Source organism: Castor canadensis, chromosome 12 (assembly GCF_047511655.1).
Source record: "Castor canadensis chromosome 12, mCasCan1.hap1v2, whole genome shotgun sequence".
In the NCBI taxonomy this organism is placed as follows: domain Eukaryota; kingdom Metazoa; phylum Chordata; class Mammalia; order Rodentia; family Castoridae; genus Castor; species Castor canadensis.
This window is the reverse complement of record NC_133397.1, coordinates 88,813,297-88,866,283: the sequence shown is the minus strand read 5'-3', so window position 1 is coordinate 88,866,283 and position 52,987 is coordinate 88,813,297. Positions and strand designations below refer to the sequence as shown.

General features: G+C 42.1%; 1 protein-coding gene and 1 pseudogene across 1 annotated transcript; one reads left to right on the top strand and one right to left on the bottom strand.

The window, feature by feature from the left end:
- The first annotated feature begins 6,083 nt into the window (after positions 1 to 6,083).
- On the top strand, positions 6,084 to 8,192 carry LOC109682264 (translin-associated protein X pseudogene; annotated as a pseudogene).
- Positions 8,193 to 11,730: 3,538 nt separating this feature from the next.
- Il1r2 (interleukin 1 receptor type 2) lies at positions 11,731 to 51,758 on the bottom strand. Its single transcript, XM_020157400.2, has 10 exons — positions 51,533 to 51,758; positions 33,213 to 33,476; positions 28,365 to 28,492; positions 27,485 to 27,746; positions 22,696 to 22,864; positions 19,588 to 19,762; positions 17,169 to 17,231; positions 15,829 to 15,964; positions 14,069 to 14,211; positions 11,731 to 11,925 (listed from the first exon to the last, which is right to left on the bottom strand). Exons 2-10 carry the CDS (start codon positions 33,410 to 33,412, stop codon positions 11,807 to 11,809), a joined length of 1,395 nt encoding a protein of 464 aa, XP_020012989.1. The 5' UTR covers positions 33,413 to 33,476; positions 51,533 to 51,758; the 3' UTR covers positions 11,731 to 11,806.
- Positions 51,759 to 52,987: the final 1,229 nt, after the last annotated feature.

Here is a 52,987-nt window from a genome sequence, read left to right as displayed (position 1 = left end):
GGGAAAAATAGGATTTAAAGAGAAGAAAAAAGTATAACCAAAGCCAGTTTCAGGAAAGCCAACAGTCAGTGCCAAGCTCTTCCTCTCGACCCTTCCTTTAAGTGACTAAGTCATTCATTCATCACTCATGCATGCGTGTATGCAATGAGCATTAGTTGGTTATCTACTGTGTAGCAGGCTATTAGGACCTCCTTTTTTTCTGAATATATTTTGAACAACAGCTGGACTATTGTGTTCTAGAACAAATGTCTTGTGTCACCTATAAGATGCACCTATATCACACCAGAAATGAGTCTGGACAGCAGCCTTCTATAGACTCTGCTGCTACTTCCTGAATCTTGGCCTCCAAGGAGAGCCCAGTGGTATTCAAACTTTTTGACCACAGATCAACTACCCTCTCTGTTCAAACTTTCCAGGGAAGAGATTCTGAAATAATGAAGAATTGGATAGGAAGAGCAACAATGAAAGTTGTAGTGCACTTGATAGAAATAACTAAGAAATGTTCATATTTTTTTGAGGCAGTCAGACTTGGTCTCTACTCCTGATGTTTCCTTCCACTTAAACACTCCTAGACCCTCACACCTAAGAGAGGAAGTATGCAGGACCTTATTGTGAGTTTCCAAAAGGAGCTGAGTGTGCATGGCTCAGTCTCCTGCTTGTGTCTGTTTCTTAGGGAACAAATCATGGTTAGGAAGCAAGCTGCTGCTGGGATACTCTGTGCCCTAGATTCTCCAGAGACTCCTGTAGGCCTGATCTTACTGGTTTTATAGTGGCCACATGGAAAACCCATGTGAGACAAAAATCTAGAGGAGTATGCTAGGACACATGAATGAATGGATGGATGGGTTTCTGGTACAGAAAGCAAAGGACAGAGAGAACCCACAAGCCCTAAGGCATGAAAGGGGATAATCAGGGGTTCCGTTCCATGATGATCATTAGAGTCACCTGCAGAACTTTGCCAACTCCCAAAGCCAGATCAGAGCATCCAGATATCTTCTGGATTGTCTTGTTTCCATCTTCATAGGGGATTCTGGTCTGCAGCAGGACTAGGAACCTCCCTCCACTGCAGAAAAAATACCTCTGTGGGGGAACCACTGCACGCATCTTGATCATTCAAATGCTGAAGGAAAATCTCAGGCTGAGGCGCACATAGAGCCATTCTTACCGGGACCCAGGGGCACAGGTGTGTGGGTGATCTGCTGAGGGTGACTATGCAGCTGGAGGGCAACTGAGAAAGGTGCAGAGGTCTAGGAAGTACAGGCGGTCATGGTCACTGCCTGCCTACTGACAACAAAGTGGGGAAACTCTGTCACCAGACAGGGGCTAGAAAGTTGGCATAATGAAAAGTTACAAGTATGCTGGATGAGAAGAAAGTCACCCCAAAAGGTCAGAGCCTGGAGACATGGGTCTATCCCCAATGATGTGTCATTCAAAGCATAGGGTCCCTGGAGCTAGGATTAGATGCATGGCTGTGATTTCTCCCAGATGGGACTAACCCTATTGGAGAAATTGGCTGAAGAGAGCTTACATTCCAGTTCACGATTCCAGTCTTCTGGGGAGACTTGTTGGATGACAGGTAATGAGTCACCTTGAGTCTTTCATCAGCAGGTGTGTCATTTCCAATTAGTGCCCAGGGGTGCTAATGCTGGTCTGGGGTCTACATGCAGAAATCCAGCATCCAGGCTGGCATCCACTTTCCCTTCTTCCCTCAGATCTCCCCTAAAGCTCTGCTGTAGTCACTCAGCATCAGTACAGGGTCCTGAGGACAGCATTTGCCTGGAGAATCAGCTCCAGGGTCAGGGAATGGCTTGTTTTAGAATTTAGTATGGGTGGGGTCACGGCTCTGAGATAATCTCATGTTAACCTAAGGACTCTTTCAAAGAGGACATGGAAGAAGTCAACTCAGGGTCCCAGGCCCTGCCAAATATGACCGCCCAGACTGCCCTTGCCTCTTAATGGGACTGAGCAAGACAAATTGTCAGGGCAAGACTCAGGCTTCAACTTCAAAAGTTTTGAGCTTGGCTTGACATCGGCTTTGGATATGGCCAAGGCTCCAAGTAAAAGGCTGTATTTCTATACACTAACTTCCGCTGCTCATGCTCACAAGGTCTTAAGGCAGCTGCTTACCTGTGCTTAGTAAAGGACACTGACATTGCGAACATACTTTACTTTTGGCCATTTAATTTCCTTGCATAACTTCTGATGCACCAGCAGCCAATAGTTGTATTAACTGTTTTATTGATGACTGGACACCCACAACCTTGCTGGGGGATCTGACCCCTGAGGGTCTGCCCCTCCCAGGTTCAACAGATTCCTACAGATAGTGAACAGCCTATCCAGAAAATGGGCTTTTCAAATACAAACCAACCAATCAGAGGCCCACATTCCAACCACCCACACTGTGGTTCACTACTATTTGCCAGACTAGGGACAGCCCCTACACTCCCACTGAAGTTATTGGAACCAGCCAATCCTAAACTTGCCTCCCACAGAAACCATTACAAGGACTCTCCTCTATATCTTTGACTGGCTGCCTCTGCCTCCTGACCAAACCTGGTGCTTCCCCATGCCCCTCCCACACCATGCCTGCCTACCCAATCCCCACTTGAAATCCATGAGTATAATGGATTCAATGTCTCCTGACAGTGGCTTTACCATACCAGAATAATAATGAAATTAACATCTTAAACCAGCCATGTGGGGTAGAAAGTACGAGTTGAATTGTCAGTCTCAGGAATAACATGGTTTTGAATTTAATTTAATTCACATACTGTTCTTAACCATTTCTGAGCTGTCTGAGGGTTAAATCCGTATTGCTCCCCAGAAGGCTCACATAGATCCAGGAACACACTCTTGTATTTATTTCCCTGGCTTCAAAGGGTCAAGGTCAAGCAGGACTGTTTTGATGGACAGCTCAGTTCCATGCATGCAGTATACAGAAACCCCAATAAAACAAAAAACTGAGAAATACTGTACGAGAGAGGGACACTAGTTTTCCATTTCTGATGCTTCCTTTCCTCGGAGGGATTTGTTCGAGTCACTCTGGTCCCCTGCCAGAGTCCAGAGGTGCCTCATGGTGTCTTTGGAGGAGGAACTGGATATATGCAGCTCATCATTTCATCTTCTTGGTAGCCAGGCTGCCCCCAGGAAAGCAAATATTTGCTTTGCTTCTTCCTTCTGTAACCTTGACAAGGACCAGACCCCCACCTCATCCCTGATCAGCTGTTCTCCAGCTGCTTCAAATTATGGGATTTGGTATTAGGAAACACATTGTTCCTGCACCTCTAAGCCACTGTCTCTGTGATGTAATACTTCAACTAAATGAGCCTCAATTTCTCTGTGTCTACAATGTGGATAACAATACTTGCCTGGTACATTTTTTGAGGATGAAATTGAGAAAAAGAACATGTAAAATCTTGTACATGGTAGGCACATGTTGTTTTCCCTTTCTTCATTATTGCTTTTTTCCCCCTCCCTTTTTGTCTGAAGCTTTCTCCCTTAGAGGCTGGTAACTGTAGACCGGTCAGTTTCTAAAAAATCAATGGGCAGTAGACGCTAAGCATTTCTTTACAGAAGGTTTTGTCGTGCAGGAAGACACATGAGGAAGTGGGTTTTGCAGGCATGTCAGAGACAAGGTGGGTGTGCTGATGGCTGAGCCTTGTGGTGGACGGTGAGAGCCCCCACTCCTACTTTGGAGCTTAGACGACCACATGAGCCATGGAGGGGCACTGGTCCTGAGTGCACAGAGGGCTACAGACACCACAGCTGGCAGAGGCTCTAGTCCACGATGCAACTGAACAGCTTGCCCCTAGACACCCTGAGGCCATGTCCTCTTGGGGTAACAGTGATTTCTTGGAGCCCAGTAGCAGTTATAAGTAGCATTGAAGATCACATAAGGCAGCAGATGCCAATGAGTGGGGATCACAAGTATGGGAAAACAACCCTAGAAACACAAGGAGCATTTGTGTGTCCTAGTGAGCCATGGCAAGGGGTGGGTCATGGCAAAAACCAGTGAGTAGGAGCAGAAGCATGGAAACTCAGCTGAGTGCCACAGGTTGGGGCCCATTTGTTCCCACAGGCTGGGAAAAACCCAAGTGGCATACCATTTATCCACACAGCAGACACTTCTCAGTTACTTCATGGGGAGGTGACATATATAGGCAAGGCACAGAAGTTTGAGGTTTCCAAACATTATCTACTTCTCCCTTTCCCCATCTTTTGTAGAGGCGCTATGAAAAAAGCCACCTTTGGAAAGATAAAACAACTGAACAGCTGAGATCATCCACATTAAAGAAAGAAACAAGACTTACCACAGCGCCCCTTTTGGGGTGATGACTGGGGAACTCTCTAAGCCACTTATACCCAAGTGGCAATTGAGCACAGGCTGACACCAATATCTAGGGCTCTGTTAGAGTGTCTAGACTCCAACCATGAAGAAGCCCACCAGTTTTTCTTAATATCTTTTCCTTCTTCTCTCTCTCTCTTATGCTCTATTCAGGTCAGGACTCAGACTTTGGACCCCACTGGAGTTTGGGGCACAGGACTTTGGTCCCTGTTCAAGTCAGGGTATCAAATACCCTGTGGAGTGGGTCTCCATAGGTGCATCCTTTACAAAGTGAGGGCACAAGACGAAAACTCAGGACTGGCCACTCTGGGGTAAAAAAAAAAAAATCACTTGAAAAAACATGATTAATGTGTCACATGAAAGGTTTCAAGCCCCTTGCCACATGAAAAGGGTTTTTTTAGTCCTTTAGCTGATCGTGAGGTGGTTTATTTTTCCTTATTTTCCTGTCTCCTTCCTCTTTTTTTATTTCCACAGTGGCTCATATCTTCTTCACAGCCCTTTTTGACAAACCTAACTACTTTCATATCCTCTGTCCTTCTCTTTGAGAAGAAGACTTCCTTAATCTCTTGCTTTAATAATCTGCCCAAGTTCTTTCAGAAGGAGGTCGTTCTTCTTGTAGATGGAATTTTCCACCTGTACTATGTAGAACATGGCCCAAGTCACACCTCTCCACCTACCATTTTTTCCTTCTTTCTTCTGAAACACCTCATTTGCTATTCTAACCTTGTAGGTAACTTGGTTGTGACTTGAGTCTTGATTGACCACTAGCATAAAAATTATTACCTGTGAGATGTCTTTCAAACTAGAAAACCTGAGAGGCCAACCAAAGCTGGAACCAACTACTGGAGTTTTCCCATGAGCAGAGACTCCAAGTCAAGCTGATGTTAACTCATGGTTTTTGACCGATCTCAGGTGGAGAACATATACCCTCACCTTGTCCCCATGACATGAAGTGTCCAGGGATTTCTATTCCTCTAATAAGTGTGGCCAATGGTCCCAAACCAGCTCTGAAGCAGTTCTAGAAGTTGGACCTCTGCCCTTTAGTATCCCCTTAATGTTAAGGAGGAAGTCATCCTTGAGGGAGGAATGAATAGAGACTATTATGGGGACAAGAGATATAGGTTCCATGCCTTTAATCCATAAAACATTCTATCCACCAAGTTTCTCTCCTCCCTTGTCAAGAGCATATGCCTGTCCCTTATTCCAGGATTACAAGAGGAAAGAAACTCACCAGGTACAGCATAATGTGAGAAGAACGTCTCCAAAGACTTTCCAGTCTTCGATTTCTCTCTTACTTGGGAAAATCCCCTTAATTCAGCAAAAAGCAATTTTTCAAAAGTCATGACTATAAACCCCAAACCACCCCAAAAGTCCCATAAAATGCCTGTACTTTTCTCAGCCTGAATCTTCCATTATCAGTGCTACCTCCTTTGCTTTGTCTTTTTTCCTTCCTATTAAAATTTTTGCCTAAAAGGGAAAAGGAAAAGAAAGAGTAGAAGAAAAAGAAAAGAAGAGAAAAGAAAAACCAACTTGTTTGTCTAATTTGGATTCCAATGCATAGAATTAGGTTAGTAACAATCCTTCATTCATGACACACATTCTTCATTGGCCCCTGAATGCCCTGCGTGCGACAGGTCTCGCCTGGCAGGCTTGTCCGCGCTCGGTGGGCCGTGGGGGGCCGGGCCCTGCGTTCGTAACCCCGCTTGCTCCGTGGCTTACAGACTCCGCGCCACTGCGCGAAGGCCCCGCCGACATGAGCAGCAAAGAAGGATCGGGAGGGTTCAGGAAGAGGAACCCTCATAGCCAACTTCCACATAGCCACAGAAGAGAGGAGAAGGATGTGAATTCGTCTTCACCTGTGATGGTGGCCTTCAAATCATTTCAGCTGGAACTGGATGCTCGGCGCGACAAGTACGAGAGGCTGCCGAAACTGAGTCGGGATCTAACTTGGAGAGTAAGAGGACAATCTTTCTGCTCCATAGGATTACGAGTACTCCTGATATGGAAGAAATACTGACAGAATCAGAAATTAAGTTGGATGGTGTCAGACAGAAGATATTACAGGTAGCCCAGGAGCTAGCAGGAGAAGACATGCATCAGTTCCATCGAGCCATTACTACCGGACTACAGGAATATGTGGAGGCGGTCTCCTTTCAACACTTCATCAAAACACGTTCATTAATCAGTAAGGAAGAAATTAATAAACAGTTGATATTTACAACAGAAGACAGTGGGAAAGAAAACAAGACTCCCTCCTCTGATGCCCAGGAGAAGCAGCTTGTCACGTGGAGGCTGAAAGTCAGGCCCGTGGATTACCTGCTGGGAGTGGCAGATTTAACAGGAGAATTGATGTGTACATGTATTAACAGTGTGGGGAACAGGACATCGACACCCCCTTTGAAGTGAGCCGGTTTTTACGCCAGGTGTATGATGGGTTCTTTTTCATTGGCAACACGGGGCCTAATGAGATTTCCAAGAAGCTGTACACGTTGAAAGAGAGTCTGGCCAAAGTAGAGCATGCTTGTTCTGCCCTCAAAGTCCGGGGCTCAGAGATTCCAAAACATATGCTGGCAGATGTGTTTTCAGTTAAAACAGAAATGATCCATCAGGAAGAGGGCGTCTCTTAGAGCCACGCCAGGCAGCTGCTCTGCTAAGAACTCAGACCCGCTCCTGAGACTGTTACTTAGTGCTTCATTGGACTTCATGGTGGCTTTTGCATAGACGTGTTTTTAGTTGTACTGTTTTATACTGTACACAGCTGTATATAAAATTACCCGGACGAGTCACTCTCACTGTTCCGAAAGCGTGCACACGAGTGCTGGCAGTGTATGCACAGTTGAACTTTTTGCTGACTGACCTTTGTTGCTTATGTGTTACATGAATATATTTCACACTTTCTGTCATACTTGTTTTAATTTACTGTATGTGAATTCTGGAGTGATAATTTTTTAGTGGACGCCTTTTAAGTTGGGGATTTCTTTATAGAGAGAGAAAAGATTTCTTAGTTAAACTTATAGACTTGGAGCTTCCTGTTTAAATTTCTTGGTCATATTGCGCCAAGCCTCCAAAATAGTATTATTCCATGGAACAAAAATTAAAAATTAGTAAGCTACCAGTATTTAAATATAAGTTTTAAAGTATTTCAGTGAAAATTCCTATTAAGTTTTGGCCACCTTTAGGCCATTTTGAATTTATATGAAAAAGCCTTTCAGAAAAGTTGGCAGGTACCCAGATGTTGTTTTTTGTCCTTTATCACAGAAGATATGGTGGAGAATTGGATCTAACTTTGTAATGTTTTCAGTGGTGAATTTGAGTTGAATTATGAACTTGTGTATAAAACTGAAAAGCTTTTTGTAGTGACTATTTAGCAGGATTTTGTGGGGTTTTTGGGGGGCATTAGGCATGTTTTGGGAGGCTTTCTTATTCTAGCATCTTAGAAATTACATTCAAATAATTATAATGATAATTTAAGTACTGAGTTAACCCAAACCTTTATAGCTGTCCTGAGGTGTTAAATTGATAAAGTTGCCAAAGAAAGCATGTATACTTTAGCAATAAGACAGTTGTCAGCCCAGCCGAGAGCAGCACCTGTTGTCTGTAGTGCTCTGTAGGGCTTGGATTTGCTGCTGAAATTAGCTGTAGCTGACTGTGTGTGACGTGAAACTTGCTTGAGCATGACACACCTGGCCGACCATCAGACATTTCAATCTGCCTGTGTAAGTTTTAGGAGTCTAGATACTGGATTTTATTTTTGGAAAGATTATCTGTTTGTAAGGGCTGATTCTTTGAAAATGTAATTTTCCAAAAAACATTACCTAAAAGAAAATAAATCAGACATGCCTGATGAAAAAAAAAAGTGTTCATTTTATAAGTTAAACAATGATAATCCACTACCAAACATGAGATCTAGAAGTTAATGAAACTTACATCTTCCTAACCCACACCAACCCTTGTCCGTCATGTGTTTCCTGACATAAACACTATCCATACACACACACACACACACACACACACACACACACACATTTATATTTAAGGCATGTACATGACATTGGGGGTATGTCTCAAGCAGAAGAGCACCTGCCTGGCAAGCATGAGGCCCTGAGTTCAGACCCCATTACCACCAAAAAAAAGGGAGCATATACATTTTAATTATAGATATATGCGTACGTGTGTGTGTGTGTGTGTGTGTGTGTGTGTGTGAAAGAGAGAGGGAGAGGGAGAAAGTTTAGTGTTAGTTGTTTTTCACTACAAAAGTGCATCTTGGGCACCATGGTATGATTTCTGGGGATTATTTACTCAAGGATATGTTTCCATATTGTTGCATGTAGTTTACTTATTGTAATAATTTATTTATTCTACCACTGGACAAAGCCACTGTGCTATTTTACCACCATTTATGCACCCATTCTCTTGCCTGCTGGGTATTTGGGCTGTCCCTACCTTGCATTTCCGCTTATTATGGACATTTTCAGATATATATACAGAAGTCCAAAGAATGGTATAATAAAATGCAGTGTAGACATCATCAGTGTCAAAAATCATCAACATGTGGCCAATCTCATTTCCTTATTTCATCTATTCTCCCACCCAGCACTGGATAATTTTGAAGCAAACTTAACATACCATCCCATAAATAATTCAGTATGTCTCTTAGGAAGATAACAACTCTTTTTTTTTTTTTGATGTAGCTATCCCCACATTATGGTGATTCCTTCATATGAGCACAAATTCAGTGTTCAAGCTTCTCCTGCCATCTTATGCTCTTTCTAACTCCATGGGCCCACACCTTACAGACTATGCTGGGAAAGAGTTGTTGGCGGTTCCTTCTGGCTGCAGTCAGCTTCTTTTCTGGGTCATTGCTGACACTGCCAGAATCTGCTGGTGGGGAACTCAAAGAGCCCTAGAGAAGTCCCAGGAAGGAAGAAGATATCACATGGCATCCAAGCCACAGGTGCAGAGGGGAGAAGTACCCACATCTGTGATGTCCTTGCCAAGTCCTTCCATCTCAAACTTGCTTTCCCTCTTGTCGTGACATCACTGAACAGTCAGAGCTGGGAAGAGATATACAAACTCTTGACTCTTGTTAGTAGGTGCAAGTTGGCCCCAGGACCCCACTGGCTTGCTGTGTATTTGCTACTCAGGGTCAAAATGTCAGTGGAATAATTAGGGTGTGAGAGTGATTATTTCCTAGCAACCTTGACCTCACTCTTTAACACTTGATAAAGTGCTAGTGCACTGGTATCTCAAAGTTCTTTTATTTTACAACTCTGATTTCCCTTTCCATGGGTTCCCACATATATTCTTACACATATTAGAGAGTTGATGCTATTAGACAATTTGTGTTTTTGTAAAACTCATAAGCTGAAACTCCAACCCCCAATGGGATGGGATTGGTAGGTGAGGGGCATTGAGAGGTAACTGGGTCATGAGGATAGCTGTCTGTGAGCCAGGAAGCAGCCCTAACCAGACACTAAAGCTGCTAGTGGCTTGACTTCTCAGCCTCCAAAACTGTAAGAAATGAATTTCTGTTCTTTATAAGCTGCCCAGTTTGTGGTATTTTGTTATAATAGTCCAAATAGACTGAGATGCATACCTTTCTAAAAACTTTAGGTAATTCTATATGCTTGAGTTATTAATTCTATTATGTTAGGCACAATTTCCTTCAAATTATATTTTTATCACTTTATTATACAGAAATTATAGCATAATTAAGTAAATAGTCTCTACTTTTTTTTTTACTTATATCTTTTTTTTTGTTTATTCATATGTGCATACAATGTTTGGGTCATTTCTCCCCCTACCCCCACCCCTCCCCCTCTCCCCCCATCCTTTCGCTTCCAGGCAGAAACTGTTCTGTCCTTATCTCTAATTTTGTTGAAGAGAGAGTATAAACAATAGTAAGAAGGACAAAGCATTTTTGCTAGTTGAGATAAGGATAGCTATACAGGGAGAGTCCTCGAATTGCTTCCATATACAAATGTGTTACATTCTAAGTTGATTCTTCTCAAACTGACCTTTTCTCTAGTTCCTGATCCCCTTCTACTCTTGCAATTCTGTTGTTGGTAGTGAACAAGAAAGAGCTCATTCTGTTTTCATCTAGTCTGCAAATATTTATTAAATTCCTGCTTCTAAGTATTGGGAGGACAATTGTGATCAAAGTGGTACCTCTGCCCTCATGGATCTTCCACTCAGGTGGGGAACACAGAAAACAAACAAATGTAATGGAAGGTCTGTGATGATAAAACCTGCCATGGCACCAAGCAGACTGAGGGGACAGAAAGGTGTGGAAAGACCTCTGAGAAGAGCACATTTGATCAGGTGCCTAAATAAGTAGATGGGGGACTGATCTAATTTTCCTGCCAGTTGATTTTGTTGTACTTAAACCCATTTATCCATCTGGATGTGTTTATGTATGTGATATAAAAGAGGCTCTGATTATACTTTTCCAATTCATTTACAATTGTGTCAGTGTCCTTACCTTCTCTTCATATTTACAGTGCTGTTAGGAAGTTGATCTACTTTTCCATTGACTAATAGATTCCTATGTGCCTATTTTTCTGATGGTCCTAACTCTATCTTAATTGCTATTTTTGGCTCACCCTTCCCAACGAATTCACCAATTTTTTTTCTGACTGGGGTTTGAACTCAGGGCTTACAACTTGAGCCACTCTGCCAGCCCTTTTTGTGAAGGGTTTTTTCAAGATAGGGTCTCATGAACTATTTGCCCAGGCTGGCTTTGAACCATGATCCTCCTGATCGCTGCCTCCTGAGTAGCTGGGACTATAGGCGTGAGCCACCGACACCAGGCACAGAATTCACCAATTTTTGCTGATTCTTTTGTATTGGAATTTCTAAATCATCCTTTCCAGAATTCAGATGAAATTTACCCTTCTTGAAAGGCAAACTATGACTTAATGATCTTTGTATCTCCAAAACCTTCCTTAGAGTTCAGCCAACAAACTTCTAACACAGTTTTGTTAAATGATGGATGAACTTCAAGTCATTTAGAAGCTTTCTCTCTTATTGAGGCCTAAAGATACCTTATTTTTTTGTTTTTGTTGGATTTTTGTTTGTTTGTTTGTTTGTTGGTACTGGGGATGGAACCCAGGAACTCACACATGCTAGACAGCCACTCTACCACTGAGTCACACCCCTATCCCAGGCCAACCTCATTCTTTTGAATAAGTCACAAGTGACAAAGAGCTACTTATATACACTTGTGTGTACATTTGCTCCCATCAATTGGTTTTCAGGAAAAAAATGCAATATAAGATTTCATTCCTTCGCTACAAACAGAGGGACTTTGTTAAAAAAAAAAAAAAAACTAAGAAAAAAAGAGCCCCTCCGAATAGCACAGCAACTTCCATAAGAATAGACACCAATTAAGCTTGCATTGCTCCATTTCCTTTATTGTATTTGGGTAGGGTAGAAGGTCTTGGTGGCCAGTCCTTAGGGTGGTCACACCATATGCTTTTCAGCTCTGTGTTTATACCACTTGTATATCCATATTCCCCCCAAAACCAAGATGACCAGAGGCAGAGGGGCCAGTGCAATTTGCCAGGAGAATGTAGAGGAGGCTGTGGGGAGAAAAAGAGGCGTGTCAGGATGTCACAGTCTCTCAATGCAAAATAGGGCAGCATAGGTTTATAAAGAAGAGACAAACTGAAATTTGTTTTTCCTGATGAATGTGCATTGTTGTCCAGAAATGCTCCTTACACCAAAATCAGGGATATCTGAGAATGATGTCTGTGACATAAGAGAAACAAGTAAGGCAGGACAAAATCTGTTAGCAGGAACATCACAAAGCAGGGGGCAGGTGATGAGGGACTAACTGTTCCAACTGTGCATAGTATGCATTTAAAATACTGTCTGTTTTCATCTGTGACTTAGCCAGGGAACATTCTGCCCTCTTCCAATGAGCAAGGACATCACGAGAATTAAATAAAGAAACAAAAGGAAAGAACAAACTTTGACTTGGGATGCCAAGATTACTGCTTAGACCTAGCTATTGTGTATTCTATTCCTAGGTATCTCTGTATTATGGAAATGGGTGAAGAGATTGTGAATAAAAAAAGTTAAAAGAAAATGTGAGATTCAAGCATTATTTGACATATTGTTGATCAAGCCAGAATTTTTTCTTCTTCTTTTTGTTTTTGGAGACAGGATCTCTATGTAACCCAGGCTGGCCTCGAGTCCTCCAGCCTCAGCCTCAGAGTGCTGGAATGACAAGTGTGTGGAATTTCACATTTTTAAGTTACTATTTGACATAGTCAGTATAGGCATCCAGGAATCACCACAATTTCAGCTCGATTTTCCAGAGGATTCTTATGCCTCATAAATCCACACAGATTATGAATACACAGACTGTAATTTCCTGAGCAGCTAGTTGAATGTGTCTGTCCATCCCAGTGAAGGGCTCAGCTTGTGCGCTCGTGGATCGGTCATGCCCAGCCCAAGAAGGGACATGTCAACAGGGCTCCATTGACAGAAAATTTCAAAAGTTTCCAGTGCCAGAATCAGACAAGGCATGGGTTCTTTTGGCTCACTAATCTGATCCCCCAAATGTGGAAACTGCTTTTTTTAGCACCTGAATTTCCAAATCTGTACAGCCCCCACCTCACTGTCTCTCCCCTAGCCTGCAGGTCATGGAAGGAGTCTGCAACACCACCCTTTGCACACAGGCCCCAGTTCTCAATTTTAGTGTGGCAGGAGCTGGGAAGGTGAAGTCTTCAGCTGCCCCTTAGGAGGGTTTGTCTGGAGGTGTTGAGGGTAAGTCTCAGGATCTGCATTTTCAACTAGTGGCTCAGGTTTGTGATGTTGCTGGCATAGGAGCCCAGTTGAAGAAAAGCTGTTCTGCGTGTCAATCGCTGTCCTAAGGCCTGGCCAGATCATCAGCTTTCTAATTTAAAGTATGTCTACAGTCGCTTCTCTCGCAAATTGTGCAGATGTGGAGCCAGTAGTGTTTAGCTGATTCTTGCAAGCCTGCTTGGAAACATTGCTGGGATTCCTGGTGAGAATCACCTTGGCTTGTGGGCTGTTGGGATTGTCAGCAGAGACTACATCAGCTCCACCTCCCTTTCCTGCTCAACATTTAAACAGAGAGCCAAAATCAACTCCATCCAAAAGTTGTGTTTTTCTTTTTGAAATGTCATTAAGTGGACATTGGGTGCTACAGACTTGCACTTACTTCCTGTTGTTTAGTGGCTTTGACATTAAAGCTGCCCTGAACCTTGGTATCTTCCAGTCCCCAGCTCTTGCAGGATGGAGTTTTTCAATTTTAAGATAGAAAACCTCTTCCAGAGGTCATGTGAGTACAGCAGACCTTGGTGATCCAAGGCAGGACAACGCGAGGACTCAGGCTATTTAAAAGTTCATCACAGAGCCATTTTCTGTTGTCTAAAACTCAGCTTACAATTTAATTTTTTTATGTGAGGATAATTTCCCAATGTCCAGCCTACAACCTACCAAAAACAACCTTTAAAACCTGGCAGATTTGGTTTCAGTGCTCCAGAAAAAAAATCATCTATAGAACACATAGCTTTGTCTCACATCCATAGAACTCTCAACAAGTTGTTTTTCCTTTCAAAAGACAGTATTTTTTGGTTCGAGTATTTAAGTGCTGGGGAGCAAACCTAGGGCTTTAGGCAAGCTAGGCGAGTGCTCTATCACTGAGCTACATTCCTAGCCCGTTTTCCCTTTTAGCATCTACAAAATACATACCTTCTTTGAGTGTGGCATATTGTGTCTGAGAAGTCCGTTGATTAAAGACAATGCATTTAAAATCTGTATTCAAATCCTCCTTTGTGACTGGATCAAAAATCAATGGTGCTTCAATGTAGTTCTCATTATTTTCTGAATATTCCCTGAGTGAGAAAACATTCACTTAAGTGTGATGGATCCAATGTAAGCTTATCTTTCACAATGTAGGCAGTCAAACATTCTCAAACTAGAATGATTTGTTGTGTTTCATCTGATTTCTAGTTTCATGAAGTTAGAACTTCCCATTATATTTGCTATTCATTTGGGAGAATTTCTAAGCCTGAAGGAAAGCCAAGTGTCAATGAAAGTGGTGCTCATTGTAACAGGAATCTGTTACAAAAAGAACTTGCACTCTCACTTTCATTTGGATGGAAATTTTCGTATTTTAAAGGCTGTTAATGAACAAAGATCCTGTAGCAGAAACAGAAAAATCAAGTTTGGGGAAATTTGACCCTCTCACCAACAATTTCTTTATACATTGAAGAGTAAGGAGTTTCCGGGAGTTCTGCCCTCCCTGGTGCTTTCCTCTCATTTCTACAGCTATTTCTCACTCTAGAAGCTCAAGTCCAAGTCAAAGAGCTGCAGACCAAGGGAAGGGATCTTATCAGGGAAGCCTCCGTTTGAAATGTGAGCAGAAGGTGAACACCTTTCACTACTATCCATTTGTATGAATAAAAACATCCTGGAGTAGATCCACTAATACTATTTTTATTTATTAACATATATAAATACGTCCCTTTAACTAAATGATAGTATGAGTAAGCTGACTGATGTGACTAAGTCCTCTGCAGCAAAGACTTGCAATGAAATAATTATGCTAACCACACTATTTTTATTCATTAACTTGCAACTAGAAAGAACTTGTTTGTTGTTTTTTGTTTGTTTGCTTGTTTTGCAGTACTGAGAATTGAACTTAGAACCTCATGGTTGCAAATGCTCTACCACTTGAGCTATACCCTTGGGGTTTTTTTTGCTTTTTTCAGTATGTTTTTCAGATAGAGTCTTTGCCAGACTGGCCCCAGAAAGAACTTTTTTGATAAGTCTTTCAAAGAAGACAAAGACTAAGGAGCAAGAGTTCAGGATGACTCAAAGTATCAAAATTGTAATTTAAAAATCACTTTATAAGTTGAAATGTTGAGTGGTCTTCCTCATATACAAATGGCTTCCATTTACAAGATCTGATCTAGTTTCACAGTAATAAAATATTGTCAAGAGACAGATGTTTACAAGACCTGAACTCTTGCTTATTATCAATCTTTTTTAGAAAACGTTACAACCCACAAGTCCCTAACAAACGGAAGAGGCACTAGTACAGACACTGTGACTAGGTCTCAGAGTCTTTGTGAGGATTTATGAAAATGTTTGAGAGTGAGGTGGCAGAGTAGGGAATGGAGATGTGTGAACTCCAAAGTATTTTTAACCTACAAAAATCAAGAAATAAATGACTGAACATCCATAAAGTGCAGCATCTGATGAGTCAACTACAACTCAACTCATATAGATCTAGAGAAAGATCTATATGAATCTATCTTGATTCTCTAGATAGTTGTTTAGCAAAATTCAATATTTAAAATTCTAAAAATCCAACAGCATGCAATTTTAAAATGGTTACTTTTACTATGGTGTGTATGATTATCTTGATAAGTTGAATGTGACTTTGTCTCCAAAAGGAAGAATAAAGCATACAGAGGTCTCATAATAGAAGCCCCTCACCCACTTACCAGTTCATCCCCTGAGTCAAACGGCCTCCTGGGTAGGTAAATGGTACCAGAGTATTGTTAGCCATCCAGCACACAAAGATGGTGGGGTCTGTGTTTGCTCCCAGAAATACTTTACATGGAACTGTCAGCCTTGACCCTGTGTACAGTAAGACATAACACATCAACTGTCAGAAACCAGCATGGAAAAAGTCACTCCTGCTCCTCACATCCCTCAGCAAGCCTGAGCCAGGGGTCCCTCCTCCTCATTGGCCAGTCCTTTTGTTACAAGGAAATTTAGTTTCCTCAGATAACTCTGTTCACATAGAACTTTAATATTTGCTAAATGCCTCCAATACCTTCAACTAGTCTTCACAGAGGTGACAACCCAGAAGCACATGAATCTGAATGGCTTCACCAAGGTCACACAGTTCCTACAGGGCATTCTCCCCCCACCACTTCCACCCCCTTCTGGGGTGTTCTGAACTCAAGGGTTGCCTTTTTCCACAATTGATTCTAGTTACTTCAAAAAATCCAGGTCAGTGTGTGATTTTTTTTTTCTCTTTGCCCATTACTAGTCTCAGCTCTAACATTTCCCCAGGGAACTCTCCATTCCAAGACGGCTCTCATTAAAATTACCCCTTTAAAAACCAACTTCATTTTCTAAGGATCGCGCCCTCTACAGTTGGCAGTGTGATAATACCAGACCCCCTGGCCTCAATCACAATCATTATTAGTATCCCATTAGACATAGTAAATGCTTAGTACACAGCAGTTCCTTTCCTACCATGAGCATCAGAAGGCCATTAGTATAGTCCACTCATGTGCGCTTACTAACCACTACTGTGGACTGTTCAAAATGGGGTGAAAAGTAGGAAACTCGGCTGGTTACTTTCATCATACCATTCAGGCAACTGACCAGCTATTTTGGTAACTAGAAACTGTCTCTGGCCATTTAATACTTTTTCAAATGGAGTCGCAAAGAGATGTTAAACATTAGCCAAGTTTTGGTAACATTGATTATTTTAAATCTACTGAAGGCGGTGACTATGTAAGGGATTCATGTTATTGATGGTTTATTGTGGTTAAGAACTGCTACTCAAATATTCACCTTGTTGTATTTAGATTTTTATAGATAGAGCTTTAATGAAGCAAAGTATCCTTGCTTTCTAATAATGCTATTCCTAACAATATTTGGGAAGGAAAAATGTTTCCTTGTATTTGTCCTCTCAACCCCACCCACTGGGGTTATATGGTTTCCACCCAAAGGAGCAAGTGTGGTGAGGTCACAGGGCTCCAAGCCCTTGACACTGGGATTTCAGGCATGGCCGCAGGCATGCAAGTACAATCCTTGCAGGTCTTACCAAGAGATGCTGGTATGGTCTCAAGGGGAGAAATAATCACAGGAATGGTTTCCTCTTTTCTTTCTGAGAAAGTTGTAAGGAAAAGAGATTCCATTAGGGAAGCCTTCATTTCAAGCTGAGATTCAGGTTCCATTGTTTGGTTAATTAAGTTATCCTTCACGGTGTGGCCAGTCATTGTGAGAATCAGCCTTTGTCTGGCAAAGGAAACAGAATTGAGCTCGCCACAAAATTGAGCATCTTTGGCCAGTGCTTTTCCCAGCAGAGACATTACTGGAAGAGGCCACAGTCACACATTCCTCTGACAGATGGTCTTTGTTCTTTACTCTGTGATAAACAATTAGCCCTTCCCCTCTCAGGCTTCCGGAATGCACATTAATGTTATCCACAGGCTAGATTTTGCCCAAAGATCTCTCCCACACCTCCAAAATTCCTACCACTGAGTTCACTTCTTTAAGAACAGGCACAGGGGCTGGAGAGTCACCTGTTTGTAAGGCTAATCTCTTACTGGGTAATAAATACCCATCCTTGGCCACTAATGCTAACTAAGGAGATAAACTCCTTGGGGAGGCAGAGATAGACAGCCAAAGAATTAGAACTAGCTTGAACAAACTGGGCATTTGAAGTGGGGCAAAAAGGGCACCTGGAGGGTGAGTGAAGGGTTGGACACTGTCCCTCATCTGGCCTCATCAGCCCCATTTCCTCTACTAAGGAGCATTTTGAAATCCTCATGAGTTAGCACTAGGCAACATGACAGTATAGCCTGGGGAGCAGCTGGCACCTCCACTGTGGACCCCTCAAAGTCACACTGCTACTGGACAGTGACTGGGGCAAGAAAGGAAGAGAGACAAGCATCCAGGATTCTGTCAGTGGTTCTCAAACTTGAGGGTGACCAACATCACTTGGGCTGGGCTGTGAAACAAGATTGAATCCCCTCAATGCCCGGGTTTGAGAGTTTGCACATGTATGCATGTGTACACAGTTTTGGCAGTTTCTGTTGTGTGAGGACCAGGCTTTGAGAACCACTGAGCTGCTGTATAATATGTAGGTTGGCTGCCCCCTACTGTTCCTATGTAGTATCACACAAATAAGATGGGGCCTTGCTGAAAGGCACATGAAGTCTGTCACCATCCTGTAAGAAAACAAGTTGTTAATATGATGTCACTTATAATAAAAGTGAACCTCTGAATTCTCTGTAAGAAAAGTCTTTTCCTTCATAGACCAATTATTTAAACTTACTACTTTTTTCCAAAACTCTCTAAAGTCTCCTTGAAAGACTCCAAATGTGTTAGCTATAAATGTAAGAAATATGGCGTAGTTTCCAGGAAAGAGCCCAGGACTTCCACACTTTCATGCCCCCTGCCCCTACTTCCTTATCCAGCACATAGGAGGGATGGAATAAATGTTGAAAAAATGTTAAATACTAGCCAACCCTGTTCACGACAGAATTTTCAAGTATAATTGATCTCGGTACAGTTTTAGCATCCCTACTCTGAAAATTCAAAATCTGAAGTACTCTAATATCTCAAATTTTTTGAGCACCAATCTGATGCCACAAGTGGAAAATTCCACACCATGAAACTTTGTTTAATACATCGAATTATTTAAAATATGACATGACTGGGCATGGTGACACATATTTGTAATTCTAGCACTCAGGAGGCTGAGGCTGAAGAATCACAAGTTAGAAACCAGCCTGAGGTACATAACAAGAATCTGTTTCAAAAAATAAAATGAAATAAAAGTATAAAATATTGCATAAATTACCTTCAGCTTATGTGTATAAAATATATCTGAAAAATTAATTTCATATTTAGACTTGGATCTCATCCTCAGGATATCTCATTATGTATATGGAAATTATCCAAAAGTTGGAAAAAATACCAAATCTTAAAAGACTTCTAGTCTCAAGTATATCAGATAAATGGTAGCAAGACCAACAAGACACACCTTAAGGAAGACAAAAAAAAAAAAAAAACACAGGGTAATTACCACTGAACGTACCAATGCATAGCCTTCTGGTTAAAAAATCCAATAAAATCCTACCATTCTAGAATTATCCATAAAGTTATGGCCACCATGTTCTGATCACCAGCCCTCTAGGTGGTAACCCTTCATAGGTATAGACTTTCCAAAGGGGCCTTCCAAGTAAACCATTGTTTTGTCCCCTGTAGTGGTAAGTTTTAGCTTCTGTTTTAGATCCTTAACTGCCCAGGTGTTTATTCACCTTTCCTCATAAAGACACTGTGATTTATACCTTTCAGTGTGTCACCCACATGGCATAGTAGCCTTCAGAACAGTTGATGTATCCATTTTCCTTTGCCCTTCAAACCATCCAGGGGCTTCAATGTGACACTAAATTTGTTCTTATCACACTTACTATTGAACCAGAAAGGATAAGTACCTCTTGGTAAATACTTACTTTTGATCAGGAGCTCAATATTCCTAGTGACGTTGTATTCCCTGCCCCTGTGGGCAAATGTCATAGTACATTTGTAGTAGCCTGCATCCTCCATGGAAGCATCTGTTAGGAGTAAGTGCGTGGTGCCACCCACACTTTGAAATTTCTCATTATCTTGAGCCAAAGGGACAGAATCCTTAAGGAAAAATGTTTTTTAAAATTATATTATAGACCAATATATATCTCAATAGCTAGCAATTGCGTCATCATTATCAACCACTATTGAATTTGCAATCCAAGAATTGCTCTGATATTTACTTTGCCTATTTTGTGTTTATGGCATACTTTAAACAGTATTTTCAGGAAAAGGAATTTTATTTAAAAACAGCATCTCTCTATGTAGCTCAGGCAGTACTTGGGCCTGAACTCAGGGCTTTGTGATTGCTAGGCAGAAGCTCTACCACTCCAAACAGTCTACCAGCCCTTTCTGCACTGGTTATTTTTGAAATAGGTTCTTATTTTATATGCCTGGGGTAACCTGGACCAAGATTTGTGCTTCCCTGCATAGCCGGGATGACAGGTGCACAGCAGCATGCCCCACTATTGGTTGAGATGAGGTTTCACAAACTTTTTGCCAACTGAGTAGCTAGGATTGCAGGCTTGAGCTACTGTGCCCACCCCTGTCCTCAAACTCTTGATCTTTTTGCGTCAGCCTCCCAAATACTGGGTTTACAGACATGCACCATCAATCCAGCTTAGGAAAAAGAATTTGTTAACGTATAAACAAATTACTGGCTGGACATTATGAGCCACAAGACTTAAAGCATATTTGCTTAACTTTAACCACACTTAAGAAAAGGGATTGACACATCTTTGAAGAAACAGCCTTAAAATATTTATGGACTAACTGCTTTCCTACTGGCATTGGTAAATATCCACGAAGTTCACTGTTAATAGTCATAATGATTTGGACAGTATATTCAGAAGAGATGGTGTTGCAGTAATTTCCTGAAAATCATTCAATTTTAGGAGTTATTACAATAAAGAAAATTTTGTAAGATAAAAATTAAATAGTAGAAATTAGTCCACACTTCTCACAGGACACAAAGTTCTACAGACTAGAACCCTCAAGTACAAAGCCTCCAATAAGATAGAAGAACTGAAACAGGATTTAAGAAACGACCCTAATGAGCACACCTCAAAAACATCTCTTTCAAAACCATAGTGAAGCTGGGTGTGGCAGCACACACCTGTAATCCCAGCTACTCAGGATGTCTGAAACAGAGGTATGGAGAGTTCCAGACCAGCCTGAGCTACATAATGAGATCCTGTCTCAAGCAAACAAACAAAAAATAACCATGATGATCAAAAGTTTGCAATAGCCAAATGCAACCTTGAATCATTTCATAATCTTACTCTGGATGTAAACACAAACAAAACTGAAATTGTTAGCCAAATCCTTCACCAAGTATTGCTTTGCAATATGTTTAATGAAAAGGAGAGATGTCATTGTTTCTAGCACAAGAGTTAAATATGGAAACAGGGCCCAGCACCACAGTTATTCCAGTGGTGTGAGGCACGGGTTAGGGTTTTGGCTTCCTCAGCTACCAGCTGTGTGAGTTTGGGTAGATGCCTATGTTTCCTGTCATCTCTAAAGGGAAGACGGTCACAGTCCCTGGTTTGTTTGAATGCTTGTCAGGGAGGTTAGAGCAGGCATGGCCCAGCATGTGCTCAGTAATGCTTCACATGATTACAGAGGGACAAATATCGTGAAGTACTGTCACAGTACTTCACATTCAGTAAGCACCATTTGCACGTCAAGCACACTGCTGGGTGCATCACTCACTCTGTTTAATCTTCAAAACAAACCCAGGCAGTGGGAATTAACTAATTGCCTTTTTATAGCAGAAACATGTTCAAGAGGGGAAGTAACTCGCCCAAGGTTGAAAGATGGAACAGGTTTCCTAGTTCCTTCCTTTGCAGGTAAAACCTTTTGCTTGTCTTCTGCATGATCTTTTGGTTTGTTTCAGGGATGGGACCTAGGGCCTTGTGGCATGCTAGGCAAGTGCTCTACCACTGGGTTATATCCCAGCCCTGCATGTTTTCTAAACCGAAAGAGAAGGCCATCCACAGCTGCCTGGCTTACTCATAGGAGCTGACTATAGAGAAAATCATCTCAAAGTTTCCAATATTATGTAATAGTCTAATATAATTACATACAAATATCTTATAGGTACAATACCAGTAACCAGCTTAGCTATCATGGATTAAAGGGTTAATTCTTATCCTTGACTAAATAAATAACTCTACATCTCAGCATCAGTCTACAGTCTATATCAGAGACTGGAAAACTCTTTCAAGGAAAGGTCCAGATGGGAAATATTCTCAGAACCTCCCAATCTGTAGGTCACAACCATGCAGTGTGAAAGCAGACACAGACCATCCCTAAGCAAATGAGTGTGGCTGTGTTCCAGTAAAACTTTATTTATGGACACTGAAATTTGAACTTTAGGTAATGGTCATGTGTTACGAAATATTCTTCTTTTAGTATTTACTTCAAACATTTTAAAAAAGTGAAAACTATCCTTAGCTAATGAGTTATTCAAAGGCAGGTAGCAGCCCAACTTGGTTCCAGGCTATAATCTGTCAGCCCATGGTCCCATAGCGATGTCTGATGATCTCACTCTATATTTATTAAGATAGTCAATATTTATTCAACCAGACAAGGGGAAATTTGTGTTCATGTTTGCTCCTTCAGCCCAAAGCTTGCCACGTGCTTTAGAAAAAAATCTTCTTTAATATGTATATAAAGTTGTTATAAAAACAGTTTTTCTAAATTTTCATAGACAAATTACAGAGTAAAAGCTATTTTCCTCAACAGTCATTTCCTCTGGATTAAGTTTATATTCTGTCTTCACAATGCACTGTTTGGAAAAACCATACCCAACCCACATAAGAACTAATAGAATATTGCAGCCATTCACAGCCACTTTTAATTGCTCAATATATTTTTAAAATATAAGTACATATGTCAATAAAAATGGATGTTTTATCCTCAAGATGGGTATTATGTGTCTTTTCTGTGGCTGGTAAAACATGTTTTAATGACATGGTGTTGTAAAGATGTACCTTGTACCACTGAATCTTTGCATCAGTTTTGTGGGAGAGGAAGTCCTTCAGGTCTGGGCACACTAGCACTCCGGAGGTTGACTGGGTTATGAACTGCAGGTATGAGATGAGCGGCAGAGATGCTTCTGTATTCTCAAAAATCTTGAGTTCTTCACAGTGAGAGGCATTTCTGGTTTAAAAGCGGGGGTGAAAGGATAATAAATGGTAAGGCAAAATAAAATGAATTGAAACTGAGAATAATTTCCCTAATCCCATTAAATTTTCTTGGTTAGTATTGTGTTCCTTTTAAAGCCCTGGAGGTTTTGCAAAAAACATCACATCACAATTGTACAGAAGCAGCGATGTGTCCTGTGCTTTTCACAAAGGACCTTTCACAAGCCCATTTCCAATGCCGTCAAGGGCCACGAAGAAATCCCAAGTCCTCTTCAAAAGATCTTGAAACGTCCAGGTTCCCAAGCTCCTTGAATCCAGTTCCCACATGCTCTAACTTCTTGGTCCAAGGAACCAAATCTAAATAGAGACTTCCCCAGAGCCACTGTTTCCATACAAGGAAAATTTCCTCCTACATCTCCCAGGAGCCATTTACCAGCTGAAGTCCAGCTTTAGAAAATTGCTGGGAACTTTCTGTAAGAACTATAAAAGATTTTTGCAATACTGGATGGAAGGAATTAACTTGCTGAGTTTGTTTTCTATAAATTTTTGCTGATGGCCTACCCATAATCTCAATGCAATAATTCTAGCAACACCCTAAAACTGGGAAACAAGCAGAGGCAAAACCTTGCTGGAAGCATAGGGGAATGGATGGATGACAGTCATTAAAACTAATTTTTAAAGTAGAAAAACAAGGGATTGCAGGGAGAGCTCAGAGGGAGAACATGCATGAAGGCCTGGGTTCAATCCCTAGCACCCCAAAAATAAAATAAAATAGAAAAACATATAGAAAAAAATAACTATCTTAGCTAAGTTTTTAGCTACCTAAGATACAGCACACCAATTAGGACAATGAGGATGAGTTTTAAAGATGGGGTAAAAATTACTCAAACAGCAAAATGTATAACAACATACATCCAAAGAAGCAATAAAATATGAAAAAGATATGTGAAAGACATGTGGGAAATGCTTGCTATCTTAAGGTAAAAAGAATTAATTCAAATATCTAACACCAATATCTGTATCATATTTCATATCTGATTTCAAAAAAGGTAAACAGATTAAAAAAACAATTTATGCACAAAGCAGCACAAAATGTTAACTGTCACCTTAAAAATGCACAATCTCACTGCAAGTTGAAGAACTGCAAATGAGAACAGGACTAAAGGACAGTGCCCATATGGAAAATAGTCATCCCAGTAGCTAATCATAGCAAGTTGGTGTTTGCCAGACCCCAAGTGGAGTGCTTTGCATATATTATTCCATTTATTCTCCCACCCTAGGAGGTAGGAATTATTGTTATAACATTTTCATGAGGAAATTTAGGTACAAAACTTAACTAATTTCTTAAGGCTGTAAGGCCACTAAGAGATCACATCAAGGTTGGAAGCCCAACAGGGTCCTTGGAAAACCCACAAATTAGGGCCATACCTCTGGAAACCAAGCCTACTAGACATATCGAATCACAAAACTGTTCACATGTTGATCTGGTAATTAATTTCCTTTGGTCCAGACACTGAGATTTGGGGAACTTTTGTGCCAGCAGCATCACTTTGACTGCTCTGAGTGACAGAAAGACCATGCAGGCTCTAGATAGCACAATTACACAAATTCCAGGGCAGAGCAGCCTTGCATCCTATGACTGCAAATGCCAGAGTGTCATGGCAACTGCTGGCTGAAACAGCCTCAGAGCTCAGCCAGTAAACCTTCCCACAGGCAAAGAAATGTGTGTCAGCATGATGGGATTTTTTGCTGCCCCTCAACCTCAGAACTCTCAGCTCTTAGGACTCTTTTATACTACAAAAATAAAATAGGGTGTTAGCTATACTTTTCTAATGCAATGTAAAAACTATCTGTAAAACAAACATGACTGCTTACCTTTCCCTGATGTTTACACCACATCATGTCAGTAGTTATATGGACTGCTTTCGAAAGGAGAGAGCATTTCCACGCATACATTCATCATCTACCATGGCTCTCCCTACACCAGGTCCTTCACAGCTGTGATCTCACATAACCCTCCAACAAACCTCTCTACTGGGAAGAAAGCTGAGACCCATACAAGTCAAGTCATAAGCCCCAAGTACCACCAGAGAGAAGGCGAAACGCTAGGATTTCCATCTATGTCTTTTTTTTATTCCAAATTCCATTTTTCCTACTACACTATTACAATTTCCTAGTAGTTCTCTTTAGAGAAAATTAGAATGTTTTACCTTGAATGAGAAAGATGACAGAAGGAAAGCAGCATTTGTAGCTATTACAAAATCACATATCCAGGTTTCCTTGATATGGAAATAGGAGATTGCTTACCTGCTGCCTAGGCAAAGTTCATTGACAAATTCCTTCTGGCGGGGGCTAGGCATATAGCTCATAATGCCAAGCTAGGTTGGATTTGAAAAGATTTTCAACATCACAAACACACATACAATACATTACCACCACCTTATTTCCCCCTCCTCTCTCTCTCTCTCTCTCTCTCTCTCTCTCATGCACACACCACCTAGAACAGGGGCTGATATCTGAAACAGAAACTCTTATCATAACCAGTAATTCCCTTGTGCTAAAAATGTCACTTTCTCTGGTTCTCACTTCATAAATGTAAATATTCCTGGGTACAGTGTCTCTTTAAATGAGTTTATAAATCTTGACACATTCTAAAGCCAGTTGGTGGATGGAGCAAGCAGAGCCTTGGGGAAGAAAAGATGGGACAACTGAAGAAATAAGGTTATTTCCCAATCAGGCCAAGGATCTGCATTAACCCTTTCAGAAGAGCTGAACCCAGAAACTTAAGAACACCAGCACAAGGCTCACCACTTTATCTTTAAGAAGTAAGACCAAGATCATTCAATGGCAAAAGGACAGTCTTTTCAACAAAAGATGCTGGGGAAACTAGATAGCACATGCAAACATGAAACTAAGTCCTTACTTCACACCATATTCAAAAATTAACTCAAAACATATCAAAGGCCCAAATACAAGGACTAAAACTATAAATTCCTAAGACAAAAACATAGGGTAAAAGCTTCATGATGTTAGATTGGGCAGTTATTTCTTGAAACCAAAAGCACAGACAATAAAAGAAAATATAGGTAAATTAGAATTAATCAAAATTGAGACCTTTTGTATACCAAAAGACACCATAAACAGAGAGAATAACAAACACACAGTATGGGAGAAAATATTTGCAAGTCATACATCTGATAAGGGATTGTCAGAAATCCTATAACTCATCAAAAATAAAAACCCAAACAATACAATTTTTAAATTGGGCAAAGGACTTGGTAAACATTTCTTCAAAGATGACACACTAATGGCAGGCAGTACATCAAAAGATGCTCAATGTCAATACTCACTAGAGAAATACAACTCAAAACCACAATGCAAAGCCATTTCACACCATTAGAATGGCTATTACAAAAATAAGGACATAAAATTAAAAACAATGGCAAGGATGTAGAGAAATAAAACACTGTGGGAATGTAAAATGGTTATAGCCACTGTGGAAGACAGTATGGAAGTTCCTCAAAAATGTAAACATAGTATTGTCATATGATCCAGTAGTTTATCTTTGGGGAATATACCCAAAAAAAATGGATAGAGGGACTTGAATAGATACTCGCACAGCTATGTTCATATTTGACCTTATTCACAATAGCTAAGAGACAGAAGTAACGCAGCATCCGTGGATGAATGAGGAGAACGTGTTGTATATGTACCATGGACTAATGATACTGAGCCTTGAGAAAGAAGGAAATTCTCACGCATGCCTACTATGGATAAACTTTGACAAAATTATGCTACAAATAAATCAGTCACAGAAAGACAAATACAATGATACTTACATGAGATACCCAGAGTAGTCAAATGCATAGAAACAGCAAGTAGAATGGTGTTTGCCAAGAGATGGGGTTAGGAAGGGAATGGGAACTCTTGTTTAATGGGAACAGAATTTCAGTTTGGGATGATGGAAAGTTCTGGAGATGGATGGTGGTGATAGTTGCCCAACAATGTGAATGTACTTAATGATCCTGAGTTATACACTTAAAATGGCTAAGATGGTAAATTTTATGTTATATATATTTTACAAAAGGTAGGGAAAACTAGTCAAGAATTATGGCTTCCAGTGTCAGCTCCACCACCTACCCCCAGGGGAACTTTCTAAGCAAGTTTGCTTCCCTCATCCATATAATAGCAGTTGGATAAATTTACTCCTAAGACCCCATACAACTCTTAAAATTCCACTCAGCATTCTATATCCAGTTCTTGTTTTCCTACAATGTGAGAAAACAGATCAAGTCCCTGGCCTGCTCTACATACTGATGGGGTAGACAAATGTTAAATACATACACACAAAGGGATGCATCAGATGAGTCAAAGGTTATCAAGAAAAATAACAGCAGGGTAAGTAGTGCAGTGTCAGCTAACATGGCTAAGGAAGACCTCCCCAAAGAGGTGATGTTTGAGCAAAGACCAAATAAATGAAAGGAGAGAGGGAGCCTTGAAACATCCAGTGAAGCAAGAACATAAGGTAGATTCTCAACTGGGCATTGGAGTTTGAAATCCAGCTGTTAGTGGAAAAACCATACACCAGCCCCTTCTGCCAGGAGCTGGACTACCCCAGCCCCATTCCAGGGCCTACCTGACAGTGCAGATGTAAGTACCAGAGTCCTCCAACAAGGCAGGCAGAAACCACAGAGCGCCATCCTCAATCCACATCCTTGACTCTTCTCCTGGGATCAGCTGAGCAGAGTTGTTTTTACGCCAGGTCAGGAGGGTATGGGCGCTGGCATTAGCTTCCAATGAAGGCGATACCAGGGGGCACCTCAGAATCACAGGCTCCCCTTCCATCCGGTATTCTGTTTTGTAAAGCTTGCCGCGAAATTGGCAGTTGTCTGTAGCCACTGAAGGACAGAGATGACAGTCAAGCTTTAGGTCCCAAACCTGCCCAGATCACAAAACCTCCCAGGATCCCACACTGAAGCTGGTTCTTGCAGAGGGACACAGAGCATGTTGAAGAAGATGCTACATGTCCCAAACAAAGTGACCTAAATCCGAGGGTCCCCATGAACACCCTCTGTTATTATGACTTCAAAATGCCCAAATGATAAGTTGAGGGCTACTATCAATTCCAATTTCTATTCTGTGAGGACAATTAAATCAGGCCACATGGTGACCAAAAGAGAAAGGTTTTACAATTTGGCCATATTTTTCATCTGTGGACATTCAAAGTAGAACCCTACTGAATTCAGGTGGAAAAGCTTAGTTCTGACAGACTGTGTGGTTCACATTCAAAGGTGCCATAAAGGGCAAATGAGCTACATCTTGGGTTTGCTTCTCAGTGGAAATGACCAACACCCAGGCTGCAGCAAAAGAAACAGGCAAGGAGCAGCGTCTGCCCCTTACCAAGTAATGAACATTCTCACGTTGCTTTTTGATAATCACAAAAACCTCACTAGTCAACTGTTTTCCCCAGGAAAGCTGCAGGTCAGTCTTTTCCAGCGAAAGGATTTGCTTCTTACCTATGTGCTCCTCTGACTGAGTGGTGAAGGCAGACACACCCATTGTCCACATATACAAGATGAACGTTGTTCCCAAAAACCTTTGCAGTACACAGGAAGTGGACATCCGAAGTCCAGCTCTTCGTAGCCTAGAAGAGGAGACAGAGGGGTCACTAGGAGCTATGAACCCCACCTTGAAGATGGTCCCAGGGGCAGGGTCTGGAAGCTTCACCTGATAATTAATAGAAACATTTTTACCTAGATTTTTTAAATTAGAAAACTCAAAACTTTTGCATTTGCTTCTCTATGGCTCTATGAACTGAACACACCTCGAGTCAAACCCCTGTAGCTTGGAACAGGAGTTCCATATCCTAAGTATCAGTCTCTCCAGAAATGTACTTCAGCATCCCCTGCCTCTCACGGTACCCACTCCTCCCAGTCTGTGCTCACACACCAGTTCTTTGGTGAAGGCTTTCTTTACCTCCTTGTGTAAAATTGTACCTCTTTTCTACCCCAATACTCCATATTTTCTTCATGGCTCTCTTGTTCTCTGTGGCATTCACCATTAATAGACACACAGAAGCTCCATGTGTGAGGACCCTGCTTCATTTATTATAGTGCCCCAACTCCCTTTTGAGATTCATTCTAAAAATTAGAGAGAAGGGCAAAATAGTTTCTGCTGGGTATTGAGGGGGGAGAGGGAGGGGGCGGAGTGGGTGGTAAGGGAGGGGGTGGGGGCAGGGGGGAGAAATGAACCAAGCCTTGTATGCACATATGAATAACAAAAGAAAAATGAAAAAAAAATAGGAATGGAAGTAAACCAAAAAAAAAAAAAAAAGAGATTCATTCTAGCGAATGAATCGCTAGAAACCAAGAAACCCTCGTGTTTCAGAGAGCTTTCTCTGTACAGTTCACCCTCTGTATCCAGTGTTTCTTCATCTGCAGATTCAAGCTACCAAGAACAAAAAATATTCAAAACAAATTTCACTGCATGGTTACTGATCAACCCAGATCTTAATGCTACCTGTTTGTCTTCCAATGGTGTGATCCCATCTCACAGGAAGCTACTCTACTTTCCCAGCCTTGGGTCCTTTTGCTCAATTCAAGATAGAAATCGTGAAGAGGCAAGCGATTCAGATAAGGCTTTACTGGGGCTTATGCTCAAGCATAGGGAGACAGGGAGGGTCCACACACAGGGAAGGCTCCAAGGAACGAGGAGGAAAGCTTATATAGTCTCAGATGCTCACTATCATCACCCCAGGAGTGGTCAGAGTGAAGGTCTGTTTCTACAGCTCTTTCCTGCTGATCAAGGACATAGAAATCTCTGGCTGACTACTCTAGAGGCCTCTGTGGGTCTGATTCCTCTCTAAGCGTATAGGCTAAAAACTCTGCATGACTATTAGGTCAGCATAGTTGGGGGGATCACACAGGACTGCCCTCTGAATCTTGGTAAGTGGTGCTAGCAATGGATGAGTCATCCAGGTATTGTGACCATGTCCTATCTCTTAATGTCAGTTCTCTCAGTTCTGTAGCCAAAACATTGCCCAAAATATGGAGGCTATCCCAATGTCCCTGAGGAAACACAGTAGCTTCCTGCAGGTTAGGATCATGCCATTAGAAGGAAAATAGGTATTGTGGTCTGAACGGACAGCAATGTTCAGAATGGAAGTTTTAGATAAATATTGGGCCTTAGGAACCTGGGCAGTACTCCCCATTAGATTTCTTTACTGGACAGGGGACTGACAAGTCTAACAAGTCCATGCTCAAGAAATCTGGTTAACAATCAGTTTCAGGCTGGAGCTGTATTTTAATGGGCCATCAGGAATGTGTTGGAGGTTAGAATCAGGACTATCAAGGAAGACAAGTAGATCCCTTGCTCTGGATCTACATAAACCTGTATCTGTTCTCCCTTTAGGGAAAATACAGGCATCCAGTGTAACATACAGGAAGGCTCACAACTGAGGGGAAAAGTAAGCCTTACCTTAGGCTGCCTGTTTACACCTGTCATTGTGCAGTTGACATTAGAAAGAAGAACAACAGTTTGAATTGGGACAGAGTAGGCAAATCAGTGTCCAATGAAATTCTGTTTTCCTATCTGTCACATAAGGGTTACTCAAGATTCTACTGATGTGATGTTTTGGGGCACAGTGAGATGGAAGGAGCCTCAAGTCTCTTCAGTCCAGGTGCCTTGACTTTACCCCTCAGAGGGCCGTGCTTGACTTTGGGCTCTATGTGAGATGCCACTTGGCTAGCCTCTCTGGGATGTTCAGAGCAGTTCTTCCTTCCAGCAGTATGCATACTGGCTCTGACCCAGGTATCTTGGATCCTACTGCAAGTTGGCTTTATATCTTCAGGGGCCTTGTGAGCCCTTAAATAACCTTAGGGGTGCCAAAAGCTGTGTCATTTTCTCTCATCTCCTCCCCTTCTTGGCCTCCTCTTTCCCATTTCTATTGTTACAGACCTTGAAGACTTCCTCTACCAAGGTGCAGTGTCTGAGATCCTGTCTCAAGCTTTTGTAACTTCTCTCAGATAGGTAGTTTACCTTGTGTCATGAAATGCATAACCATATGGTTCTTCCTTCTACTGATTCTAGATCGGTGTTGATGTAATTTCAGAAGGCCCTTGATAAGGGGTTCAAGAATTCTGCAGGATTTTCGTCCTTTTCTTGGGTTACCTCCTTAACCTTATCACAATTAACAGATGTGGCTAAACCTCTCTTCATTCCTTCAGAAATACAGGTTATAAGATATTGCATTCTAGCCCTATGGATGGAATTCTCAGGGTCCCAGATGTGACCCATATGGAGGACCATTCCAGATCACTGAACATTATTTCCTGGGATGTTGAACGTTAATCTGTCACTACCTCAGCAGTCTTCTCAAGAGTTCATCCCTTTCCATCAGAGGTGCAGCAATGGGTTAGGGCTGCAATAGCTTCCCTCCAAGTTAACATAGTAGTCTTAACTTAAGGAACCCATCCCTGAGTCACTCAGGATTCTCTGAGAAGCTCCCAACCTCTTCTTACTTTGGACCATATCCATTATTGGAAAGGGGACTTGAATTCTGATAATTCCTACTTCTCCATTTGGCACTTCCCAAGGCAGGAACGGATTCCTAAGCTCAGTATCATTAGAGATGGGATTGACAGGGTAGATGGTCTGGGGAGAGGTCAAAAAGGAAGAAATGTCTCAAAATGAAAAACCTTCAGGAAAATACAACTTATTAGTCAAATCTTTGTATTCAGAAGCACAGTCTATTATGTTTTTCTAAGGTGGTACTAGTGAAACACATGGAACAGTTCACAGAGGTGCTAGCCCTTCAGCCTTTTGTGACTTCACATAAAGGCTAACCAGGATTTGACATTCATAAATGTACCTGCTTAATCCACATTTAGATAGGAGACAGTTAAATACCAAATTCTCGTTCACTTAAGGTGGTCTCAGGGACTTCCCATTTGGACTCCAATGGTTCTCAGCCGTGCTGCACACCAAAATCACCTGGAAGCCTTCAAAAACTACTGAATGCCCCAGCCAATTGCATCTGCAGAGAGGGGGCCCAAAATCGGTATTATTTATGTGTCCCCGGTGACTGTAACGTACAACCTGCATGCAGACCACTGTGTGTACCTCTTGGAGATCAGTTGCCTAAAAATCATGTGAATGGAAATTCTGTCTAGATAGTTTTGTTTTTGCTCAGTGTCACCAGAAAAGGGGACCTTTAGGAAAAGGCACAGTTGTGCTTCCTCTAAAGACACAATCGTCTGTGTGAGAGGTGCAGGATGCTGAGGGAAAGGATTAAGGCTGCTGGCAAGACACCTTTTGGAAGCAGGAATCAGTCGGGATGTCTGGGGCAGAGTCTGTACATCTCAGGGGCTTGGAGGCTGGAAACTACAGTTTCACAGACCTGACAGAAGTTTCTCACTACAGGGCTCTGATATAATTTCATAAGGACTGGGTATTTCTACCCACTTACCCACCCCTTCATAGAATAGACTAAACTAGAGAATGGTATTATAGTTTAAAGGCCCATTTCCAAAGTACTTCTTGTTAAAAACAGAAGACATGGTTGAGAAATTGGGCCTTTCTAAATTGGATCTCAGCATCTCTACTATACATGTAAGACATTTTTCTGGTCATTATTCCCTAAACAAAACAGTACAACAACTATTTACATAGTTTTCCCATTGCATTAGGTATAATAAGTAAGCTACAGATGGCTTAAACCATACAGGAAGATGTGCATAGATATATGGATATAGGTTCTAAACTAATATTATGCTTTTTTTTTTTTTTTGCAGTACTGAGGAATGAATCCAGGGCTTTGAGCATGCTAAGCAAACCCCCAGCCCTTTTGTTGTCATTTTCATTGGTGTTGCTTTTGATTTAGGCTCTTACTAATTTTGCCCAGGTTGGTCTCCAACTTGTAATCCTCCTGCTTCCACTTCTTGAGTAGCTGGGATTATAGGTGTGTACCACCACACCCAGTTTACTATGCTACTTTAGATAAAGAGTTTTAGCATCCTCAGATTTTTGTGTACTTAAGCCAATCCCTCATAGATACTAAAGGGCAGCTATATTCTCAACAAATTAACTCTTATTTTATATATAATTCTGACATACACTTAAAGATTATACATGATGCTAGTTCTCTTATCTAAAGCATCCCAAGGGAGAAAGCAGCAAAAAGTGAATGTCCCATACAAGTTCCTGAAGCATTCCTCTCCCAAGACTCATGTATAAGATGTCTTCTGTAACTCACTGTGGCCCTTCTCACACTGTATCAAAACTGATGGTTATACCAGCCAACCATTGCCACAAGAATGCAGCTAGTGAACCATCCCCAAACCTGATGGCATAAAGCAATCCTTTACTTTTGCTCACGAGTCTGTGTCAGACAGAGGCTGGATAACCTAGACTGGGCTGAGTAAATCTTGACTCCAAGATGTAGGTGGATTCCAAGTCTGCTCCATGTGTCTCTCATCCTCCTTGGACCACTAAACATCCTGGGAGATGGTCTTCTCATGGAATGGCAAAAATACAAACAGTGGGCACAAAAATCACACAAGGCCATGCTCACGATCTACTCCGTCTTGTCAGCCCACATTCCATTAGCCTCGCAAGTCACAGGGTCAAACCTGCCATCAGGAGGGTGGGAAAAATAATTATTCTGGGAGGGTAAAGAAGTGGGAGAAATCGTGACACCTACCATGCCTGCTCCTTGTCTGGCTCCCCATGGGTTGTGACAACCTTCAGGATAGAGGCTTGGTCTTGTTCCCAGCCCCCATGGCCTCACAGTAACTACTCTCAGAAAGCACCAGGGAAGATTTATTACTGAAAGTCTCCCAGGGACAAGGAAGTGGGAAGTAAATCTGAATAGAACAAAATCTGAACCACCATTCCTCCCACCTCCCCACCACCTGTTTCCTTATGAATGATTCACAGTAAGCCCATATGGCTCTTCATTGTCCAGGGAAGGATTGATACTAAGAACACTGTAGAAGTTCTCCTTCACAAGTAGGGAACCAGAGTCCAAGGGCTCAGAACTACAGTCTCAGCTCCCCCTAGTGGTGGGGAGCCATGGATCTGAGATTTTCCTGTTAGCTCTGTACCTGACCAGAAGCTTTCCCCCCAAAGCTCTTCTTACTTCTACATGGTTCTCTCCTTCACTTGTTTCTGAAGCACAGATGTTTCCTGCAGCTTCACTTCTAATTCCACCCTCAAGTTTGGTAGCATGAAAGTTGTACAAACATCAGCCAAGTTGCTTTGTTCTCTTTAGACACACATCCCTGTGTCATGTCCCCAGTTGTACTGGCCCCTGCCAGACTCACAAACTGTCTAGTAAGGATGTAAAAGAAGTGGGAACTAAATACTCCATGTCTAACCAATACTACATATTTGAATAATAAAATGAAATTCAAGATGCTGATGTAGGTATTATTTTAACAGTAACAGCCACTGTACAAATATTGAACATTTTTTTCTCTCATTTCTCATGTATTGAATATCAGGCCAGTTTTACAAATGATATATTAGAAGATAGCAAAGATTAAAATGCTTGGCCAAGACGTTATAGCTACTAAGCAAGAACTGACCCAAGACTACTGATTCCAAACCCTTGCTCTTCGAAATACACTCTCTGTGGCAGATGCTGCTTGTTTCTTCCCAAGATCAATCTGTCCTCCCCGCTTCCCCAATAATAGAACCTCTGACTCTCAACAGGGCTTATGGCTAACCCTCACAAAGGCCACATTTCCCACCCTCCCTTGTAACTGGGAATAGCCACGTGACAAAATTTTGACTAATATAATGCAAGTGGAAATGCGTGATCTTCCTGGGAAATTCCTTAAATGGAGGCTTGAAGGTCTCCATAACCCCATACAAAGACAAAAGAACCAGCATGTAACAGAGATAGCTGCACGCTTATGTTTATTTCAGTATTGTTTACACTAGCCAAGATTTGGAATCAACCTAAATATCCAACAGTGGATGAATAGATTCTGAAAATGTGGTGAGTACACAATGGAATACTGTTTAGCCACAAGAAATGGATTTTGAACAGTGTTGAAACTATTAAGACTTTGGAGGGTCTCAGAGATGGACTAACTTCATGAAACTCTGCCATTTCCAACAGCATGGGTGGAAGTAGAGGACATCGTGTTAAGCAAATGAGCCAGACACTGTATAATCTCACTCATGTGGAAAATAAAAAATGTTGACTATGTAGAAGTAGAGCATACAATAGTGTTTTCCAGAGATGAGGGAGTGAAGGGTAAGAGGGAAAGGTGGGAAGGGAAACGGGTGGTCAAGTGCAAAGTTACAAGTAGTTAGAAGGGATAAATATGACTATTCTAATTGCCCAAAAAGATGACTATAGTTAACAATAACGTATTGTGTATTCAAGATAACTAGAAGAAATATCTTTAATGTTCTCACCCCAAAGAAATGATGACTATACCAAGCGATAGATATGCTAGTTACCCTGGCTTGCTTATTATGTAAAGTATGCAGGCATCAAGTCATCACACTCTACTTCATTTGTACCTTTTGGTGTCATTTTAAAAAATAGCAACAAACAGTTTCCACCAGTCATCCTCCCTTCTGGCTCAGTGTAGATAAGGTGGCCAGACTGTAGCCACCATTTGGGCCACATGGTATAGAGGACTGGTTGAAAGTAATGAGCAAAGTGAAAGGGGTGTGATCCTCAATGGCTTTGATGCTCTCAGCACCCTATATACTACCTTTAGTCATATGTTCATGTTTCTGTTAATGCAGAGCCAAATCTGTAAAAATGAACTCAGGAGAAGGGCCCTGCCTGGCCTTGTCAAGTACAGTGTACTCACAGCCCCCTTTCTGAAACAACTGTTTCAAATGAACAGTCCTTCATAGTCGACTCTGAAAATCACTTTGACTCAGGACTTATTTTGCAGCCTCTCCTCAGATGAAAGAGGCCCCTACACCAAGGCTCACAAAATGTCTGGGTCAGGTTTACTCTTGGGTTAATCTTGTTTAAAATTACTTCAAATAACAGAGAGTCTCTCCCACTGTGCACTGGAGAAGGAGCTGTGAGGCCAAAAGCTGTGTTCCAGGCATGACTGCCCTGAACACTGGGTCCCAGGATGTCACCCTGGCACAGTAAGAAAACTAAGAGATTTAAGGATTTATGTATGGAAGAGAAAAAAAAAATGAAGATGTAGAGGCAAGGTGGTGTCTTCCTGGTCAAGACTTCCTCCAGATCTGTTTTCTTACCCTTCAAAATCTTCAGAAAACTTATTTAGAAACTCAGTGTGTAAACCAGTAGAGTGACTGTAACATTTTTTTCAGCATAAAATAGGACCTGGCCATGACTTAGGCTTTTCTGGTTAAAGAATTAACTTTAATCTCCCAAAATTAATGAACCAATAAAGAAATGGGCAAGTGAACTAAACAGAACTTTCTCAAAAGAAGAAATTCAAATGGCCAAAAAACACATGAAAAAATGCTCACCATCTCTAGCAATAAAGGAAATGCAAATTAAAACCACACTAAGGTTCTACCTCACCCCTGTTAGAATAGCCATCATTACCAACACCACTAACAACAGGTGTTGGAGAGGATGCGGGGGAAAAAGGAACCCTCTTACACTGCTGGTGGGAATGTAAACTAGTACAACCATGCTGGAAAAAAATTTGGAGGCTACTTAAAAAGCCTAACATTGATCTACCATATGATCCAGCAATACCACTCTTGGGGATATACCCAATAGACTTGACACAGGTTACTCCAGAGGCACCTGCACACCCATGTTTATTGCGGCACTATTCACAATAGCCAAGTTATGGGAACAGCCAAGATGCCCCACTACTGATGAATGGATTAAGAAAATGTGGTATTTATACACAAGGGAATTTTATGCAGCCATGAAGAAGAACAAAATGTTATCATTCGCTGGTAAATGGATGGAATTGGAGAACATCATTCTGAGTGAGCTTAGCCTGGCCCAAAAAACCAAAAATTGTATGTTCTCCCTCATATGCGGACATTAGATCAAGGGCAAACACAACAAGGGGATTGGACTTTAATCACATGATAAAACGAGAACATATAAGGGAGGTATGAAGATAGGTAAGACACCTGAAAAACAAGATAGCATTTGTTGCCCTCAACGCAGAGAAACTAAAGCAGATACCTTAAAGCAACTGAGGCCAATAGGAGAAGGGGACCAGGAACTAGAGAAAAGGTTAGATCAAAAAGAATTAACCTAGAAGGTAACACACACGCACAGGAAATCAATGTGAGTCAACTCCCTGTATAGCTATCCTTATCTCAACCAGCAAAACCCCTTGTTCCTTCCTATTATTGCTTATACTCTCTCTTCAACAAAATTAGAGAGAAGGGCAAAATAGTTTCTGCCGGGTATCGAGGGGGTGGGAGAGTAAGAGAGGGGGTGGGGGAAGGGGGGAGAAATGACCCAAACATTGTATGCACATATGAATAATAAAAAAAAAGAATTAATTTTAAAAGATTTACTGTATCTTATGACTACAAGAGACTTGGGAAATAAAGATGAATGTCATGTGTCATCCAATATAGAAGTTTTGAAGGTAGAATTTGCTAAGTCAAATCACTTCAAGTTTATTTTTTAAAGTCAAATTCATTCATCAAACACATTTAAAAGACTCCTTTCTAAGGCTCTGGGTGTAATGGGAACAAGACAGATGTGGACTCTGCCCTTGGAGTCTGTTGAGAAGACAGACATTAAATTAATACATGTGTAATCAGTATTCAGAAAGGAGAATTAAATTGTGCAAAGAGAACATAGAATAACAGGACTTTAACTAATCTGGAGGCTCACAGCTAAGAGTCTCAGAGATGACTATGAATTTGGACCTTGAACAATGCTGGAACTATTAGGAGTTTAGGGGTTGTTGGAGATGGACTAACATTTTGCCTGATGAGAGAGCCATGAACCTTTGGGGCTTGGGGATAGAGTGGTATGGTATAAGGAGACGTTTAGGTGTCACATTGACAAGGAGCAGACTTGTGATGGTGAATCTTAATTATTAACTTGATTATATTGAGAAATGCCTAGGAGATTAGTAAAAACACACCTCTGGGTGTATCTCTGAGAACATTTTCAGAGACAATTAGACCATGAAGGCTCTGACCTGATGAATGGATTAATCTCTTGATGAGTACTTTGGGAAGTGGTCAAATGTAGGAGGTGGGGCCTTGTTAGAGGAAGTAGGTCATTGGCCTTGCTATTTAATTGTATCCTTAGAGGCTGTACTGTATCTTGCCCTGTCTCCTTCCTATATTCCCTTTCTCTGCTTCCCGGTCACAGTGATGTAAATAGCCTTGCTCTACCACACCCTCCCTTCCATGATGGACTGAGCCCTTTGAAACTGAGAGCCAAAATAAACCCTTCTTCCCTTAAGCTAACACAGAACACTGTCATATATATGATCTGTTATTGCCCAAAATGTCATTATACAGTTCATAATTACATACATATTGTGTAGTTAATTTATATATTAGCTATATATATATATATATATATATATATATATATATAAAGACAAAAGGGAATGCCACCAAACCAAGCCCCCAAAATAACCACTGTTAATGATTTGACATTTCTCTATGGAAATATAGCTTTCTTTTTTATTTTAAACAACTAGATTAGAATATACTCACTGTTCCAAGATTTGCATCACTTAAGGTTATATTATGGACATCTTTTCCTACCAGAAAGTACAGACAACCATCTATTTCTCTACATCATTTATGTTACTCTTATTGTTGATAATATTATGTTGTATCTCTGCAAGATAGAACAGTCAAGAGCCTTACAAAGAGTATATAGTGGAAAGTCAGTTTCCTCCCAAAATGTGCATCCTAGTTCTCCCCTTCTCAAAGGCTACCACACTTAGCAGGTCTTTGTCTTTTGAAATTCCCTAAGCAAATGCTTAGGGAATGTACACAGCAACTGACTGATTCTGTGATATATGTATTTAAGATTGTATACCTAAATGAGAAGAGATTTCCTATTAGTTGTATTTCAATTTCAGATTTCATGCCAAGTGATTGTTGGATGATACAATCTATAACTGAATGATTTTTGTCAGCATTTTAGGTCCTTAAAGTGTAACTGAATGTTCCAAAAGAATCCTTAGAAGTCCCTGAGTGCCCCAGAGCACTGCCTCCCACCCCCTTCACTCATGTCTGATGTCTGACTGTAGGTGTTTGATGTACACCATTAAATCAGGTCTTGGGGGGCACAGGAATATAAATGGACTTGCTACTTTTTTCAGCGGGGGATACTGGGGATTGAACTCAAGTCCTTGACTTACTAGGCAAGCATTCTACCACTTGAGCCATACCCCCAGCTCTGGCCTTGCTTCTTTAATCACAATGTAAGAGTTTACATCTGACCAAGGTTCATGGGCTCATATTCATAATCCTAGGTGTTTAGAAGGTAGAGATCAGCAGGATTGAGGTTTGGGGGCCAGCATGGGCAAAAAATTTCCTGAGAACCCCATCCCAACTAATAAAAACTAGGTGTGGTAGGGCACAACTATCATCCCAGCTACGTGGGAAGCATGAACAGAGCGATTGCAAGCCAGCCATAAATGCAAGACCCTAGCTGAGAAATATCTAAAGCAAAATGGGCTGCGGGAGTGCTCAAGTGGTAGAGTGACTGCCTACGAACACAAGGTACTGAGTTCAAACTCTAATACCACCAAAACAAAGCAAAAAAAAAAAGAGTTTACATCTAATTTCTATATTTATTTTGATGCTTATTTATTTTAATTGGACTATTTTAATCTAAAACCACTTGGGTTAACTTGATTCCCTCAACTTTAAAGTGGTAGGGCCAGAGCCTGGGGAGGTGGGGCTAACTGGATTGGTGGTAGATTGAAAGGGGTTGGGGGAACCCACAAGAACTACCTTGGTGCTGAGATGTTATGAAAGCACTTTCTCTGTAGCACTGGTCGTCTGTAGGCTGCTGGTATGAAAGCAGCTCTACGAACACAGGTGACCGGGAAATCCCCTGCCTTTCTGACAAGCTAACCAAAGAACATAGAGTGATAGGTATTTGGGAGATATAGACAGAAGTAAACCAGATCCAGTCTAGAGAGTCATGGTGTTGGTAGTCTACATGCCGAAAAGGTAGTACTTTGCATCTATAGGTAGCATTTAATTTTGTGTGGAAAATGTCCTCAAAAAATGCACAAAAGTATAGTGCGCAAAGGTTAAAAAAAATAGACATGCTATACAAGAAGGTATCACACAACCAAAGAAACATTACACAATGCTGTAAAACATAATTCTTCCTCAGACAGACACATACCTAGTATAAATATTATATAGCACTCTTTTTCTTTGAGACTGAGCAAATGCCACAGTGCTTCCAGTAAAGGTTAAATGAAACATATTGAATGATTGCCAAAGCAAAAATTACTTTGATACCAGACTATGTCCGTCCAAGCAGCAGAAGCTGACTGGAGCTCCACAGAGTTGTGGAGTGCTAGAGAAACCTCTCCAGCCTCTTCCTTGTATGGGTAATGAGTATGAGTTTGAGGTTGGCCCTCTTCTCCAGATCACACAACCGCAGCTGGTGCGGTGAAAAGAAAGCCCTGCTTCAACAAGGACCTTGTTCTGAGGAATGAAACCCTCAAGTGCTGCCCATCTCCTGCCCATCCCCCACTTCCCCCAACCCCCAGCCAGGGAAATTGTCTTGGTTTCTCTCCCTGGATTTCAGCAAGACAGCTGCTTTACCGATATCTCCGCAAAATGGTTTGAGGCAAGTAAAACCACAAGCACATTGCAGTAACAGTCTTCAGTAATCAGAAACCTCAGAGAAAGACTGAAGCTAAAATTGCTGTAGCGTGGGAAACACAGTCTTTGGCAGGCCCAGAGGAAAAAAATTAATTTGCAGAGACTTGCAAGGAAACACTATTCCCCTGCCCTACTTTATTTTAAATGTGTTTTAAAATCACAGGAAATTTGACATTTCTCCTGGAATCTGAGTTGACCTTCTTACCAGAAGAAATGTCAAGGGAAGCTCATTCCAAGTATGCGAGTTACAACTTTATTCCTTTTTTTTTTTCTGGTCCAGTTACCATGTTTCACCCCCTCCAGTGTAAGAAAACAAAGGGATAGGATGAAAAGCAGGAGAGGCCATAAGAAAATAACAAATATGTGTGGAGAGCCAAGGAAAGGAGAAAGATGCAGGTGGTAGGGAGAGCTCAGGACACAGCATGGAGCAGACGACATCACAAACCCCCGTAGCATCTCCGTGCTGCTTGTATGAGGCCCAGGTAATCAGTCACCTGCCTTTGAACCCCAGGCCTCTGCCTCCTGGCCCTGGCAATACAGGTGGCCTAAGACTATACAGGTGTTTACACCACCTTTTAATTTAATTTTCAAAAGGTACAAACAGAATGCAAAGTTGAAAGAATGGTATGACCAGCATCAATTTATATTTCACATTTCACCTAAATTCATTAATTGTTAACATTTTCTGCATTTGTTGGGTTTTCCTCCAGTACCAGAATTGAACTCAGGGTCTCACACTTGCTAGGCAAGAGTTCTACTACTTGAACCATGCCCCGAGCCCTCTTGCCTATAGTTCACTTTTCAGATAGGGTGTCATACTTCTTCCCAGGCTATGTCAGACTCTATCATCCTTCATCAGCCTCTTGAGTAGCTGGGAACACAGGCATGTGCCACAGCACCCTGCTTCTCTCTCTCTCTCTCTCTCTCTCTCTCTCTCTCTCTCCATATAGAAAAGATATTTTATACATCTACTATATACATATTTATACATATGTACATGTGTACACATGAAAGTTGTACACATCATTAAATTAAACTGTACTCCTAAATCCTTCAGAATAAGTGTACGAATACATTTTTAACAGATGGAGAACAAATAAGTAAATGATAGCCCCAGAAATGAATCATTAAGCATTTAAAAGAAGTAAAAAGCTTATTCCATAGTCTATTTGAATGCATAGGACTGAATTCACCCAGGAGATTAAGCTTTTCTTGCTTTCCTTGCCTTGTTCCCAGAAGGTTTTAGGCAACTGCCCCAGCTCTGAGTCAAGCAGAACAGTCATTTAAAGAACCAAAATGAAGAGGGGAGGTGTTGAATGTTAATCAGATCAATTACCTCTCCAGCCTTACACCCAATCACTTAGTCATATCCAGAGTGGAAATGAACTCCTAAACCCCACACGTTCCATGCAGGTCATATAAAGCCTTCAGAAACCCATGAGAAAATAAATACATCAAAATGAACTAAACCTCAAGAAATCACAGAACTTTAAGATGGTGAGGGATAGGGAAGATCCTATGAGTTCAGATACAGAGAAATACATGCCCAGGTTTGCAGCAGCTTTTGTTGAAAAGTGACCTGGATTGAAGCAGAACACTTGATGGGTTGTCCACACGTTATCTTTTGTTTTATAGAAAAGAGAACAGCTAGGTTTTGCCCCCAGAATTAAGACAATTCTGCACAGTGTTCTATTTCTGTCCACACCATCATATCAGAATGACAGCTGGCATTTCCTTGACCAGGGTCCCCCATTTCCTGGGGAAGCCTGGAAAAACCAAATTTCTGGAAGCTGTGGCCTAGGAAGATCCCTCCTCTCAGAACCACACTGGGCCACACTGGGCTACACTTCAACAGGGTAAACCTGGAGACACTAAGCTATAGTTCCACAATCCATTTTTCTTTGTTCTTTCTGTTCACAAATATCCCTTCTCATTAAACATGCCCTCTCCCTGTGGAACATTCTGACTTTGACCTACTTCTGTCCCAACAACAATGAAGAGACACTCCCTGTAAATCAGCCAGACTCATTGGCCACTCATTCAAATCTTTTATTTATACTTCCACTCCTAGTAAGCCTGGGTGATTCAGGGCCCTATGCAAGCAGGACCATCAGCCAAAGCTTTCCTGTCCTTCTTCCTGCCTTGGGCCCTCCCCCAGGCTGACACACACAGGAACCACCCTCTGGCCCAGAAGAGCCACTATCTCTGCCAGAAGGATGGATGAGGAAGCTCTGCCCACGAGGTCCTAGGCATCCACAGGGCAAATTCCCCGGTTTCAATTTCTCACAGCCTGCGATTATGTAGGAGGGGCTTGTTCTCTGATAACTCCAGGAAATACCATTCATGAGTCTGTAGAGCATGGCGTCCCCACTATAAACATGGAACAGTAGAAATAGACTTAGCTGCACCAAGCAACCTGCCCAAGGCCACACAGCTAACCGGATGATAAAGTGAGACCTTGATGGCCTAGGCAATCCTCAGTCTCAGTATCCACTCTCTACCCTGTAAAAGCACCAAAATCTAGAGTTAGAAGGGGCTCCAGAAGCCATGAGGTTCAGCTGCCCCCCTAAATAGTCTTCCCAGAATCCACTGTAGATGGAAAAGCTTACCCCTTACAAGATGGCTGCCTCCCTTCTTGGGAAGGATCCATGATCTGAAACTTCTGTCATTTCAGAGCCCAAATTTGCCTTGCTTTAAACTCCATTCACTGGTCAGGTTTTGCCATCTGAAAAGCTCAGAAGAGGACTGTCTTCACCTTCCAATAGTCCTTAGGAAGTCTACACAGAAGACTCCTGTTGAAATCACATGTAGAGAGCAAATGCAAACCCTGGCTTCTATCCATGCCACCTTCCCATTACCTATAGGAGGCTCAGTCTCCTCATCTGTAAAATGGATACATCCTGGTGGCTATTTCAGGATTAGACAACATAATATATAGACCTCCGCACAGAGGTTGGAAAGAGAAAGTGTTCATATTTTACAGAAGCAGACCTAGGTACTTGAGGAGGACCCCAGAGCCTGGATCAAGGACATGTGGCTGGCAGAACTGGGTGATAAGTGAGAGGGTTCACTGTCTGCATTCTGCCTATACTTTCTGCTTTAAGTTCATCCATAGCCTGAGAACTTTCTGGTATCATAGTCAGTACTTTATTTAATATCAGTTACTGTACTAGAAATGTGTACAATGTTGCCTAATGAACTCATAAGTCTAAATGATAGAAATATGTTTAACATATAAGTGCACAGTCCTAAATACACACACAGAGGTACACACATAGATTTGTAAGGCCAGCCAGGAGCTCTGTGGTTTCTGATGCTTTTATTCAGACTGATGTCTTAGTGATAAATTCCTTAAAACAACAGAACTGGAGGTGGAACAAGGCTCTTTCGTGTCTTTGCTCTGCATTTACTAACTATGTCATCTTAGGCAACCACAGAATCACTTACGCAATCTAGGTCAGCTTCTCCACGTCTAAATACAAAAAGGCTGAGCAGGTCAGAGCCCCCTTCCAGACATAAAACCCTGTTTTTTTTTTTTTGTCAATCTGGATTTGAGCATAGGTCTTAGTCCTGGCTATGGCTTCAATTTTGAAAGCATTAAGTTAGGGGGCTTAATCAGACAAGCACTGAACCAAGGCAGCTCACTTAAGCTAAAGTTCCCATAACCAGCAAAGGGCAGAGCCAACACTCAGGTCTGGGAAGTTCTCCTGGGCATTGAGCCCAGGAGCTCCAGCTCTGTTGAATGAGTGCCTGGTAATGGCCATTAGTAACTAGGCTCTGCTGGCCTTCGTACTGAGGGGCGCTTGCTCACAGATGCAAACATTCCAAACCAAATGTTGCCTTCAACTTCTTGTAACCTGAGTGCAGGAAACAACGCAAATATTTGAATATCAATCATCCAGAAAGCTTGCTCATCTAAGATATAACACAGAAGAACCAAGGACAGAAAGATCCAGACAGCTAAAAGAAAGCCAACAGGATCACTACCCGAGAGTGTGGCTTTTTTTTTTTTACTCACAATAGCAGCTTGGAAGCCATCCTCCAGATGTCCTTTCTCTTATTTATATGAGCGTAGCTAGTTTTTCAGAGTAGTGAGTTATATTTTCCACAGATAGCCACAGCCATATATCTCATCCCACAGTCTTCTACAATGTTACAATCCCAATATGCCATCAAGGGGTGGAGTCCAACTCACCTCTCTTGAATGTGGGCCAGCCTGTCACTGGCATTTGACTGATAGAATGCAGAAGCAATATCATTGGGAACTCTGAAGCTACGTCAGAAAAATCCACATAGATCCTTCCCAGTTTCCTTGGGAGTCTTGCTCTGTAGAAAGCCAGTCACCGTGGAAACAGTCCAACTATCCCAAGATCACCTTGCTAGGGAGGCCATGCATAAGCGGTCTGGTTAAGCTATCAGCAGCCTCCCAGGAATCACCTCAAAGGTATCAGCCATATGAATGATATCATCTTAGATGTGCCAGACCAGTCCACTCATCATCTGAGAACAAATGTTTGAACTCAATCAAACCACATGGCAAAGAATTACCTAGCTCCTCTCAAATTCATGGTCTACAGAATGTGTGAATTATAATAAAATGGTTGTTATTTCAAGCTGCTATGTTTTGGGGTAGTTTTTCATTCGGCAATAGATAAACAGAATGTTTAATCAAAAGCAAGTTTAGGGAACCATGGGTGAAGCTCAGTAATGGATCATGTACTTGGCATGCTGGAGGCCCTGGGTCTGATTCTCAGAAGAATGAAGGACAAAGAGGGGAGGGAGGGAGAGGGAGAGGGAGAGAGGAAGAAGGAGGAGGAGAAGAAGAAGTGGTGGGGAAGAGGGAGGAGGGAGAGAAGGAAGATAAATTAGAGGTATCAAACTAGAAAGATGGAGAGGCGGAGAGGGCTCGTAGAAGAAAGTACACACTGAGAACTAAGGCAGCTGATTGTCCAATAAAAAGGAGACAGGACATTCATTGAGACACATGCAAGAACCAAAGTGTACAGTCATCTTGGGCCTTGAAGAACAGACACCAATGTCCCCATCTGTGTTACTATGCCCTGCCAAAGGCATTAGGATGATACAGCACAAAACAGCTGAGGTTCTAATGACCATGAATCATAAAGAACAGTTCAAATTTTGTTCAAGACCATCTTTCTCTAAGACGGAACAATCATGATATATTTGATGAAGGTAATATTGTATTTATCTACCAGCATGTTTATCTTTTTGGTATTCCAAACTATTCTGCTACAACGGCCCCAAGAAAGGGAGAGCACAAAGCCCAGCTCCGTAAAGGAGGGAAGGAAATAGATAAGGCATAGATGAAATTTCTTCCTGATAGAAAGAAGAAGAAGAAAGGCCCTTGGAGTTCAGGGAAAGTAGGGAAGCTACAAGAGGAAGCAGATAGATAGTTGAATTTCTTAATCTGAGTTTAAGACCTGAAAGCAAACAGATATGAGATTTTAAAGGGGATGGGGGCAGGGAGGCTGAAAGCAGAAGAAATTTTGCTCCACTTCTACATTGGGTCTCTACAGGAATCCCACCTCAATAAGGTCAGGAGCCCTTGCTAAGATTTGGAGTGGTAGGGAAGAATGGGAATGAAGGTGTGGCATGTTGGTAGATTTTGTTTTCTGTGGGTCTCAATATTAGGTCAATGGAGAGAGATCCAGAGCTTCCCCTGAACTTCCAGTGGAGATGGCCGGTGAACTGAGGCTTGGGCTGAGGTGGGACTGCCAGGAGGAAGGCAAGCTGACCTAGAGATGCGGCTACAGGGTACTCAGCCAGGAATAAGCAGTGTGACCAGATGAAGAAACATGGTCTTAGCTGTTGGTAAATATCCACTTTGCCAAGGCCCTGAGCTCCCTACTCTCTGCTACCTTAGCTTTTCCCCAAAGGTCCTCATGGTCCAGCAATGGATACTGCAGTTTCCATTCTGATTGGTTGGTGCTGGTAACTCACTAGTTGCTAAATATTTTGAACATCACCTGAACTAGGGAAGACACATGATCATGGCCAAACACAGAGGACCTGTGGAGCTAGTGGAAGGCACAGAAAGGACAAGTCAACCAGAAGATTGGCTCTGACACACCTTAGGATTTTCCCATGGGCTTTTCTTAATCATGAACCCTACTGGAGTCACTTCTTGACTAAGCAGGTGTAGGGACATCTCTGTGAAAGCCAGTGAAGACCTCCAGATCAGCAGATAAGCACCAGCCACATTCCCCACCATTCTCAGGGAATACATCTTCTTGGCTCCTAGAAGGTACCAATGACAAATGAGCACTGAGCATCTAGCCAAAAGAAACTGGATGAATCCAAGAGGGGAAAATTTGAGCCAACTGAGATAGAGATAGCATGTAGTGGCAGAAAGTTCCTTAACAGAAAGAGGCCTCAAGAAGCCAAATGAGATTCTTCCTAGAAAAGTTGATAATGGTACATTTGAGGGACAATGATTTGTGGTGAGTATATGTTTTCACCATGCAATATCTACTTTAGAAGTATTTTCTTCCAAAATTGTTAAGATTTCATACAGGCAGGATTTTCATTTTATTCTTTGAAAGATTATCTCCTATTCTCAGGAAAAATATGCCCAGATACAGAAGAGGTTGTTCTGAGGCCACCAAGGACAGCAGCTATCATGAGCTCTGCACTCAGAGTACCATGAGAAAGATAAAAGTGAGAGAGAGAGAGAAAGGAGGAAGGGAGGGGAGAGAGAGAGAGAGAGAGAGAGAGAGAGAGAGAGAGAGAGAGAGAGAGAGAGAGAGAGAGAGAAAGAAAGAAAGAAAGAAAGAAAGAAAGAAAGAAAGAAAGAAGGAAGGAAGGAAGGAAGGAAGGAAGGAAGGAAGGAAGGAAGGAAGGAAGGAAGGAAGGAAGGAAGGAAGGAAGGAAAGAAAGAAAGAAAGAAAAGAGAAGCCCAGTAAGTTTTTATCTGTTTTTATCTGTACTGTGTGGGAAGATTCCTTGCTGTAAGAAAACCCAATCTTTGACCTAAAGACAGCCCAGATTCCCTGGGTTTTCCACATACTGCAAAAGTCCCCCCTAGGAATCCTTTGGCCGTACCCTAGGACTGTGGGTAAGTATTCTTTCCCCACACTCAACCCTCTGGCTTCTCACAGCTTTCAGATGCCCCTCCAGCTTGTTCCTGGTGTTGAGAACAGCACTATGACGCATGTGATCTGAAATCCTTTACCCTTCCCTGCCAGTCCAGCTGACCTCACTAAGGAAGGCAATGTGGCAGCCACAGTATACCCATGTTCACCAATGCCTGCTATTTTTTACTTTGGAGTACAACAATTGTTTCTTTTCTGCAACCTTGAAGTTGGGCATTTCACATCACAGGCCTACCCATTTCAAAACTGGTGTTCAATCCAGCCCTCTCTTCTCTGGCCATAGTGAACCTGAGCCCTTCCGTATTGATGCCATGTAGCACAGTCATGCCGTCCTGACATGCCAAGGTCTACTCCCATCTACTGGTCCACCCATTTGCCCCTGCTATGTCTGACTCAGTATTGTGGATGAGTGGGGGGCCTGAGGACTTGCATCTCTAACAAGTTGCCAAGTGATGCTGAAGCTGCTAGTCCAGGGACCACACTTTGAGAACCACTTTCTTAGGAAATACGAGAAAGTTTCATGTCCAGTGGTTAGTCTGTGAGGAAGTTATCCCCCCACCCCAGCACTCCCGTCAAAACTATGCACCCAGCAGATGGTCTCTGAAAATACTGTTTGGGACATGGATCCTTAAATGGCTATGATGAGCTACCATAGTGTGACATACTTGACCAATGATAATATTGCATGAGCAAGAACTCAACGGAACTGTTGTAGTTGTCACTGCATTGTAACTTGGGTTGGTATGTGCAGCAATCAAGAGAAGAATTTGTTTTCCACTTCTGTGTAAATGGTGACTGCACACTCAGCAGCTTAGCCCCATTTGCCTTAGGTCTCATGCCGGGCTCAGCTTAGATGGAGTTTCTGCCCAAACCCCCACAAGACTGAAGTCAGGGTGTCCATTGAGCTGCATTTTTTTCCTTGAGCTTGGGGTCCTGTTCCAAGTCCACATGATTGTTGTAATTGGAGGACTTTCTTACTAACTGTCCACTGGGGGCAGGCACAGGACCCAGTAGACCATGCGGTGCTGCCCCATGACTCTCTCCACAACAGGATAATCTGTTTCTCCAAGTCCAAAAGAACAACATCTGCTATGGCTTCAAAGTTCTCTGGCCCCTTGACTCTGACCTCTAGACTCTCTTATAAAGAGCCAGGCTACTTATGTCAATCCCACCCAGTGTGCTCTTCCTTTGAATTAACTTCCAGGCAACTGATTGAGAATCTAAATTACATCCAAAAATACCTTCACCCTTACCATATAAGGTAATCAAGGCCACAGCTATGATAGTCTATCTATTCACACATCCCAGCCTCACTCAAGGGGAAGTGATGTACAAGTGTATGAATCAGTGGGAGTCATCCTAGAAATCTGCCTACCACACATATTTAAGAAAACATTTGAATGACTATTAGCTCCATAAAACTTAAAATCTACCAATGCTTTAAATTAACTTCCTCCTTGCTCTCAAATAAGAAGACCTAAAGACTTGTTGTTCAAAGTATGGTCTGTGGACGAGCAATATGAACAATGACTATAAGAAATACAGATTCTACAGTCCTACCTTAGGAATAACAATAAAACCTAAGGAATAAGAATAATCTGCATATTAACAAGACTCCCAGGGAATGCAAAGAAGCAGTGATCTCAAAAGGCCCCTGTCCCCAAATAACTCCTCACATGAAACCTGGACATGAAAGCTTCTCTTATCTCGTAAGGACCTGATTCTCAAAAGCTGGTCACCAAACAGTCCCAGAATCACCTGGGATCTTTAAATTAGAGATGCAAGTCCTCAGCCCCTACCCACACTACTGAATCAGAAAATCTGGGTGAGTCCAGCAATCTTTGCTTAATAAAACGGCCAGGCGATTGTGATGCAGACTTAAGGTTGAGGACTATTGACCACAGTCATTATCATGAAGTGTCCCCACATGGAAAGCAGGTGATAGTAACATAAAAAAAGCACTATGAAGCCGGGCGTTGTGGCTCGTGACTGTAATTCTAGCTACTTGAGAGACTGAGATTGGTGGGATTGCAGTTCATAGCCAGCCCTGCTTAAAAAATAAATAAATAAAAGTTGCTGAGATCCCCATCTCAACTGAAGAAACCAATACACTGGGTGTATTGGTACATATCTGTCATTCCAGTGATGACAGGAAGCTTAAAATCACTGCAGGTCACACAGGCCTGGGCAAAAAGCAAGACCTTATCTCCAAAATAACCAGAGGAAAAAATGGCTAGAGGCATGTATGTATGTCTCAAGAAGTAGAGCACCAGCCTATCTAACAAGCATGAAACCCTGAGTTCAAACCACACAACATCCCCCCCCCCGAAAAAAAAACCATGAATCTGCACTATTTGCACCACTCTGGCTGTGTCCTTACTATAGGCTGACTCCACTATCCTGGGGTGTGGAAGGATCAGGCTCCATGTGGGTTTTGGCTCGCTTGGTTTTAGTTATCAAACAGTTGGACATTGGAGGTTGAGTGGGGAGGGGTCTCTGAGGGAAAGGCCTGCTAGCAGGAAGCGGAAAGGGGCTCCCAGGCCAACTGACAACACATGGCAGAAGTTAAGCTTCATTCTTGCCTCTTAGCTAAGACTAAAGCTAATACCAAAGTAGCTATCAAATGGAAAAGAACACAATGCAAATGAAGCAGGTTTTAGATGAGGTTTGTAGGAAGATACCCCTTTTTGCCTGCACATGTGGGAACATCACACTGCGCTGGGCAAGCAAACTCACCACAGACCTCTTGGGAAGGCAGAACTGGGCAAAATGAGCTCGGTGGGAGTGGGAAGGAGCAGAGAGAAAGAAGTCAGCAGCAGCCCACTGCAGACAGGGAGCAAGAAGAGAGGGACTGGGGAGGGGCAGGTCACTCTGATGCCTCAGTTTACTCAAGAGGAAACTGAGAGACGATTTTGACTAAGATCATACCATGTTAGGACACAGAGCTGGGGGCCAAGGGTAGAGGAGTCCTGAGAATCTGGGAGCCAAAGAGGAGGAAAGACCTCCAAAAGAGAATGAGATTCAAGAGAGGGGACTTCAAATAGTAAGAGCAAACATTCATGCAGTACCTCTTTGTGCCAAGCACTATTTTAAGTGCTTTACATTATTTGGGTTCATGGACTGTGATGACCACTACTTACAGATGGGGAAACAGGCAAAGCTGGACTTTGAACCCAGGGGCACACACTTGACCAGTTTAGTCCACTACTTGTTCTCACAGACAAGCATAGCTCGGTGCTCAGCCAACACTGAGTATTCCCAAGTATTAAAAAAGTTACATTTACTTTCACAAACCAAATATCGCACACCAGAAACGTCCCCATGGGCCTTCCAAGGGAGAAAGACTCCGCATTGCAGGTACGTCTCACAAGCACAGCTTCTCCCCAGGTGGAAGCCCATCCATTTCCTTGAGTTGGACAGCACAGTATTTTCACCTTCGCCTCGAATCATAGGTGGTCCTGAGAAACACTCTGATCCAGGCCCTTTTTTGACAGAGAAACTGAAACCCAGAAAGGTCAAGGAATGCTTAAGGTCACTTTCACACAGGTAAAGAAGGTCACCCAGATGAGAAACCTAAGTTAGGAGAAACAAGGAGGGTTTCCTAAAGTTCAATCAGAAAGGGATCCAGAGGTTCAGTTTTGACACTCTCTCTCTCTCTCTCTCTGACTTTCTCTCTCTCTCTGTCTCTCTCTCTCTCTCTCTCTCTCTCTCTGATTCCCTCCCTCTCTTTCCACCTCCCCGCCCCCTTCAAAGTCTCTTACCTGCAGCTCTGCATTCTTGCACCTTGTCCCTTCTTGCCTGGGGAAGGCTGCCAGGCCAGACTTTCACCTTCAGTGGATGCTCAGCAGTCCCAACTGGAATTTATACCCTTTTGTGTGCTGAGATTTCCTAACTGGGCTGTGTCACCCACTCCCACTGGGTGGTGGTGGACACACCTTTTTCCTTCCCACTGGGCAGCACCCCCAGCCCACGGTGCTGTATATGTACGTGATCACCAGATGGGGAAGTGGCCTAGGAAACTCTGCGTAAGTTTCCCTATTTTTTTGTGACTCGCTGGAAATTACGTACTTCCAGTTGAGAGGTGGTTTTAAAGTGATGTTGGTTGGTTGGATGTTAGTTTACAACCCAACCATGGCTCCAGTAAAGAGAAAAGGAGGCCTTTAACCAGTAGGATCGATGTTCCCCACTCCCACCCCCAAGGAACCCTCTGGGATCTGAAAAAGGCTAAGCTTATGTTTTGTTTCATTTTGTTTTCAGTCTTATATGATTACTCATTGTTAGGTGATAGAAGGGGCTGATTTTCTAATGCTTTCTTCCAGTTTGTGGAATTTGCCTAACCAAGCAGTTGCTATTCTAACAGTAGAAATTTGGCACTAAACCACACCTGCATAAAACCAAAGTCTCTTCAACTCGCTAACAGTACCAAAAGTGTTGTTGCTTGTTCCTCTGAGTCTCCTCCGTGGAGTGAGAAAGAAGACAGAGCCCAGGAAAGATGAGTCTGACCTGAAGCAGGAGGTCAAAGTCACCCAGGTTCCCTGCAGGCCACACCAGGCACAGGACCAACTTCCATCATGTCTCTCAGCAAAACCGTCTCACTGACTCAAATCCACTTTGACCACCCTGCAAGATTTCAAAGACCTCAGGATCCAGAGCCCTCCTTGCTATGAACAGTCAGCCAAGTGGGAGAGGATAAGCCCTTGGTCATGGCCTCCCCAGAAAGGAAGTGTCAGGGCTGACCCCTCCAGACCTCCCAATGCCGCACAGTATCCACAGTCTCCTGAACCCCTGCCAAATGCTGACCAATGTCACAGAGTTTAGAAAGAGGTATGATTTGGATACCCCCTGTTGGTGAATGAAAAAGAACACTTTTCACAACATACTTTAAACTCCATGTCACTAACCTTGACGACATGTCCTACCTGATCTATTCAGATCCTCATGGTCTTATAGGTAAAAAGGAAGGTACAGAATTTCAAACCCAGAACAAAAGTTTTGAAACCAAAGGGCTCTCAGCTTTAGTTTTATTCTTTGCTAACAAGTAAGGCAGCTTTTGAATGCCCAAACTCAGGCTGAGTAAATAATATCAGAAGAATAAAATTTGAGGCTAGATGGAAACTCAGACAAAAATCAAGTCCATCCTCTGGTTTAAAAAAAGCAAACTGCTGAGTGCCAGTGGCTCACGCCTGTAATTCTAGCTACTCAGGAGGCAGAGACTA

Bases quoted from the DNA above. Each gene is read 5' to 3' on its own strand.
- Il1r2 (XM_020157400.2), bottom strand. From the start codon at position 33,412: ATGGCCTTGTGTGATTTTTGTGCCCACTGTTTGTATTTTTGCCATTCC. The intron at 27,747-28,364 runs GTAAGAAGCAAA...TCTGTCCTTCAG, and splicing joins TCAGTCAGAGGAGCACATAG to TGGCTACAGACAACTGCCAA. The intron at 22,865-27,484 runs GTAGGCCCTGGA...CTTTTAAACCAG, and splicing joins ACTTACATCTGCACTGTCAG to AAATGCCTCTCACTGTGAAG.